This window comes from Cynocephalus volans, chromosome 7 (assembly GCF_027409185.1).
Source record: "Cynocephalus volans isolate mCynVol1 chromosome 7, mCynVol1.pri, whole genome shotgun sequence".
In the NCBI taxonomy this organism is placed as follows: Eukaryota; Metazoa; Chordata; class Mammalia; order Dermoptera; family Cynocephalidae; genus Cynocephalus; species Cynocephalus volans.
In genome coordinates this window covers 79037038-79109126 of record NC_084466.1, presented here as the reverse complement: position 1 = coordinate 79109126, position 72089 = coordinate 79037038, and the positions used below count along the sequence as shown (strand labels likewise).

General features: G+C 41.2%; 2 protein-coding genes across 6 annotated transcripts in view; one reads left to right on the top strand and one right to left on the bottom strand.

The window, feature by feature from the left end:
* LOC134381672 (WD repeat-containing protein 49-like) overlaps positions 1 to 25878 on the top strand; it is a 78878-nt gene extending 53000 nt beyond the window's left edge. Inside the window, 16 exon segments of the mRNA XM_063101551.1 lie at positions 1071 to 1156; positions 1159 to 1183; positions 1262 to 1335; positions 2288 to 2303; positions 3027 to 3072; positions 4289 to 4348; positions 7080 to 7245; positions 7583 to 7595; positions 9602 to 9674; positions 15057 to 15176; positions 15469 to 15611; positions 17183 to 17221; positions 17577 to 17592; positions 17813 to 17897; positions 19464 to 19643; positions 25724 to 25878. Coding sequence (XP_062957621.1) covers positions 1071 to 1156; positions 1159 to 1183; positions 1262 to 1335; positions 2288 to 2303; positions 3027 to 3072; positions 4289 to 4348; positions 7080 to 7245; positions 7583 to 7595; positions 9602 to 9674; positions 15057 to 15176; positions 15469 to 15611; positions 17183 to 17221; positions 17577 to 17592; positions 17813 to 17897; positions 19464 to 19643; positions 25724 to 25878 — 1297 coding nt within the window.
* Positions 25879 to 45577: 19699 nt separating this feature from the next.
* HSPH1 (heat shock protein family H (Hsp110) member 1) lies at positions 45578 to 69641 on the bottom strand. Of its 5 annotated transcripts, none has more exons than XM_063101759.1 (18): positions 69205 to 69640; positions 66586 to 66643; positions 64691 to 64831; positions 63875 to 63997; positions 61896 to 61995; positions 60642 to 60775; positions 59958 to 60202; positions 58849 to 59077; positions 57353 to 57459; positions 56965 to 57098; positions 54993 to 55201; positions 53040 to 53171; positions 50394 to 50531; positions 49412 to 49537; positions 48125 to 48232; positions 47904 to 48023; positions 47381 to 47566; positions 45578 to 46476 (listed from the first exon to the last, which is right to left on the bottom strand). In XM_063101759.1, exons 1-18 carry the CDS (start codon positions 69309 to 69311, stop codon positions 46270 to 46272), a joined length of 2604 nt encoding a protein of 867 aa, XP_062957829.1. In that variant the 5' UTR covers positions 69312 to 69640; the 3' UTR covers positions 45578 to 46269. The 5 variants fall into 5 exon arrangements, with proteins under 5 accessions (XP_062957829.1, XP_062957830.1, XP_062957831.1 ...); XM_063101760.1 differs by having other exon boundaries at positions 47381 to 47542; positions 69205 to 69639; XM_063101761.1 differs by lacking the exon at positions 53040 to 53171 and having other exon boundaries at positions 69205 to 69641.
* Positions 69642 to 72089: the final 2448 nt, after the last annotated feature.

Genomic DNA, 72089 nt, shown 5'->3' with positions numbered 1-72089 from the left:
CTGGTTTGAAGACCCAGAACTTTCTCTCAAGTCAAGAGCTGCATCTTTCACAAAGTGGCCTAATCAGATGGAATATTCAATAGTCCTGAATTTCCCCTGACCCCTTGTGACTTCTCCTCCCACATTGTCACTGCCCTGCGCAGATTTATTGTCAGGGAACTTTGGGTGCAGGCTCCAGGAGGCTTGCCCCAGAGGAAGCCCCTCCTGGGGTGGGCACTTTCTTCAACCAGTCGTGAAAGATGCCACTTGGCTCCCTTAAAGAGGATCCTCATTCGGAGGTTGCTCAAGGGATGGGACTAAAAGAAAGTCACTGCAAGACTGGAACTAGATGGACTGAGTGACATCATAAGTCTGAGGGTTTAGAAGATGCACCCTCTGTAAAAAATTCAGGTCACATTCTCATTCAGCTTTGCCCTGACATTAGATAAATTTTCCTTCTCAAAATTCAATTCACACTTATTTTCTCTGAGCCCAGATGATCATATTGTGCCTACGATTTCTAAATCTTCCAGTCTTGTCAGTGAGTGTTATGGGCTGCATTGTGTACCCTCCAAGTGGTATGTTGCAGACCTAACCCCCAGCACCTCAGAATGTGACTATATTTGGAGAAATGGCCTTTAAAGAGGTGATTATGTTAAAATGAGGCCTTTAGGGTGGGCCCTAATCCAGTTTGACTTGTGTCCTTACAAGAAGGGGAGGCGAGGACAAGATATGTGTGTGCACAAGAGAAAGACCATGTGAGGATACAGCAAGAAGACGGCCGTCTGTCTGCAAGCCAAAGAGAGAGGCCTCAGGAGAACAAAACCTACCCTCACCTTGATCTAGGACTTCCAACCTCCAGACTGTGAGACAATGAGTTTTTGTTGTTTAAGCCACCTAGTCTGTGGTGCTTTGTTATGACAGCCCTAGCAAACAAATACACTCAGGTAAGGCAACAGATACTGGAAGTATAAATACTTTCAGGGTAAGCTTTTATCTTTAATATCTGTAACACTAGACTTCTAAGTGCAAATTCTCTTTAACATGATAGCCATTATTTCTAGGTCACCTTTTTTCAACTTCCTGATACAGGTGGTGAAAGTATGGCACTTTGAAAGGGGAAGACAGCTGTCTGAATTTATTGGGACTCATGGCAATGCTGGGATCACTTGTCTGACCTTGACTCCAGCAGAAGAAAATACGTGCCTTCTCCAGTGTCTCTAACATTCGGGGGGTGATTCCTGCTATGCCATCCTCAGGGGACACTCCTTTCCTGGGCTAGTTATGGGGACAGAGATGGCTGCCTGAAAATACGGAGCTATAACAATGGGTGTTGCCTGTATACCCTGAAACACAGCAAGCCACTTTCTACTTGGTAGTCTCCACAAAATATTGATGCAAGATTAGGCATTTGTGGTAAATGTGAAAAAAAATCAAGTGACTGAGAATCTAGGATGTGTGTAACACCCGGTGTCCTTCTTCTCTGGCATTTCATTTTACCTAATGACTCCAAAATTGCATTTAGTAGGGATGCAATTTACAGATATGTGTCTGCTCCATCTATCCTCATGCATCTGTTCCTTCACTACATGGTATTTACCTGCTTTCTTAAAAGAGATAACTTTCTAAACACTTTAAACATCACATAAGTCAAAATCTAGATTAATAAACTAAAAACGAGTCTCCTTTGTTGTTACTGTGATTTTTTTAGAGGCTGCTCACCGCATTCACTCATTTGCTGTGTCTCTTCTTGGCAACATTTCTCTGATTCTGGCCTGCAAAATTCCTGCAGGGAAGACAAGACACAATCATTCTCCAGCTATCATCAGAGGACAAAAGAAGTCGAAGTAAAAGAGACAAAAATTACTCCAGGTCATGAAGCAAAATTCCTGAGTTTGTTTCCTAGTTCTGCCTTTCCTTTGTCCATCTGCTCAACCAGTGAGTGCCAGGCACTATTCGGGTCCTATCTGGGGAAGCTGAGCCTCTTCCCATGGCATAGCAAGGGTGGAACCAGCAATGTAGGGCAGTGAGGGGGCAGTAAATCAGCAATGCTTCAATGACTTGAAAGAACCTACTGTGGTCTGAAAACTAGAAAGTAAGTACTGACATTTCCCCAACCATCAGTCATGTAAGCTGGTTCAAGAACTGATAAAGAAAAATGTTCAATATAAGATGACAGTGTTGTAATCTTTCTAGATGAAAAACAAAGTGAAATCATGATTGTACCTACTTAGAAGTGAACCTTCTAATTGTGAACCTACTAATTGTACATACTTAGAAGTGAACCTACTTAGATTGTACCTTCTAGAAGTGAACCAAAATAAGTGAGTTACATTCGGGTTGGATATAAGAGGAGTTGTATTTAGTGGGGCATCTCTTTTGATACAAAGTTTGTCCTGGAGGACAATATCAAGTGAAGGGAATTTTCCAGAAGAAAATGTGTCAAAGTATTCCCAAGGACCCTGGTTGTTCCCTGGTCATAATTTACATAACTAGGCTCTTCCAGAATATTGAAAGCAATTATCTGCACATCTTGACAACTGCTTAGAAATAGAGCTAGGAAGCATTGTATCTCTCCACCAAATGCTTTATTTAAAAAAAAAAAAAATCAGAGACAGGAGTAATTAAATTCAGCAGCCATAAGTCAAAGAACAAAAATCCAGTAAATTCCCTCCTGCACACTAAAAGGGTGAAAGTCGTTCTTGGTCAGTTTCTGCTCACGCCCTTGCCTCCCGGGTTTGACGATGCTCTTAGCAACAGGTAATCCTCAGGAAGGCAGCTACTCATGGAGTAGCATCTGTAGACCTCGGAAACTATGGGATGTCCTGTTTCTGTTTCCCAATCTTTTAAGCACCAGTTAAAACACTGATCCTAATGAATCAAATCACATTTTATCTTCCTCTTCATAAAAAAGCAGAAGAGATTATGTTCTTGCTGTCTTCGTTTATCACAAGGATACGGTAAAGTTAAACCACAATATTAAATGCACGCAAAAATTCAACAGATGAAAAGCTTAACTATGAAAATGTAAAATTGTATTATTCTAGGTGTATCATCGTTGTTGGATGGGACAGAAGAATAAAGGTGTATTTTGTAAGTGAAATGTACAACACAATATTTCAAAACCCTCTTTCAGATTGATCTCTTCTCTCTCTCTGTTGATTCTTTTTCTTTTAAAAATAGATTCTGGAGAGATTCTTTGTGCCTTTGCTAGATCTGGTGCACATCGGGTTATGGCATAGACAGAAGAGTTTCCCCCCTCCCTCCCTGCTTCCCTTATTCCTCCCATCTTTCCTTCCCTATTTCCTTTAAAAACCTTTTCACCTCATTTGTTCCAGTTTCTTCCATCTAGTTGCCTCCCATGGGAATAAGTGCTAGCTAGGAAAGCCACCAGGGCCAGGGAGGGCCTCCCCAGGACTCCAAACCAGCCTGGGCACAAACACCTGCAGCGCTTCACCTGGCCTCTCACATCTGGCCCAGGTTTCCTAGCTTTCCTGCAGGCTGTTTGTGGTCCCTCCTTCCCAGCCCTCAGAATCTTCCAGCTGAATCTCTCGTGCCCTCACTCCCAGATGAAGGTTAACCTGTCTGTCAGTTGTACAGCCTTTAGTCCCTCCTTTTACCTCCTGTGCTGGTCTTTATGCCCTTGTCCATCTCTAAATGGAAAAAGGAAAGAAAATGTCATCCACAGACAGCTCTACAGAAATAAAATTCTTTTTTTATGGTTTATAGAGGGGGAAGGGGGGTAAGAGAAGGGGGAATTTGGAAGTGCTGACTAAAACCAAGTTTTAAATCTACCTGTGGCATTTTATTTCCCCTGCTTGCTATGCTGGGTGGTCATGGAATTCCAAATGTCTTTAAACATTGTGAGTTCTTTATTCATTTGAAAGTGCACTGTATTTCACAGCCTACACCTCACATCCTCAGAATAATTTGAGAGATCACTACCTGAGAATTCTGGGCATTGAATTTGTCCTTTGGTATTACAGGTTCCTGGGCTAATGGCTTTGGTTTTAGCGCATGCAACGGGTATGGGTCTTATTATGAAGGTGAAGCTATGCAGATATCTGAGGAGAGCTTGTCAGTTGACATATGATTTGCTGAAATGCAATCACCCAAACGTCAGGAGTGGATCGCTTTTTATTCCCACTGGCACTAGGGGAATTTGCTTTGACATTTCAAAAATCTGCATCACTGGTGGGGTGAGGGGTAGGGTTATAAAATGTGCCAACGCCTTCTCTCTGAAGTTGCAGATGTGTTGGCAGCTCATTTTGTTGCTTACACAATGTCTTCTCTTTGGCTTTGGATACAGGATGCACCATGTAACTTTCATCACTTCTGGAAGCCACAGCCAGGCTGGCAGGATGATCTGGTGAGCCCTGGTCCATTGTCTGGCTCTCAACCCACACAGTGGCACATGATGAGGGTCTCCTCCACTCCAGGGGATCCCCCAGAGTCTCCTGGGCCTTACTCAGGTGGCCACAGCCTCTCAGAAGCATCTGCTATGGCAGGATTCGTGATTGGGTCCAGGTAGACCCAGGAGCACTGAGCTCCAGGCAGCCACTTTCTCTCTGGAAAGAGTGACGGCCCCCTGTTCTGGCTGGAGCATGAGGAGCAGAGTTTATGCAGCTCTCCCTGAGTCTGGCCAGGAGTCCTGAAGTGCAGGGGGGCAGCTCAGGACATGGTGGGTGTGAGTTTCCTCAAAGAAACATCCACTTCATGCTTGTGCTTGGTGGCCTAACTGTGTGTATTCACTGTGCCAGCCTCGGAGAGCCAGAGAACCTAGGTGATGACATCCCTGCTGCCCTGTGGCTTGTTAGGGGCCCACAGCCAGGGGGCTGCTTGTGGTTCCTATTAGGACTCAAAATTCCCCCAACTTTCCATAGCCTCCTGGGACTAAATGACCTCCCTCAAAATTGTCTGGATGTCAAGCCGGTAAGACGAGTGTCAATGCAATGTCACTGGGCCCAGCTGCCTGCCACCACCCCACTCTGCCTTATGCCCCCTATAAATACTCAAGGTACAAGTCACTAGAACACACACTGCATGAAGACAGACCTTGTCTGTCTTTTCACTGTGGTATTCTCAGGATCTAGCCCAGTGCCCGGTTTATGGCAGTTGCCCAGTAAATATATTTTCACTCAACTAGCATCTCTTAAATGCCTATTGTGAACCAAGTGTGTGTTGTTCACTGAAGATGAGAGAACCAGGCACGTCCCTGCCCTCATGGGGCTTGCAGTCTAGCAGATGTTGAGTGAAAGAACAAAGTCATGCAGAAGGTGTCCCATGGAAGCCATGGCCGTTGCAAGGGCAGAAGTCATGCCTGAGTCAGAGAAGCACGTGGTCGTTCAACTCGGCTCAGCACATGTGAGCTCTTATGCAGTGCCAACCTCAGTAGACAGGCACAGAAGACATGGACATGGGTAAAATGTGATTCCTGGCTTTGAGAATCACAGACTGATGAGGAGATAAACAACGGAGAAAATAATAATCATTTATTTAATAATATGACAGATTATTAAAGTTTGAAAAAATAGAATTAGGAGATAATACAAATCGTTCCATGAACTTTTTGAAGTGCCATAATAATCTATAAAATGCTGGAGAAGTGCATAGGTGGGAAACACTGACGGCTCTAACATCAAATGGGCATTAAAAGATTACTAGGATTTTTCCAGGAAGACAAGATGGGGGGGTGCGGGTAGGGAGGCAAAGCCTGGGTGCACGGTGAGGACGCTGTTTGGAAGGACCACGGAAAGTCTGAGCAGCCAGAGCATCGGGAACAGGAGGAAAAAGGCCAGAGAATTAAATTAGAGCTTGGAAGTCATGCTAAGGTATTGTCTTAGGTGGCTCCGGCTGCCATAATAAAATACCACAGACTGGATGTCTTAAACACCAGAAATTTGTTTCTCACAGTTCTGGAGCTGGAAATCAGGGATTAGGGTGCAGCATGGTCGGGTTCTGGTGAGGATCCTTTTCCTGGCTTGTAGATGGCAGAAGAGGCTTTCTGTGTCCTCACATGGCTCTCTGGTGTCTCTCCTTATAAGAGCACTATTCCCATGGGGGGTTCCACCCTCATGACTTCATGGAAATCTAATTATCTCCCAAAGGCCCCATCTCCAAATACAATCACATTGGAGGTTAGAGCTTCAACATGGGAATTGGGGGACAACGAACATTCAGTCCCTAACGGGTGTGTAAATGTCATTCTGCAGGTGGGGGGCACAGAAGAAAGAGCCCACACGTAAGAGCTCACACACGGGGGGTGTCGGCGGCACAGGATTGTGGAGAGAGGCGGCCATGGGCCTCTTCTTTCTCAGTGTCTCACAATGCCACCTCTCAGCTGCGTTCAAGCAGAAGGGGCATCTTAGGTGATCATAGGTAGGTCCTCAAGGGACACTGTGGCAAGTATGGGAGGGCATGGGAGAAAGAATACCTTCACAGAACTGCTGCGAGAAGGCAATTCTCACACAGCAACTGCCTCCCAATGAGAAAGGTGACAGGATAGTGGCTAGGGACTTTTTGAACTCTGCAGTCCTGGTCTTCAAATATCTACTTTGATTTCTTACTTTTGTAACGGTGCTTATTCAGAATTCCTCCTTTCAAGGAGAGCAGATGATTCCAATTCTTAACAGCGCATGTTAGCACAGAGGGGAGCAGATGGGAGCCCTGTAGAGACGGAGTTAAGGGACACCATATTGTGAATTGAGACCTGGGGCTATTGGGAAGCCAAACCACTACAGCAATTGCTTAGGTTTTCTTGTCCCAGTTCCATCAACGTGTCTTCCTCAGTTAGGGCACCTTGTCAATAAATAATCTGCTTGCGAACACTATGGTGAGTAAGGAAGTTCCTAGAAGTACACTTCTCTGGGGAAGGTAAGGCCTTCAGAGGAGATGAGAGTGACCCCAGGACATGTAGCACCCCTCTGGCTGACCCACAGAGACTCCTACATGGAGGGATGGAGTTTCCAGGTGATCCCTTGATGCAGGCAAACACAGAAGGAAGAACCCCTCTGTGTCCTCTGTCTTAGGGACCAAACAAAGAAAGTTAGCTATGGGTGATTTGGGATTTGGTTTCTTAACTCTGTCCCTCTCTTTCTCAGAACCACAGGCAGAAGGAGGACATCCTCTGTGTGGTCCGATGCCCACCTTTCTTTCTTGCCACCTCCAGTTACGATGGGGAGATTGTCATTTGGAATGTCATCTCAGGCCAGAGGCACTGCAAGCTAAACACCCCCAGCCCTTCTGACATCCCAGATCATAGAGAAGGTAGGTGAAGGGCGTGCTCCGCGGCCACTCAGTGCAAGCCCCTGCCATCCTGGCAAATCGTCTGAAGGAGTCTCAGTTGTGGACCACTTCCCAGTTAGAAGGGAGTGGCCTGATTTCCAGTCTGGCTTGTCAGATAGAGATTCCTAAAGCTGGAAGGGAGCTTAGGAGTTCACTTGGCTCAGCCCACGTCCTCAGCAGCTGTCCATCAAATCCTGCCTTGCAAGCCAGCCCACCACCTCAAGAACCCTTTCCTCGTCCACCACTGGCCTGAGGGACACTCTGCCTGCGGAGCCCTGCACCACCTGGTGCAGCTCTCATTTCCCACTCTTGCTTTCAGTTACCACCCAGCAGTAAGCCTGTTTCCCCCAGCCCAGCGTAGACACATCTCCTCGATACCTCGCCCAGCTATGTATCCTCATCCTCAGCCCTCTGTGGCTCCCGACCCCCACACCCTTACCTGAGCCTGTTCTTACTGTTTATACATTGTGTTGCAAAACTTTCCCCCATCCTCCCACCCTATTGCCCCTAATTTTTCTGCCCTGGTTCCATTGCTTCTAGGCCCTCTTTCTCAGCTTATGTGATCATGGGTTCATTCTTTCATTGCTTTGCTCAAAAAATACTGATGGGCACCTGCTATGTGCGAGACACAGTGCTAGGTGTTGGGGTTTGGAGCTGATAACCACATTTCTCTCCCTCCAAGTTCTGAACCATTTGATATATACACATGGAAATAAACAGAGGACCCAAATATCTACCAGGTTATGGCTGTGCAGGTTAGGAAAACCAGCTGGAATCCACAGCCAAGTGGGTTTCCTTCCTGCCACACGTCCCCATCTCCAGAGTCTAGGCCTGTCTTTCCCAAGCAGCAATCTGCAGACACTCGTCTTCCTGGGGCCCAGTAGTGAGACACAGGGGGCTGGACATTTTTGCATAAAATAAGGGAGTTCTTACATCTCCTGAGGCTCCACCAGCAAATCCTTAGACAACCATAGCCCTAGATTACAGTCCCCTGCTTGAGGCCTTTGATAACTCTCTAGCCAAGAAAAAGCTCTAATGACTCATTCAATCAGAAAATATCTTTGAGCTGTTCCCATGGGCATAACAGGATGCATAGAGGCGTCTGAGAGATATGAGACCTGGTGTTATCCTCAAGGGGCTCATGGTCTAAATTCAGAGTCAAGATGTGCATGCCCAGCAAGTAAAAGAATGATAAAGCCTTGCAGTCAGCCCTCACTGCTACTTGAGGGACACCCTGGAGGACAGTGATCAGAAACTGAAACCAATGGACACCAAGAGGTTAAAAAAAATTCTTATTTGTTGCTGTGCTCCCAGCGCCACACTCTCCCGCGTGCGCCACGGGCTCGGCCCCCAAAAATTCTTATTTGTCGATTGATCATCGAGTCTATTCTATCCCGTTTACTACATAGGAAAGATAGCCTATGAAGTTATTTCTAAGAGTGACTAACAGTTTTAAAAATCTTTGGAGAGAAAGTGGTTAAATTTCCTTCTAAAGGTTTGTTTTCATTGCCATTAAGATGAAAATAAAGTCACTGGCCAGAATGTGATGTTGACCTTTTGGCCAACAACTCTAATTTAAAAACCTGTTTGCAATAGCATTTATTGCTCAAAGTTATGTGACTATTTGGTGGTTTTGAGAAACCATTCTTCTGCTCCAAAAAGGCAAAGCCAGCCATAGCCACCGTAACCCACGCTTCCGCATTGCACAAAAGGCAACAATGAGATGGGAAAACAGTATGTGGAAGTTCCCCACTCTTCCAGAAAGAAGACCTGGCTCTTCTTGAAGGTCAAACCAAAACCCAGCAGTCTTTTTCACATAGGACTGATTAAGAGGTTGCCATCTTACTTGGAAAACCATCCGGACAATTCTTCCGACGTCATTTTCAGGAAAGAGGGAGCTAAGAGAGAAAGGCAGTTATGAAAGCTGATGAGCTGAAAACCAATTCTTCCAATTTTCCAACACTTAGCTTCATTCTTCCTGTACTGGGGATTGTTACTTCTCCTCCACTCTCAATGAGAAAGAATTTGAGAGTGAAAGAGAGAAACCAAGAGATTTCAGCCAGACTAAAATCCAGGAAATCTGTGAATTTAACTGGGAGACCAAGGTGTTTTATTGAGGAAAACAATATAACAATATTTGTTGGGTGCCTCTTACATGTCAGTCATTTTTCTGAGTGCTTTTAATATTTTATCACATTTAGTGCTCCCATTGACCCTGAGAGATAGGTGCTATTGCACCCATTTTCATAATGAGGAAGCTGAGGCTAAGGAATTCAGGAACAATGGTTATAACAGCTGCCATTTGTTGAATGTCAGAAGGGGTTTCTCTTTGCCGCAGTCTTCCTGGGGAAGAGGCTGTGGAAGCTCAGAAAAATGGGCGTGAGTGTGGCTTCTCCACTTGCCTGCACCAGGTCTGGGGGAGTATTTCAGTTTTCCTCATCTGTGATGTGGAGACAACCTACTTCATAGGGTTTTAAGTAGAGTAAATGGAACACTATGTGAATAGTGCTACCTGACTGTGAAGGCTGAAAATGAGGACTTGATGAGCCTAGAGAGTCTGGCACAAAGACACTCTACCCCCACCTTCCAAATGTGCCAAAGGCATTTGGTTCATTCCTCCAGGGTAGTTCTTGTTTGGCGTGCATTTCTGCTTCCCCTTCTGTCCACTGCACTCAGCACAATGCCTAGTGCTTAGGAGACATTTAATGGATTTCAAAGAAAAAAAAAAGTGAACAAAGGAATGAACAGCCTTATTGCCTTGAGCAAATCTTTTAACTTGTTTAAGTCTCTGTTTTCTCATCTGACAATAGGAATAGTAATTCATCACCATGTGGGTGAAAGTCTGTAGTAAATGTAAAAGGTGCCGTAGGGTTAATCAGTATTTATTCCAATCCCAGGATTCCTGGGGAAATGGGGACTCTTGGGAAGTGCTACAGAGTCAGAAGCTAAGCCCCTGAATTCCCACCTGCTTGAGTTTCTCAAATTTCTCAGCCCCTCCCTCCAGCCCACATCCAGTTCCCATTTCTCTCCAGAAGTCCGAAGATCCTGGAGCCACGCTGGGTGCCCTGGGCCTCCAGGGCCACTAGACTTCCCATCTGACTTTACCCCGTCAGCCAGCCTGGCCTGGTTCTTAACCAGTGAGGCCACATGTGCTCCCTTTGGTGAGTGTGTGTGTGTGTGTGTGTGTGTGTGTGATAGAGCTGTGAGTGTGTGTGTGATAGAGAGCTCTGAGTGTGTGTGAGAGAGGGGGAGAGAGAGAGAGCTGTGAGTGTGTGTGTGTGAGAGAGAGCTGTATGTGTATGTGGGGTGAGGAGAGAGAAAGCTGTGAGTGTGTATGTGAGGGAGAGAGAGAGAGTTCTGTGTGTGATAGAGAGCTGTGAGTGTGTGTGTGTGATAGAGAGCTGTGAGTGTGTGTGAGATAGAGAGCTGTGAGTGTGTGTGTGTGATAGAGAGCTGTGAGTGTGTGTGTGATAGAGAGCTGTGTGTGTGTGTGATAGAGAGCTGTCAGTGTGTTTGATAGAGAGCTGTCAGTGTGTGTGATAGAGAGCTATGAATGTGTGTGTGATAGAGAGCTGTCAGTGTGTCTGCGATAGAGAGCAGTGTTTGTGTGTTTGTGATAGAGAACTGTGAGTGTGTGTGTGAGATGGAAAGCTATGTGTGTGTAAGAGAGAGAGCTGTGAGAGAGAGAGAGAGAGAGCTGTGAGTGTGTGAGACAGCTGTGTGAGACAGAACTGTGAACTGTGTGGGGGACACAACCAAAAAGCTCTGCTTGATCCCCAGGCCCAGACCTAAATGTTTCCTGCCTCACCTCCCTAAAGACTTGGGTGGCCATCTGCTGCTTCACTAATCGCCAGTGGGCCCAGAGGTGAGGCCAGAGTCTCTAGGTTTACTTCCCACCTTGTGCTCCCATGGGTATTTCCTGCTGGCCTTGTTCTCTCTTTAGAGCCCAGGCTATCTAACCCCCACCAACCCCCAGCCTGCCCCAGCCTCCACCATGCCCTCTAGGGTGGTGGTCACTTGGGGGGCAGGACCCAACACTCATTTCCTGAGAATTGAGTCCTCCCACCCTGCCCCAGGCCACCTGCAGGGGAAATGCCATTGGCCTTTCCCAGAAGAGCAAGGGGCCCAGAGGACGTCATCTAGTTAGATTAAATACCTAACATTTAAAGAGGAATTAATACCAATTCTCTCCAAACTATTCTAAAAAATTGAAACATAGGCCATTCTCCCAGACTCGTTCTGTAAGGCCAGTATCATCCTGATAACAAAGCCAGACAAAGATTCAATGAAAAAAGAAAACTACACACCAATATCCTTGATGAGCATAGACACAAAAATCTTCAACAAAATATTAGCAAACAGAATACAGCAACACATCAAAAAAATTATACATCATGATCAAGTGGTATTCAACCCAGGGATGCAAGGATGGTTCAATATATGCAAATCAATAAATGTGATACACCACATCAACCAATCAAGGACAAAAACCATATGATTATCTTAATAGATGCAAAAAAACTTTTAACAAAATTCAACATCCCTTCATGATAAAGACTCTCAGCAAATTAGGTATAGAAGGAAAGTATTTCAATATAGTAAAAGCCATATATGACAAACCCTGTGCCAATATCATACTGAATAGTGAAAAGTTGAAAGCTTTTTCGTTAAGAACAGGATGAGACAAGGATGCCCACTCTCACCACTCCCCGTTCAACATAGTACTTGAAGTACTAACCAGAGCAATCAGACAAGACAAAGAAATAAAGGACATCCAGATTGGAAAGATGAAGTCAAATTGTCCCTGTTTGCAGACAACATGATCCTATATAAAGAACAGCCCAAAATCTCTACCAAAAAAAACTCTTGGAGCTGATAAATGATTTTAGTAAAGTTACAGGATACAAAATCAACATGCAAAAATCAGTATCATTTTTATATTCCAACAACAAACTAGCAGAGAAAGAAATCAAGAAAGCAAGCCTGTTTACAATAGTCACAAAAAAATAAGATAAAATACCTAGGAACCAACTTAACCAAGGAGGTGAAAAATCTGTACAATGAGAACTACAAATCACTGCTGAAAGAAATTAAAGAGGACACAAAAAGATGGAAAGATGTTCCTTGCTCCTGGATTGGAAGAATAAACATTGTGAAAATGTCCATAGTACCCATAGCAATCTACAGATTCAGTGCAATCCCCATCAAAATACCAAATGACATTCTTCACAGAAATAGAAAAAACAATCCTAACATTTATATGGGACAACAAAAGACCCCAAATAGCCAAAGCAATCTTGAGCAAAAAAAATTAAAGCTGGAGGAATAACATTACCTGACTTCAAATTATACTACAAAGCTATAGTAAACAAAACAGCATGGCACTGGCATAAAACAGACACTTGGACCAATGGAACAGAATAGAGAACCCAGAAATCAACCCACAAACCTACAGTCAACTGACCTTTGACAAAGACATCAAGAATATACATTGGGGAAAGACTGCCTCTTCAATAAATGGTGCTGGGAAAACTGGACATCCATATGTAGAAGAAACTAGACCTGTACTTCTCACCATATACCAAAATCAACTCAAAATGGATTAAAGACTTGAATATAAGACCTGAAACTATAAAACTCTTAAAAGAAAACACAGGGGAAACACTTCAGAAAGTAGGACTGGGCAAAGACTTTACTAATATGACTTCCAAAGCATAGGCGACAAAAGGAAAAATAAACAAATGGGACTATATCACTATAAAGCTTCTGTACAACAAAAAAATCAATTAATTGAGCAAAAAACAACCTACAGAGTAGGAGAAAACATTTGCAAACTATGCATCTGACAAAGGTTTAATATCCAGAATACACAAGGAACTCAAACAACAGTAAAAACACAAATAACCCAATTAAAAAATGGGCAAAGGAACTAAATAGGCATTTCTCAAATGAAGATAAACAAATGGCCAACAGACACTTGAAAAAATGCTGAACAGCACTCAGCGACAGGGAAATGCAAATCAAAACCACATTAAGAAACCATCTCACCCCGGTTAGAGTAGCTATCATCAAAAAGATGGAGAACAAGTGCTGATGAGGATGTAGAGAAAAGGGAGCCTCCTGCACTGTGGGTGAGACTGTAAATTGGTGCAGCCCTTATGGAAAATGGTAAGGAGATTCCTTAAGCAACTTCAGATAGAGCTGCCATACAATCCAGCAATTCCCCTGCTGGTGTATACCCAAAGGAATGGAAATCATGTCAAAGAGATACCTGCATGCCTATGTTTATCACAGCTCCATTTACAATAGCCAAGAGTTGGAACCAACCTAAATGTCCATCATCAGACAACTGGATAAGGAAGATGTTGCCTATAAACACAATGGAATATTACTCTGTCATAAAAAAGAATGAAAGATTGCCATTTGCAGCAATATGGATGAACTTAGAGAAAATCACATTAAGTGAAATAAGCCAGGCACAGAAAGAGATAAGTGGGAGCCAAAATAATGAACATATAAATAAAAGAAAGAAAAATACAACAGTCACAATAACACATTGAACTTTCAAAAGGAGAACTGAGGTTGCTAGAAGTCGGAAGTGGGGGAGGGAGGAATTGGTAAAGGACCACGAATAGCAATGACAGTGTATATGTTGAATTTAATAATTATTCTGATTTGAGCATCACATATTGCACACGAGTATTGATATTCAACTCTGTACCCCACAGATATGTACGATCAACTATGTTACAATAAAAAAAGTACAAAAAATAAATACCAAGCACAACCTTTAGGGGAAGCTGCCATAGCAGCCACAGGCAGCCTGACAGAGCAGCTGGAAGAGCAAGGGGGAGGAATCACGTAACTGAGAGCTGGCAGGGCCTCAGAGACCAGCTGTGAGCCTGCCGGTGTTGTAGAGGAGACAAACCGGGCTTCTGGGTCCAGATCTGCGCTAAATAGCTAGATGACATTAAACAAATAACATGGCCTCCAGGCTTCAGTAAAATGTAACAAGTGATCCTGCTCCAAAGCTCTCGGATTTTAAGTAAAGATTTTAAGCAAGTCAAAAGCAGCCACCAGAGCTGTTCTGGTTGCAGGGGAGGCTCAGAGCTGTGCATATTTGATCCCGGGGCATCTGGTTGTTTGTGCTCTCCTTACTAGCAACGGGAGGCCACCTCCTCCCCGCTGTTCTGACCCACTGCTCAGCCCCGAAACTTCAGGCCTTACTGGCACCGGGTGCTCTTGGGTGCCTCTCTCCCTCCACCCTCCACTCTGAGGCATCTATGGCTCCTGATCTACCAGGGTGGGAGCACAGAGGGCCCCCCTCCCCTGAGAGAAGAAGAGGAGGATTCTTCTAAGAGGAAGTGACATGCATGGGGTCCCCGTTTCACAAGAGATTGCTACTATGTGAACACCCACATGGAAATCACAGGCAAGAATGGTAACTGATAGGCCCAATAGAATCCCCAGCAAATCTCTTTGGCTAGGCAAGTCCCACAGTGTGTTTAAAATAAATGCACACATACACACACACCAAACTGAAAGACATCAACGCACAGCGCAAATCTGTACTTCCCTCCATAGCCAAAGCAAGAGCCCTCCAAGGTCAGAAGGGCTGCCCTGGTTAGTGGAGAAGGGAAATGCTACTGAGTCATTTAAACCAAAACCCACAAAGAGGAAGGACCCCATTCCCACTATACTCTTACAATTCTAACTGACCAAAATAAGCCAAGTTTTTTTTAAAAAAGAAGAAGAGATGTGTGCCCCTCGTGCTGTGTGGCCTCCTGGCGCAGGCACAGAGACTCTGCCTGTGGGCTCGGCCACAGCTCCTGTCTTACCGCTTCCCTCCCCCGGGTTCCGTCACTTTCTGGAGGCTGTTCGGTGGGGCTGGCCTCATTGCAAACTTCGCTGCTGTAAGTAGGGCAGTCGGTTGGAAATAACTTCTCTGCTTGCTACAGATTTGGTTTCTGTCTTGCTTTCTTTTTTTTTCTTTTTTTTTTTTTTTTTGGCACCAGACGGACTATGTAACGATGCAACTGCCTGGCTCCAGGCCTTAGCTTGCTTTATTTTCACAGCGTTTCTATCTCGCTGGAGGATGGATGCAGGCAGAACGACTAGTTCTTGCAGTCAGTTGGTACAGGCTTTTACTTGCCATTGTCCAGCAGGAAAGCTTTATCTGTGATGGGGCCTGTGTGTATGTCTCAGTCCAGAGGAAAAACCCAGGTCAGCAGCATCATGGTGGCAGCAGGAGATGCCCTTGCCTACCTGGCCAACCAGCAAGACTTTGTGCACGTCCAGGACATCAAGGAGTATGGCCCTCAGGGACTAGAGCTGCAGCCTCCCAGGAGCAGGCAATGAACTTCTTCATGTTAAACACGATGATGAGCATAGCTTCAGCTTTAGCACAATCTGGTTAGCAAAATTAAATTGTACCAGAGAGGGGGGATTCTCTTAAAACCCTTTTAAAGCAGATTTAGAGGAAAATATTTTAATAAAAATATTCAAGGTTGGCAAGGATGCAGGAAAATGGGCAGTCATACACTCTTGAATGGAGGATAAATTGCTGTATGCTGTCTGATAATATTTTATCAAGTTGATAATATGTATCCGAAACTTTTAGCCTACAATTCTACTTCTAGGTATTTGACCAAAAGAAATAATAAGAACTGTGCACAAAGATTTAGTCATAAGGTTGGGCATCCACACATTGTTTATAAGAGAGAAAGGGAAAAATAGAGACAACCTAGGTGTCCAAGCTAAGGGGAATTGATTAAATATGTGATGGTATAACATATTGGATTATTATTTAGTCATTAAATAATGATGCTATATATGAAAATGTATTCCCAGGAAAAAATATCCATGATATATTGTTAAATGAAAAAAATCAGATCACAAAACAGTGTTACAATATGATTCTATCTTTGTTAAAACGAAGTATATGTAAGATTGAAAGTCTGGAAAGATAGACACCAAGGTTTTAACAAACATTATCTTTTTGTAGATAAAGTTATGGATATTTTTTTATTTTCTTCCTTTTGGAAATCTGTCTTTTCTAATTTTCCTGGATACATATTTCTTTGAAAAGAACAAAAAATATGTTTAAAATGTTATAGCCCTTTCATACAATTATAAAGGTGCTCATGTTTAGAATGAAAATCAAACAATAGGAAAGAATGGAAAATGAAAAGCAGTAGTTATCTCCCTACCACCATTTCTGCATCCTAGTAACACTGTTAATGAACTTAAATTTCCTTCCAGAAAATGTGTGTGCATATATATACATGTACATACAGAGGCACATACACATACACAATAATTCATAATTTTTGGAACTTGATTTTTTTCTTTGTATGTCGTAGACAACTTTCCAAATAAGTATGTTTAGGGATACCTCATTTTTAAATAATATTCCATTAAATATGTTCTTTGAAAGCTTATTTAGAGGTAAATATTCACATACTTCTCTTTATTCACCTCTTCGTGTTGCACTGCAATAGAAGTTGAAATGCTAAAGTAAGAGGAATCAGAATCTAGAAGTAAGAATCATCTGCCTTGTATTTGTTTTTATTCCAAATACTAGGAGTGTAGCTTTTAGAAAGCTATTTTAAAAATCATTTTTGATTACTTGCACACTCCTGCATGCTTACCAAGCCCTAAGTGCTATAGAAAACCATAACACGAGCACCTTACCCAGGTCCCATTTCATTTGTCTTTGGACCTGGCACGGGGTCTTGCACACAGTAAGTGCTCAATGAACACATCAAATTAATGCAGCAAGTCCGATGATCTGCCACACCAGCACCCCTCTCCCTGCCAGCCTTGTACCCAGTACTGACCCGGTCCTGCAGGGACAGTCATACAGCAGTAGGCATCGGAGTGTGTTAACTCTTAGATGGGCTCTTTCTTTTAATTTGGATGTGACATTCTTTAGGGCCCATGTCAGCATGATGACATGGTGAATACCATTCCTTTTAGAGTTCAAGAATTTGTAAAATAGTTAAGATAATTTTCACAGTTTTGATCAAATGAATCCTTTCAGAAGCCCTCTAAATTAGTCAAAAGCGGAAAGCAGTATTTCAATTCTGCTGTGGGTGAAAACAAGACATCTATCACCCATACAGAGCTAAAGAGATTGGAAGTCTTCATTTTTCTAGTTCATAGATGATTGTTTTTCTGAATTGACCTGGTGTTTTAGTATAAGTTTATAAGCTTAGTAAAGATTTTTTCACTGAGGTTGAAAAAGTCAGTGCCGTGGGTGAAATCTGAACTCTTGCTAGACGGTTCTTTTCAACCTCTTATCTTCCCCTCAGGCCAGTCATCCACAAGGTGGTCTCCAATATATCTCATTTGATGTCTTGAGGCTTGACTTGGGTAACTTTGGAGGCAGCGTGGTGTAGCAGGAAGTAGGGAAAGAATGGTACTGAGAAGAATTCAGGACATTAACCTGGTTTCTATATTCCAACTTTAAAGTATTGACATATTGATCCAATGTTCCTTTCATGAGGTAGCAGCCTTGCAGAGTCTCTCCTCTCTTTTGTCTCATTAGTTTGGAGCTGATAAAGAAAAGTTTCTGCAGTCATCCTCCCTCGACTGCACTGTGCACCTGCTGAGGAGGGGCAGAGCATACACAGGTAGGAGACATCCACCTGGCCTCCACCTCAGTCCCAGTTCGGGGCCACAGATGTAGTATCCATCATGAATTTTCTGAGATAAAGTGCATTTTTCTGTTCAGGCTGCCATAAGAAAATACCATAAACTGAATGGCTTAACAAACAGACATTTATTTTCTCTCAGTTCTGGAGGCTGGATGTCCAAAATGAGAGTCCCAGCATGGTTGGGTTCTGGTTAGGGCTCTCTTCCTGGCCTGCAGATGGCTGCCTTCTGGCTGTGTTCTCATACGGTGGAGAGAGAGTGAGCTCTCTGGTGTCTTTTCTCATAAGGACACTAATCCTACAGGACCAGGGCCCTACACTTACAACCTCATTTAACCATAATTATTTCTCCAACGGCCCTGTCTTCAAATGCAGTCACATGGGGGGTTAAGGCTTCAACATAGGAATTTGGGTGTGGGCACACATTCAGTCCATAATGTAAAGCCAGCTTACTTTCACAAAATTAGCAAAATCAAAGACATTTGAACGTAAATAACTCAGCTGGACTGAAGGCAGTGAGTTTTATAATAACTGTGTTATCATGAGGATCATGTCTTGGTAGGAGCAATTCAGGCCTGGGGACCTGGGGTGGGAAGGCCTGGCATGTGTGGGCTACAGTGACCTGCTCAGTGTTGCTTTGCCCCCCATGGATTTGTCACCCCACTTCCCCTGGGTGACAGAGCTGCAAAGGATTACTCAAAGCCCATCTCTTCTGAGCAGTGAGAAGCCCCAGAGTGGTTAACTTCCCCAGAACCCTCAAGAGAGAGGCATCCCTTCCTTGGGAAATTAACCCCGAATTGGGGTTCTCTTCCTGCATTTATTTTCCAGACCAGGAAGTTACAGGAAGAGAACATAGTTGGAGTTATAGTTTAACAATATAGGCCAGTAACTCTCAGTAAAAACAAGCCAGATGACATTCCCTTAGACAATTAAGTGATCCACCAACAAAAGCTTGATCTTAGCAAACATTCCTTCTCCCTCCAGCAATTTTCCAGTATCTGTCTGTCCTTGAGCCAGCAGCCTTGCTGTGCCACAAATCTTTATCTTACACCAGAGACTTTATAGCCTGAGGAAAATTTCCTGTCCTTTGCAAGGTCAATATTTGAAACTGCAAGGCTTTGGAAAACCAGGCCCTGTGAAGTACGTTTGCTTTAAGAATCCTCTACAGCTCAGCCTGACTTACTACTCAGAGGACTCTGTTTCAGTAGGTTATCTCATCCCCTGGCTTATGTTTTATGAAGCAGGTTCTAGAACTCTTTTGAATCTATCCTGCAAGTTCTTAGTATATTACTGAGTAGCCTATTACTGAGTAGCCTATGCACCCTGTGATACCTTCTGTAGGAGGCATTCTAGGCTTCAGCCTCCCAGGCCAATTTCCCTGGAATTGTTTCTTATGGAACTACAGAAGCAGGACTTAGTTTGCTGAAGGTGGCCTAGTATGGATAAAGGAGACCTAGCAATCTTAGCAATAAGCTTTGCTGATTAGAAGGCAGGTTACCTTCCATCATATGCTTATTATTTATTAATTTATCTCTATTCTTCCAGGGACCTTTGGGCAGAGTAGCTCCTGTGATATTTTTACTCCTGCCTCCTGGAGCCACCTGAAAGTCCCCTATGAAGTTTTGACAGATCCCTAGAGTATGCCTGCCCACCCAATGCTGGAAGGGGGCGTTCCTGCTGGGCACACGGGAAAGAAGGAGCAGGATAACATGATGGAGGCTGCTAGCACATCCAACTCACCAATGTTCATTTTGTAGCTTCCAGGCAGATCAGCGTGAAATACAAACCTCAGCCCAAAAGAGTCATGGCATGACTCAGAGAACTAAGTAAATTCAGGAATAAAAGTGTGTTACTTCCATCCCAAGGTCACGCTATTGACCAAGACTTGTTGGTCCATCCGTGGGGATGGTTAAGCTGATCTGCCAGCACTGTCCTCCTCCTTTTGGCCAACAAAAAGGCTGTTGTCCATGGCCTTTGGAACACATGGCGGCTCAGCACCATGCTCAACCCACTGTCACATCTGACAAAGACACTGAGCATTCAATCCACACTCACCACAATGAAATGCATTTCAAAGCAGGGCTTCCTAAAGGAAGAAATGATCAGTGCAAAGGAAGAAATGATCAGTGCAAAGGTCAGAGCAAGAGATTTTGAGAGGGCTCTGGTCAATGCAGTCTTGATTTAGAGCTTCACGAAATATATGGATTTCCAAGAAATGTTTGCCCTTTAATAAATTGAAAAGAAGGTCATTTCATGAGCTATTGCTTGCCTGCTCTGTTACAGCTCAAAGCAGGACACCTGCTTTGCTAGCAAAATCAAGCGTCAGGTTTTCCTTGGTGGCTTCCTGGAATACTGATCACACAGTATTACCTAGTCACTGACTCCTGCTTAGAGCCCCAAACATCCTCAAAATAGGAAATAAAGGGACCAGGCAAGTGTAGATCAGGAAAAGCATCTGGCTTGCCAGAAGCCTCACTCTCAAAAGCATTTGCAAGGTTATAAAGAGGCACCGTGGTAACTCTAGGGAGACTCAGAATGTGTCGATGCTACACTATTGGCCAATTCAGAAATACAATCATTTCAGAGTGCATTTGATATGGAGAGAACAAATGTGTTCATTAATTTTGATTACCCACAATTTGGAAAACAAAAGCAGAGTGGGAGATGGAAAGAGAGAAGTAAAAGGACAAGCGGGGAAATGTGCTGACGTGGACAACAGCCTGGGGTTGGACAGCTAAGTGCTATGTGGCAGGCCTAGGGAAAAATCAAACTGCATGCTCAAACGTAAGGACAAGGATGGCAAGGAGGGAGGAGGGGAGAAAAGGGAGCAGGGAAGTAGAGGGAGAGGAGGAGGAAAGAAGGAGGGATGTTACTCAGTTAACAGAATCAGAATAGTGTAACTTACATGACGTTTGCTCCCCAAGGGTGACCTTGATGTTGAATAAAGAAACCATAGGGTGCTTCTATATTATTCTGTACAATTTGACTGCAGGTACCGCAGGAAACAGTCTGTCTATTCTTTCCAAGAAAAATACACAGAAAGAAAAACAAAAGAACCTGAGCCCTTATAAAGTGTATCTGGGCCAGTCAATGGGAATCCAAATTGTAAAATTACAGAATAGAATAGCTGCATCCCCGTTTGAGTTAGGATTACTTGAGTTCCACTCTCAGTTTCGCCTCAATTAGCTGTGTGACCTGCTCCAGCAATCATTTCCACTGAGCTATAAAATAAGGGGTGGGATTATATGATCTCTAAATTTCATTCCATCCCTAAAAATTGTATGCTTCTCTGAATGTCTGTTTCGCACAAACTGAATGTGTTGATTGGATTCTGGATGTCAGTAGTGATTCTCCCAGGATGTCAGCAGATCAAATAGGACCACAAATGAAATAAGCTGCAGAGAATCATTCACCTGGAAAATACCACATATGAGTTTATAGTTTGAAAATCGAGGAAAAGCTCGAGGGAAAATGCTCTTCTTATCTAACGGATTAACTCAGCCTGAATCTTGTTCTAACAGAAAATCCCTGCACTGGCAAGTGGTCCTTATTCCCTGTTCCTTCTTCTAGCCCTAAGAGACCTCTAACCTTTTCTTTCCAGAAGATTCCATCCTTGAAGTAGAGATGAAATAAGACATAAACCGACAATAAGCATTTAGCGATGGCAGGTCAGTCTGAAAGAAACACTCAGGCCTAAGAGAGGCCCTCCTGAAAGATTGCAACCTTTCTTGGCTGAGGCACCCCAGGCCACCCTGTCATCTGCACGTGTCACTTGTCCCTGAGCACCCCGACCTGTGAGTACCACTGAGGTCACATCTCAGTTGAATGTCCTGCCTGCATGACTCAGGACACACTAGGGCACCCCGATTTCATCTGTTCACCTCACATGGTCAAGGGTCCCCTCTCAGTTCTCTGCCTTGAACCCCATGGCTGACATTACTGACCTCAGCACCACTGGAGTAGAACCGCCTCACTGCTCCTCCCACAGGAGCCTTGCGGCCACTGTGACTTCCTGAGGCTGTGGGGTGGGATCCCAAGGCTGTGGAAACAGGGGCCAGGTGCCCAGTGGGTCTCCCTGCACTGGGATGTGGCGGGTTCCACAGAGAAGCAGCTCAAAGGAATCCCTCTCTCTCCAGCTCTGGGATGTGTTCTGTTCCTCTGGCCCTACATTCTTGGAGCCCAGTTGCCAAAAGACCTAAAGAAACAGCCCCTTCAGTGTCACCTGCTGCTCCTCTCACCATAGCATTTGGATCTAGGCCATGGGGCTATGTGAGCGATGACACCACCCTGCCCTCCCCAGCTCCTTGGGCAGCAGCTCCATGGTCCTCAAGGGCCTGGGCTCCTTCTACCCACTTGTGCCCCGCTATCTTAGCTCTTGCTTCTGTCTTCACAGGCACCTTACAGTGCAGACAGCTACAGTACAGACAGTACCTCCACCTTCCACCCATACCCTCGGAAGCGCAAAGAAGCAGGGGCATGGGGAGTTGGGGTCCAGGCAGAAGGAGTGAATCTTCTAGTTGGCTCGGTATCCTTTCTGGACTTTTCCAGGAGGTCCTACACACTTCTGCTCAATTTCATTGGCCAGAACTTAGTCGCCTGGACACACCTAGCTGAAAGAAAGAAGGTGGGAGTTCTGTGGTTAAGGAGGAAGGTGAGAAGGGATTTTTGATAGACAGCTAGCAATCTCCGTCTCAGTAGGTCAAAAATGAAAATGTTGGATGTCGTCAAAACTGGAGTGTATTTCATGTAGAAACACCATCCACAGTATCATAAGTATCATGTGAGAAAATGGCCAAGAGCCGTGAATCTGAAGTTTGGTTCGGGAGAGTCGATGGCTTGTTAGAAAATGACTTCATCCTGGATTATAGTCACAGATCTGTCTTTGAAAACAATGTGACCTTGGGCAAGTCATTTAGACTTCCCACTTGTACACCTAGAGATCTCCCAGGTGGATCTGGAATCCAACAAGATGGTGAACATGACAGTGTGTTGGTGTCGGAGACTGGCAAGGGAGGGCTCCTTCTGTACAGAGACGTCTGCAGCACCATCGTGGTTAGCAGAATCAGCGCCAGTCTTTAACCACCTTAAACCAACCTTAGCCACCTTCCCCGGCCTCCGTCCTCAGGCGCTTGCACTCTGTAGGGTGTGAGGTGGGGAAAGGTTCCCAAGCAATGTCAATAACAAATGTAGCAGAAGACAGCCAAAATAAGACGCTAACGCGACTCTCGCTTCTGTCCACTCCAAATAGAGGCTGTGTAGAACAGTGAAAATAGTCAGCTCTGAACTCAGAACTGCTTTTGATTCTCTACGGCTGTTTGCTGAAAGGCTAAAAGAGTGGAACATAAAGTGAGAGAGGCAAGCAGTCAAAGACAAAGGCGAGTGGGCCTCTCAGAGGGGCCCGGCCCAGGGTTAAACAGCAGAAACCCCCTCATCCAACCAGATCGACATCAATGACTGTTGGGCTGATTAGAAACATATATTTTAAGACAGGAATCATTTAAAAATGAATGGTATATCCTGTAAACATTTCGTTTCAACTTGCAACATTAAGATGTGCATCCCTTCTCCAATCTTCTGATGATCGGCACAGTCTTCTGTCATGCACTATATGTGATTTTCAGTTTCTGCTTTTTTAAAGTAAAGCATGAACTTAAAGATATCTGCAAAGCACTAGGAGTGCAGAATCCTTATAGACTTTTATAATTTCCCCAAGCTTTAACGGTTCTTTCATCTATTCTCTATTCAATATCGTCCTTCAGCTAATCTTTTCAAAGTATTCATCTTAGCTTTCACAAAGTTGTTTTCATTATTTTCACATTAATTCCGTTAATTTTCATGTTGTTTAACTAAATTTATATTCACAATAAAGTGTACAGCTGTCCTAAAAAGATTTGAAACAAATACAGCTGATTCTTCTTAAACTCTCAACCCCTCAACTGTCGGAGCAGAAGCGCAGAGTTCTCTAGCCACCTACTAGACATGGACATTCAGAGGGCTGTGGGCATCTGGCAGGGTGTTGACAGCGTCAGTTAATCCATCAGTTATGGTAAGAGAGTGTCTCACTGCAGCAATCAGCAAACAGGCTTAGGGGAAGATGTGTAATTTGCCCAAAGTCAAACCAATGGTACATGGTAAGGCAGGAGTATGGTTCCACTGCTCTTTCTGTACCCCAAAGTGAAGAGACCATGCCTCAGAGAAGGGCTTTTGTATGAGCATAGAAAGGAAAGGGCATAGCTTACAAATGCTCCAAATGCTTAGAGGAGCTGGACCACTTGGAGATTATTGTGGGATCAAGCATCCCCCTGCAAAATGCAGACCTGAGTGATGGTCTAGTGTTAACTTGCTGAGACACTCATTGGCTTAAATAGAAAGGGGTAGAGGCAGCCAGGACTAGGTGCTTCCCAGGCTGTGCAGGATGAAGCGGGGCCTACAGAGGCAGACTGGAAATCATCTCCAGAGGAATGGTACCAGGAAGGCGAATGGGTGACCCAGAGATGTGCATGGAACAAAGGGATATAGAAGACTTCTGGGCTCTCAAAGGGATGGAGATACTAATTGAGCAGAGATTATAGGACAGGCCAGAGAAGCCAGAGAACAGGAAGACAGCAACGCCACAGAGACAACCGTCGCTCCAGAAAAGGATGGCTGAGTTCACCTTGTACCCCAATAGATCAAGAGCATTCAGAGTTGGTCTCGAGGTTTTTGTTGGCAATTGTCCATGAATGTGTCCAGAGAAAGCATGTTCGATAGTCCCTCTGTAACATTTGTTGAGCACTGCTCCATGCCAGGTACTGTGCTGATATAACACTAGGGACACAACCATGAGTAGAAAGGAGTCTGTGTCCTCTGGGGGCTTACATTCCATGAGTGACAGAGGGTCTCCAGGCTCGGTCACTTCAGTGTGTGGCTCTCCCCTGATGGGAGGGCGCACAGCATCATGGGAGCACTGGTTTGGGAGGTCACGGGGGCTTCCTGGAGGGAGGGAGTGCACACTGAGACCTGAAAGATAAGTAGGACATGCCATTTGAAAGGGAACTTTAAGAGAAGGAAGAGCTGCTACAACGCAGATGAACCAAGAGGATGTTGTGCTAAGTGAAATAAGCCAGTCACAAAAAGACGAGCTCTGCGTGACTCCACTCACGTGAGGAACCTAGAGTGGTCCAATCATAGATCCAGACAGCAGAGGGATGGCTGCCAAGGGCTGGGGAGAGGGGGCGGAGAATCATGGTCTAATGGGTGTCAAGTTTCAGTTTTGCAAGATGAAAAGAGTTCTGTGCGCAGTGGTGATGGTTGCACAATGGTGTGAATAGACCTAACACCACTGAACCACCACTTAAATATGGGTAGGGAAACGGTTAGGGTGGCAAATTTACATTATGTGTATTTTACCATAATTAAAAGTATAAGAGAGAGAGAGAGAGACATGGAAGGAAGAACATGAGGCGGGCCTCAGGCAGGATAGGACGTTCTGGGGACACCGAGGAGATCAGGTGGGGCGCGGAGCCGGGGGTGGCAGCAGCGAGGCCGGGCGGCAAAGGCAGAGCGGGCGGCTCTCCAAGGTGTTCAGAAACGAACAGGGGGTGAGAGAGGACGGAGTGGAAGGCATGGGCATATCCCTGCTTCTGCCAGTGGAAGACGTGCTATGAAGAGAGGAGTGGTTGTGCTCAATTTGGGGGCTTCAGTTGCAGCAGGGGGCAGCAGATCTGCACACTTCTTGGTGCTTTTCCACCAGCTGCAGCTGGAGCAGGACAAGGCTTCCTGGAGAGCGCCTGAGCCCCCCGGCCCAGCATTCAGCAGACCCTGAGGGGTCACTTGCGTGTCAGCTCTCGGGGAGAAACCAGATTTATCTATTGTTGGCTCAGACTTGTTTAATTTAAATTTCCTTACCCAGGAAAAAGAAGGAAGGGAAGCTGCCCGAAGGAGCATTGATCACATAGCAGTTTCCTTGTCTGAGTTCTAAAGACACCCAGCTGCTGTCTACTTTTCTTGGCAAATTCTTCTTCCTGCATAATTGAAAGGTCTGACTAACTAAGCTTTGCCCAACAGGAGCAAAGAAGAACAGAACAAGAAATGATTCCAGCCTTCTTCCCAAAGCAATTACAGCTTGAATTTAAGCGAACAAATCAGATTCGAGGGTTTTCTTCCTCAAAGGCTGTTATTTCCTTGAGTGAAGAAAGCACAGAGATAATGAGCAGCAGCCAGTGGCCCCCGAAGCCGTCCCGCCACAACCCCAGATACCCCGGCGGCCTCTGCCCAGGTGGGCTGAGGACATAAGGCAGAAACATGAGGCGGTTGGTAAAAAACAGCTGACAGTTTTGGAAGTTTAGTTAGTGCCAGGCAGGCCTTGTTTAAGAGCTCAGATGTGTTCTCCCATTTATTCCTCATAAGACCCCTTTGAATACATACTGTTATCATCCCATTTCACCAACCAGGAAACTGAGGCTCCAAGAAGTTAAGTGACTTGCTGAGGGTTAGCGATTATGTGACAGCAGAGAATCCAGAGTCCTTGCTGTTAATTGTCAACAGCACTGACTCTCACTGAGGAGGGACACCGGCTCTGGGAGTAACATTAGAAGGCCTGTTGGCTGCTCCTTTCCAGCATGGTCCGAGAGCTGTCATTTTAAAGCTGTGAGTGAGTGACCTTAGAGATTGCAATGGCAGTAGGTAAAGAATGCCAACACAGCTGCTGGGTGCTGAGCCCTTGCTGTGCCTGTCTCTTCGCTGACATCATTCAGTCCTCACAGCAACCTGGAGAGGGGCCTCCCGTTTTACAGATGAGAAAACTCATTCACAAAGAGATAAAGTGTTTTGCCCAAAGTCACACAGACAAAAAATTCGAAATTCGAACCTTCCTTTTGTCCCAATCACTGGGCTACAAATCTCTACCTCTAATTCAAAGGCATCATTTTGCACCTGGAGACCCTGAGGTGCAAAGCCAGGAAGTCTCTCGGCCCCTCCCCCAGTCTGCACTTTCCAGTACCCACTCCCCGCTCTCTGGTCAGTCCGTGACCTCTGAGACCCAGGCGAGAGGCGCCCTACCCCTGCCCTGCCCCTCCCCGCAGGGCAAGGAGTCTGCAGGATGAAGAAGTGTCCACTCAAATGCTCCCCCTTCTAGACAACACTCCGGGTCCTGGAACCTGGAAATCCCATACCCAGATGGCTCAAATACACATCCAGAGCCCACCCAGACTCTTCCCAGATCCACCCACCCAGGGAAGGACCACATAGTCCCAGGGCCAGAGAGGTGGCTAGGGTCGGTGCTTGCTGCGGTGCAGATGGACATTAGATGTGCTGGCTGGGGTGGGGGGTGTTCGTCCACATGCACATTAAGGGCCCCATGGTGCAGAAAGAAGCTGGGGTGCAGGGAGAAGGAGGGCAAGCTGGGGGCTGCGGACCAGGGGCTGGTGTCCCTTTATTGTCACATTCACCATGGAACTATGAGGACTCCACAAATTCGACATCCAAACTGGCCTTCCAGGGCCTTATGGTATGGCTGGAGTAAGAGGATGGGACATTCAGCATCTATTAAATATTGATTGAACAGTTTCACTTGATACTTAACTTTTGAGTACCAGTCTCCACTTGTCCTAGGCCTCACTCTGGGCTTTGAAAATCTTCCGGGTGAGCCTGCCTCTGACCTCCTTTCACTGCTCAGATTCCTCTGACCCCATGCTTTGAGGCCCTGATGACCTCAGTCCCTGCTGACAGATCTCCCCTTGCAAGAATGCTGGACTGCAGCTGAGTGAGGGTGAGCTGCCCCACACCACTCCCACACCGTGGCTGGCTTTCGGCACATGTCTGTATTTCCAGCAGTCCGGGGTGAGACGCTGCCCAGCTTCCTGGTTGAGGTACCTCATTGTCCCCCAGGATTTTTCAGACCCAATCAGCTAGGACCTCCGGCTGTTGCTCATAAAGAACTCGCACATCAGTGAGGACCAAGCTTGAGCAAAATGAGAAATGTGTTGGCTCATAGGACCATGGGAAAGACTATCATCTCCAGGAACTTAAAAACCCCATCAGGATGGTCTTTCCATTTCTTGCCCCTTGCTGCTTTCTCTGTCTCTGTCTCTGCAGACTGGTTCTCTCCACACTGCAGGAAACATGGTCACAACCATCTCCAGGATTTATTGGCAGCTTTTGTGCCACTGAGAGACTGATGTCAAGTTCCCTTGAGTTCCAAGTCCCAAGACCCTAGCAAAGGGACTTGCTGACATGTCTTGGGTCAGGATTTACCTTGGCCCAGCCAACTGAGGGCTGGGAGTGGCTCATTTGAAAATGGCTTCTCACAGAGCCACAGGGGGATGGGGGATGCTGAGTACACAGACAATCCTTTACGTGTCTCTTGAGGCTGGACAATTGGTTTCCATTGCCACAGACTATCAGACTGTACCTGTCTGCCTACCTGCCTTTACTCCTTCCTTCCTTCCTTCCTTCCTTCCTTCCTTCCTTCCTTCCTTCCTTCCTTCCTTCCTTCCTTCCTTCCTTCCCTCCCTCCCTCCCTCCCTCCCTCCCTCCATCCCTTCCTTCTTTCCTTCCTTCCTTCCTTCTTTCCTTCCTTCCTGACCTGGATTTTAATCCTGCATTCTCTTCCCTTCCCACTGAATCCAGGCTCCAGAGGCACAGAGAAGACCTGGTCCCAGCTCTATCCCTCACTTGCTGATGGGCCTGAACATATCACTTTGTCCCCGGAGGCTTAGTTTCCACAGCTGTAGAAGGGGAGGGAAGTCTGCTCCACACAGGTCCTTGAGCCTCTAAACATTCAAACTTGTCCAGACCTCTTTTCATACCGTGCTTTTTAAAAACCTTTAAATAGTGGATTTCTCACTATTCAATGAAGTATTCATGTTTAATCCTTGATTTTGGACCAGAGCATTTGAGTTCAATCCCCGGGATCATAGCCTGCCTACTTGGTGCTATTTTAAATGGAGAGATCTGTGTTGATGCTGTTTTGCTGAGGACAGTGTTCCCTTTATTAACTAATCCCTTGAGGAAATAATGCTATTATATGAAGTCAGCAGTGTTCAAAACAAAACCCATTTCTGTAAGTCATGCCAAGCAGACTTCCAGATACCTCCAGGTGCAACTTCTAGCTGGTCTGGCCTTGATGGAAGAAAATGATCCAAGTAGTGTAATGTCTGATGTTCTCCTGACCTGCCTCTTCTTTCTGCCCCTCCCAACTCTTCCTGCCTGTGCAGCCGGCATCCTGCTTTCTCACCTGCCCTTGTGTCCATCTAAATAGGTACAGGAACAGTTCAACCATTACCTTCAGTTCCCCGCATCAAAGTGGGGGCTTGGCAGGTGGGGTGGGGTTCCCTGAAGAAAAGAGTTTGGGAAATGTTGGATTCAAGACAGTTCAATGGGTTTGCTTATCTCAGTACTTCTCTGAGCTCTTAATATTCTCAAGTGCCTGGTAAATCCCCAGGAAATTTCCCAAATGTATTTGATCACCAAGCCCCTTTTTTCAAGGTGCATTTGTGGGATGAGCATTCTCAGGCATATTCTTTGGGACATGCTGCTGGAACTGCAGCCCATCTGTATTCAGGTACTGCTCCATTCAACCTCTCACATGTTAAGTCTTTTTTATCTACTTATCAGCCTCTTCTGCTTTAAAGTTGTCAAAGAGCTTCCACATCTCTCCTTTCAATTCGCCCTCCCAACCATCCTGTGAGACAAATCCTGTTCCTCAAAACTGACAGATGAGGAAACTGAAGCTCGGGGAGTCTCCTTGTCCCAGGCCTCACCTCTGGAAAGCCCAGAAGCTGGCTGGGCAAATCTGGTAACTCCTGCTAACATTCAAGGAAACTGAGGCACAGAGAGGTAACTTGTTCAAGTTTGTGAGCAAGACGGTGGCAGAATCTAGGACCAATGTTTCTGGACTCCTGGATCTGCCCTCTTTCACTTTGTACCTAAAGGACAGCATGAGGCATCATGGGCCAGCAGGCGAGGAGGACGTGCATGGGACATTGGTGGGAAGGATGGGATTGCTGATGCCTGGCATTTGAGCAGGGGTCCCCGGAGAGTCTGCATCTGCCTTGCCAGTAACTGCTTTTGGTGAGATCCAGAGGGAGACATGCAACAAGGAACAACAGACAATGGAGCCAAGGGGTCATTTTACTGTTAGCTGAGACTCCTGATAGTCCCTGAGATAGAATGCCACAGTAAACTAAACCAGGGTTATTACGGGCTCAGAGCCTGGGCAGGGTCCTTCCTCCACCTACCCAAATCTTACCACCAGGAGGTTGAATATCTGACGGGTTTGAGTGACCCCGCCCACCACGAGCGAAGCCCACTCAGGAGCCCTTTCCCTAATCAGTGGTATTTCTAATCAGTGGAGCTATCTTCTCTCTTTCCGTCTAGGACAGCTCAGAGTAGCACAGCTTGGCCAACCCTCAGAGAACAGTCTGTTTGCCTTTTTTAGGATGCTTTGGTAAAGGTAGGGGCCCCTCAAGGAAGCGGCATGCTCTTTTCTCTTCTCCAGTGCTCAGGGGAAGCTGGCTAGAGCTCCCAGAAACTTGGTTGTTTCCTCTGGGATCAGGACAGTGGACAGGATTATTCTTCTGGAACGCGGAGACTACTCTGTCCTACTTAACCCTGACTACTCCTGGGCCCCTCCTGGAACCTTCCTCTGTCTCCCATCCCTTGTCCCACCCCTTCCCTTTCAGAGCTTAGGTTGAACCTAGACCAGCCCAGCCCTCACTCTCAGTTTTGAGATCCCAAAGAGTCTATTGTGTGGCTTAGATCAAGTCGGGTCTGACATGTCTTACCTTCCCTGTCTCCTATCCTGAAAGGCGTCTTCCAGCCTCTCTCGCTGTTGCCTCTCGCCGTGGTGATGCTCATGGAGAAATGTGCCATTTGTGTGCATCTTTATTATCACCAGAGGTGTTACTAAAGGCTTAAAGAATGTCATTAGTGCTTTAGTTTTCCTAGACAACAACAAAACAAGAACATTTTGTCTGGGAGATTCCTCCTAGTGAAACGCAGACAGGAAAACCTAGGCAATATTTCTTCTCATCCACTGCTGAGCACTATCGTGGACTGAATAGTGGTCACTCCAAGATGCAAGTTCTCATCCCTGAAACTTGTGAACACGACCTTATTTGGAAAAGAGTTTTGCAGATGTGATTAAATGCAGGATCTTGAGATGGGAAGATTTCCCTGGATTTTTGGGGTGGGCCGTAAATGCCATCACAATTTGTTCTTATAAGAGAAAGGCAAAAGGAGATAAGGACATGTGGGAAAAGGTGATGTGAAGAAGGAACAGAGAGGGATGTGGCCATGAGCCGAGGAATGCAGGGAGCCACCAGGAGCTGGGAGAGGTGAGGAAGGACTCTCCCCTGGAGCCCACACCGTGGTTTAAGACATCCGGCCTTCAGAACTGTGAGAGAGTAAGGTGGGTGCCATTTTTAGACACCCGTTCTATGGTTATTGATTATGGCAGCCCCAGAAAACTAATACAGATGCTGAGCTTTCTAGCATGGGGCACAGTTTTCCTTCTCAGGCATGTGGAGTCTGGCCATTGCTTATCCATTAATTATTTCATTTGCTCATTTAGTTAACATTTCATCTATGTGTCAGGCTCTGTGCTAAGCTTTGGGGACACAAATAGGACTAAGAACTTGTACGTGTCCTCAAGGAGTACATAGACTAGCCAAAGAGAGAGATACAAAGAGATCACTATTTAAAAAAATGCTTTAAATACTGCAGGACAGCCACAGAGGGAGCTCCCAGAGGGGAGCTGACCAGGAAGCCTGATTTAATCACATCTGCAAAACACTGTTTATAAATTTATATCTTTTAAAAAATTTTTTATCATAACATAGTTGATTGTACATATCTGTGGGATACATAGTTGAATATCAATACCCGTGAGCAATATGTGCTGATCAAATGAGGATAATTAGTATATTCAACATGACACAATGTGATCATTTTCCTTTGCCAATTCTTCCCTTACTCATCCCCTCCCTCTCTCCCTTTGCCACCTCTGGTAACCTCAGTTCTGTTCTCTCCTGCAAAACCCTTTTTGTCATCTGGATGTTTGGTGGGGATTCCTGGGGAGGGAGAGGCCTGAGCAGGGGGAAGATGGATGGGGAAAGGCTGGCAGGAGGTGGGGTTGGGTGGCATGTGGTGCAATGTGCATGTGTGTGTATATGAGAGTGTGCACATGTATGTACACTTGAGGGTCAAGGTTGGGTGGGGGTGGGCAGGGTTGCTATGGCCAGGGAAATAAGATTTGGGGCACACAGTGTCCCTTGGGGGGGTCACTCTTTCCCCACTAAAGCCACAGCCCTGCTCCAACATCTTGGCAGCCTCTGAGGAAGGGTTAGTCACCATTTTCAGGGACCTTCTTCAACCAGTCCAGGCCTTCCCTGACCAACCGCAGAATAGCCTCAGACTGAGAGCCTGCTCTTCCTTGGTTGACAAAACTGGCTATGATGCTCCAACATCTCCTTTAAAAGAGGGGATTATTAGCTTATGTAGGAAATGATGTACTATGTTAGGTTTGTGATCTCTGGGAGCTTCAGTCTAGAGTTGGCCTCAATGGCCCAAGAGGCCCCGACCTGCAGACGTGTGCCCATTGGCCAGTGGCAGCCATCAGAACTATGTGTGCCCCCCTCCGCCAGCCACCATGAAACAACCAAAATAGGATCTGTCATGGATGGTTGGGATAATGTAGACTTCTATTTCCAACCCTATTATCCCAAAGAGGTCGTCGTGTCATATACTTTTATGGTTTCCATGAGGAACAGGTTTGAAGTTCATCACTGGCCCTGGGTAGCATGTGAGGAGGAGGAAGTCAATTACTGGCTGCTGTTGAGCTCTTCAAGAGGGTCCCAAGTAGGAAACAGGCAGGGGGCCATGGACAGGAACTAGGCAAGGCCAAATGGACAGAAGGGAGGATACAGGATGCTCAGTGGGGTCTCTCCATTTTTGAGTTGGTGGCTGAAACAGGTGCCTCTGATTTCCAGGGCCTGTTGACTCAGCAGGACAAAAGACAAGTACACTAAGAGCACGATAAGTTGAACAAGGAGAAATCCATCTTCCTTTGACCTAGACAGCGTTCACCTGAGAACTCTGCCCCAGGCTCTCCTGGCTACTGTCCTACTTTGAGGAATGGCACCACTTTTCACCCTAACCCTGAAGTCAGGGAGACCTGGGATTCACCTGGACTCCCCCCGGCCCCCACCCCCCGGTGTCTGCCATTCACCTGCAGCCCCCAGTACCAGGGCAGGAGAAGCTGATGCGCTGGAAAAATGAGGACACCAAGGCCAATGAGGGGTCAGGGAACTTTCTGGACAAACTGCGAGGGCCACAGAGCCATGCTCAGAGAACCGGCTAGCAGACTGCTTGGGTTATTTGGGATGATTCCCACTGGCAAGAAAGGAATAAGAAGTCCCCACTGTCCTTCATGGGATCTGGAGGGTCTCAGCATCTCAGTCTCTTTGTGCAAGTTCAGGGTCTGCCTGTGACACATGAAATCCTAATGCTTGTGGACCGAGCATTGAAGAATCACTTCCTGGCCAATCTGTCCATGGCAACTTGGGGGAATACATGCGCTCTGGGATGCAGGGAGAACAGGGAAAACAGACGACATATGTGGCGGGCACCAATGGTTGGGTCTGTCCAGCGTCCTTCTGTTCTCCTGGGAGCAGCATCCCTGCATTTTGAGAAATGCTCCTCCCTCCACCCACTCGAGGCTAAAATGGCAGTGGCCGTGTTCTTGCAGAGCTCGCTCCTGGGTGCAGTTTGCTCCCTGGGCGGGCACCCATTGCAAGTTTTTTCCAGGACTCCTTGACCTGAGGAGGCCTGTCAGCTCTGTCTGCTGGGGGACTGCTGATGGGTCTGTGCTTCCCTCCCTGCCCTTATCAGCAAGGACGGTGGAGAGGGCTCCTGGTGTCCCAGAAGCTCGGTTGCCCTGAGTTAGCCACAGACTATGTATTCAATGCACTCATTCTTCCTCTAAGGTGACCAGTTTGTGCCAAAGTACTTTCAGCTGGGTTTCTTGCATTTTCCCACTGAGTGGCCTGACTGGTTCAGTGAAGGCCATGCTCCTCCCCTGCCCCCACCCCCACCTCCAAAGGACCCAGGGCTGAAACCTGTGGAGAGGAATTCCAGGTAGGTAGGTGCTCGAGGGAGGTGTGACCAGAACACACCAGCTGTGGGTGGAAAAAGCGTCGACCCACCTGTGTGCAGGACACACAACCTATATGCCATAAAAACATGGAAAATGTGCAAGTGTAGAGATCTGCTGTTTCAGATTTTATTCTTGTGGCTGTTAAGCAGTAGGAGCTGTTTACCCCTAGAAGTTTATCATCTAATCAGGGAGGAACATTTATGACTAATTACTAGATCACCCCAGCAGCTTTTATAAATGGTAGATTAACAAATACATTCTACATAATTTATATCAACCTTCTGTTTGATGGGTCAAATTTAATGCTGCTTTCTTATATGAGTGGATACAAGTACTGTCTAACGAGAATCACTTGACTGTTATAGAACTATCTTCTTATTCCTCTAATAATTCCTCCAATAAAACCACCAATTACTCCTTTAGGTAAAATGCTTATGTATAGTGGCTGTAAAATGTCCAAAATTCTCAAACAAAACTTACATCATTTAAAAAATGTTGGGCTGATCATGGCATCCAAATGAAGTTTATAATCTTCCATTGTATCCTGGATCCAAAAAATAGTTGTAAAGGACATTATGGGGGACAATTGGACCTAATAATACTATCATGTCGATGAGAGATTTCTTGGGTGTGATAATGGCCTGTGGTTTGGGAGGAGAAGGTCCTTGTTCTGAGAAGGTACATGGTGAAGCTGCGGGACTGAGCATCATGGTGACTGGTCACATGTTCACTGGGCTATTCTTTCAGCTTTTCCTAATAAAAAGATGGGAGCATTAAAAAAAAAAAGTGCTGGCTGCCTGGTCTGGTATTTGTTGTTGTTTGAAGGGAAAAGGATATTATTAAAAGACTCTTTGGGAGGGGTTTTCTTTTCTTTTTTATATTAGCTGTAGTTTTGTTTTGTTTTTTAATTGAAGCATAATTGATTATACACACTTTTGGGGTACAACATTGACTATCATTATTTGTGTACAATATGTGATGATCAAATCATTATTATCAGCCTATTCATTATTACAAATGGTAATTATTCTTTGTAACTCTTACACAATTTCTCCTTAACTCCCTTCTTCCTCCTCCTGTCTCATCTCTAGCAAACATAGATTTGTTCTGTCCTTCTGAAAGTTCAACATGTTATTGTAGTCATTTTTTCTCTTTTTCTTTTCTTTTCTTTTCTTTCCTTCTTTCTAAGCACCTGCTTATGATTAAGAGCATGTGGAATTTCTTTCTGTCTGGCTTATTTCACTTAACATAATTTTCTCTAAGCTCACCCATGTTGCTGAAAATGGCAGAATTTCATTCTTTACTATGGCTGAGTAGTATTCCATTGTTTATATATAACACTTTTTCCTTATCCAGTCATCTATCAATGGGCATTTAGGTTGGTTCCATATCTTGGCTATTGTAACTAGAGCTATGATGAACATGGGAATGCAGGTATCCCTTTGATATGATGACTTCCATTCTTTTGGGTATGTACCCAGAAGTGGGATTAATGGATCATGTGGTAGTTCTATCTGTAGTTTTCTGAGAAACCTCCATACTGTTTTCCATAATGGCTGCACTAATTTACAGTCCCACAGTGTAGAAGTGTTCTCCTTTCTCCACATCCTTGCCAGAATTTATCATTCGCAGTCTTTTGGCTATTAGCCATCCTAACTGGGGTGAGATGGTATCTCAATGTGGTTTTGATTTACATTTCTCTAATGATTAGTGAATGATGTTGAACATTTTTCCATGTACCTGTTGGCCATTTGTATGTTTTCATTTGAAAAATGTCTATTCAGCTCCTTTACCCAATTTTTAATTGGATTATTTGTTTTCTACTGTGAAGTTCTTTGAATTCTTTGTATATTCTGGATATTAATCCCTTGTCAGATATGTAGTTTGAAAATATTTTCTCCTCTTCTGTAGGTTTTCTTTCCACTCTGCTAATTGTTTCCTTTGCTGTGCAGAAGATTTTTAGTTTGATATAATCACATTTGTTTATTTTTTCTTTTGTTGCTTGTGGTTTTGGGATCTTGTTCATAAAGTCTTTCCCCAGTCCTACTTCCTTGAGTGTTTCCCCTATGTTTTAGTACTTTTATGGTTTCAGTTCTTATACTTAAATCTTTAATCCATTTTGAGTTGATTTGGGTACAGGTCCAGTTTCATTCTTCTGCATATGGATGTCCAGTTTTCCCAGCACCATTTATTGAAGAGGGAGTCTTTTCTCCAATGTATATTCAGGTTACCTTTGTAAGAGATCAGTTGGCTGTAGGCATGTGGGTTAATTTATGAGATCTCTACTGTGTTCCATTGGTCTGAGTGTGTTTTTATGCCAATACCATGCTGTTTTGGCTACTATACCTTTGTAGTATAATTTGAAGTCAGGTAATGTTATGCCTCTGGCTTTATTTATTTGTTTATTTGCTCAGGATTGCTTTGGCTATTCACGGTCTTTTGTTCTATATTAATGTTAGGATTATTTTTTCTATTTCAGTGAAGAATATTGATATTTTGATGGGGATTGCATTGAATCTGTAGATAGCTTTGGGTAGTGTGGACATTTTCACAATATTAATTCTTCCAATTCAAGAGCACGGAAAGTCTTTCCACCTTTTTGTGTTCTCTTTAATTTCTTTCAGTAGTGTTTTTTAGTTCTTGTTGTAGAGATCTTTCACCTCCTTGGTTAAATTTATTCCCAGGTATTTTATTTTTTTGGTAACTATTATAAATGGGCTTGCTTTCTTGATTTCTTTTGCTGCTAGTTCGTTATCAGAGTATAAAAATGATACTGATTTTTGCATGTTGATTTTGTATCCTGCAACATTACTGAAATTGTTTATCAGCTCTAAGAGTTTTTTGGAAGAGTCTTTAGGTTTTTCTATATATAGGATCATGTCATCTGCACAGGGACAGTTTGACTTTGACTTTTCCAATCTGGATGACTTTTCTTTCTTTCTCTTGCCTGATTTCTCTGGCTAGTATCCCAACACTGTTAAATAAGAGTGGTAGGACTGGGCATCCTTGTCATCTCCCTGTTCATAAGGGATGATACTGGTGGTGGGTTTGTTGTATGTGGCTTTTACTGTGTTGAGATACTGTCCTTCTATGCCTAATTTTCTGAGAGTCTTTATCATGAAATGATGTTGAATTTTGTCAAATGCTTTTTCTGAATCTATTGAGATAACCACATGGTTTTTGTCCTTGATCTTGTTGATGCGATGTATCACATTTATTGACTTGGATAAGTTGAACCATCCTTACATGCCTGGAATGAATCCCACTTGATCATGGTGTGTAATTTTTTTGATGTGTTGCTGCTTTCTGATTGCTAATATTTTGTTGAGGATTTTTGCATCTGTGTTCATCAGAGATATTGGCCTGTAGTTTTCCTTTTATATTGTGTCTTTGGTTTTGGTATCTGGGTAATGTTGGCCTCTTAGAATGAGTTTGGGACAGTGGCCTCTGTTTCAATTTTTTGGAATAGTTTGAAGAGAATTGGCATTAGTTCTTCTTTAAAGATGTGATAGAATTCAGCAGTAAAGCCATCCAGTCCTGGGCTTTTCTTTGTTGGGAGACTGCTGATTACTGCATCAATCTCGTTGCTTGTTATTAGCCTGTTCAGGTTTTCTATTTCTTCTTGGTTCAGTCTTGGTAGTATGTATGTGTCCAGAAATTTATCCATTTCCTCCAGGTTTTCATATTTATTGGCATATAATTGTTTATAATAGTCTGTAATGATTCTTTGTATTTCTGTGATATGTTTTGTCTCCTTTCTCATTTCTGATTTTTGTTATTTGGGTCTTCTCCATTCTTTTTATTTTATTTATTTATTTATTTTTTTTTTGTTAACCTAACTAATGGTTTGTCTATTTTATTTATCTTCTCAAAAAACCAAGTTTTTATTTCATCGATGTTTAGTATCATTTTGGGGTCTCTATTTCATTTAGTTCTGTTCTGATCTTAATTATTTCTTTCTGTCTACTACTTCTCAGGATTGGATTGTTCCTGTTTTTCTAGTTCTTTTAGGTGTAACATTAGGTTTTTTATTTGAAGTCTTTCTATTCTTTTGATGTATGTGTTTATTGCAGTAAACTTCCTTCTTAGTACTGCTTTTGCAGTTTCCCACAAGTTTTGGTATGATGTGTCTTTATTTTCATTAGTTTCAAGAATTTTTTTTGATTTCTTTTTAATTTCTTCTATGGCCCATAGGTAATTCAGGAGGCTATTGTCTAATTTCCATGTACTTATATAGTTTCCAGAGTTTTTTGTTACTGATTTCCAGTTTTAGTCCCTTGTAGTCTGAAAAGATACTTTTCTTTGATTTTTAAAATTTTCTGAGACTTGTTGTGTGACCTAATATGTGGTCTATCCTGGAGAATGTCCATGTGCTGATGAGAAGAATTTATATTCTGTAGTTGTTCGATGAAATGTCCTGTAGATATCTGCCAGGTCCAATTGGTCAAAGGTGTAGTTTAAATCCTGTGTTTCTCTGTTGATTTGTTGCCTAGATGGTCTGTCCAATGTGGAGAGAAGGGTGTTCAGGTCCCCAACTATTATTATGTTGGAGTCTATCTCTTTAGATCTAATAATGTTTGTTTTATATATATGTGTGCTCTGGTGTTGGGTGCATACATATTTATGATTGCTATGTCTTCTTGCTGGATAGATCCTTTTATCATTATATAGTGGGATTTTTTTTTTTTTGTCTCTTTTTATGGTTTTTTGGTTTAAAGTCTATTTTATCTGATATAAGAATAGCTACTCCTGCTCAGTTTTGGTTTCCATTTATGTGGTATATCTTTTTCCATCCTTTCACTTTTGGTCTGTGTGTGTTTTTGCAGTGAGGTGAGTCTCTTGAAGACAGCATATAGTTGGATCTAGCTTTTTAATCAGGTCAGTGTCTTTTGAATGGGGACTTTAATCCATTTACATTTACGGCAGTTATTAAATGGTTTTATCTCATTCCTAGCATTTTATTGCTTTTTGTCTAGATGTCTTAAATATCTTTTGTTCCTTTCTTCCCCTTTTATTATTCATCTTCACTGTTCATGTTTTTGAGGTGCTAAGATTTAGTTTCTTTTTCTCATTTGCATTTGTGTTTTACCAGTGGGTTTTGTTCTGTCTTGTGTATTCAAGATACTGATTACTGTTTTTCAGATTCTAGATGCAGGACTCCCTTGAGAATTTCTTGCAGGGTTGGTTATGTGGTGAACTCCAACAGTTCTCGTTTGTCTGGGAAATACACTATTTCTCCTTCATTTCTGAAGGATAACCTTGCTGGCTATAGTATCCTTGGCTGGCAATTTTTTTTTTTTTTTTTTTTTTTTTTTAGTATTTTTAATTTATTATCCCATTCTCTTCTGGCCTGTAGAGTTTCAGTTAAGAAGTCTGCTGTTAGTCTGATATGGGCTCCCTAACAGGTAACTTGACACTTTTCTCCTGCTGCTTTTAGAATTCTCTTTGTCTTTGACCTTTGCCAGTTTGACTATAAGTCTGGAGAAGATCTTTTTGGATTGAATCTTTTGGAGATCTTTGAGCTCCCTGAATCTGAAAGTCCATGTCTCTACCTATACTTGGGAAGTTTTCCATTATTATTTCATTGAATAGGTTTTCAGTGCCTTTTCCTTTCTCCTCTCCTTCTGAAATACCCATGTTTGTGTGCTTCAGGTTGTCTGCTAGCTCTCTTAGATTTTCTTCATTTTTAAGAATTCTTTTCTCCTTTATTTTTGTCTGCTTGGTTATTTTGAAAAGACTGTCTTCAAGATCTGAAATTCTTCTGCTTGCTCTAACCTGATGCTTAAGCTCTGTTTTATTTTTTATTTCACTGAATGAATCCTTCAATTCCAGAAGTTCTGCTACGTTCTTTTTTAAGGCATTAATTTCTTTGTAAAATTCCTCCTTCATATCCTGAATATTTTTTCTCATTTCATTGTATCCTCTACTTGAATCTTCTCTTATCTCTTTGAGTTTTCTTAAGATCATTGCTCAGAATACTTTTTCAATAATTTCAAGGCCTGCTGTATGAGGCCTGGCACTTGAGAATTGCTGTATTCCTTTGCTGGTGTCATGTTTTCTTCTTTATTCATATTTCTAACATCTCTGCATTGATGTCCGGTCATCTGGTAGAGCAGCTGTTTCTTCTATTACTCTGGAGAGGGCTTTGAGGAGAAAGACTTCCTCCTCCATTTGCGGGCTCTGCTGGTGACTCTCCTTATGTCAGTGAAGTTGAGTGTATGATGGACTGCCTGCAGGTGGTCCTGGCTGCTACTGTGGTGGTGAGCTGTCCTTGCAGTGGCAGTAGTTGTGGCAGTGGCAGTAGTTGTGGCAGTGGCAGTAGTTGTGGCAGTGGCTGTGGTGGACCACCTATGCAGAAGCAGTATTGGCTGTGCTTTCTTGCTTTCTGTGTGGGTGGTGGGAGGGTTGTCTGGGGCTTTTGCCTGGGTCCTCAGTCACAGGAGGCTCTCTTGCCTTCTGTGCAGATGGTGGGCAGGCTGCCCAGGGCTTTCACCTGGGTCCTCGGACATGGAAGAGGACCCAGGTGAAAGACCCAGAGGGATTTTCTTGTATTAGTAAACCAAATAACTCGCAAATCCTCATAGTAGATACATCTTCAGGACTGGGAAAATATTGTCCTTTGCTTATGGACTGTAAGATCGTTATTCTCCAGAGACGTTGTTGGAACCCCCCAACTTTCAGACTGTTTCAACATTTTTTTTTTTTTTTTTTTTTTGTCTTTTTCGTGACCGGCACTCAGCCAGTGAGTGCACCGGCCATTCCTATATAGGATCCGAACCCGCGGTGGGAGCGTCGCCGCGCTCCCAGCGCCGCACTCTCCTGAGTGCGCCACAGGCTCGGCCCTCAACATTCTAACAAGTACTGTCCAATGAGAATTATTTGACTATTATAGAACCATCTTCTATAGTGGGCAGCAAAGAGGTAACCAACCCTGGGCACCCAGCAATAATAGACTGTGTTTCCATTAAACCCACAGCAGCTGGTTGGTTGACCACGCAGGAATTAAGGCATGCTCTGACTGCCTGGCCATGTCAATTTAAAACCACACTTACACAGAAAGAGGAGAAATAAAAAATATCACTCTGATTGTTGTGTGCAGTCGTGATTGAAAAAAGTAAACACTGACACTGGAGAAGAAAGCTACCAAAAAGGAGAGGGACAAGGGACCAGCTCTCCAGTCATGATAGTGAAACTTCATGGGTGCCCAATCTGTGCCAATATCACTAAACAATGTGCATAAATTCCTTTAATCTTTAACAGCCACCTTGTGGAGGCAGTATCTGATTTTGCAGAGGAAACCAGGTGGGAGGAGTTAACACCAAAGCTATGCAGATTGTGAAAAGCAGAGCCAGAATATAAACCCAAGTATGTTTGAGCTTAAAAGTCATGCAAGCACTTAATTTACTATCCAATACTCCCTCGCTACTAGCTGGGCAAGTACTGGGTATGTTTCCCGATTCTCTGTATTTTTACTGTTTTATTAGTAATAAAAGGCAAAAGCAACCAAAAGGAGCACATTGGTAGGAAACCTCTGGGATGCTGTATGTGTCCGTGTGGAGGATGTTGGATGGGGAGAGGTGGTGGGAAGACTCCCCTAAAAAAGCACCAGTCCAGCAGGGCACTACAGTGAGAGACTCTGCCACCATCCAATTGCCTGCATGGGGATAATTCTCAATAGGACTCGATCATTCAGTGATGAATGCAGAAGCCAGTAAAACAAAGTACACAGACCTACGGAAAGGTACAGCAGCCATTCTGCAGCATCATTCCCAAAATTCCTTTAGTGAGAAGTAAAAGGAGAGGTATAAGCAAGTTGAGTAACTATAAGTGAGACTTGAACATCTATAGCCAATGAGGAAAGGGTAAGCATAGAAAAAAGTGAAAACGGATGAGGATATCATCCAGCTATCTACAGAATAGATCACCAGTGCTCAGAAAAATAAACCTCAGATTCTCAGAGCTATCAAAGTTATTACACAGGACACCCCACATATAGTCAGCCCTGTGGTTCTTGAGTTTGTACATTAGACTTAACTGAGGAGCTTTTAAAATCCTGATACCTAGGTCCCATCCCAGACCAATTAAATCAGAATACCTGACAGTGGGTCTTTTAAAAATTAGCCCCTAAAAGTTCTAATATATAGCCATTGTTGAGAAATCAGTTTCCAGTCCAATGCTCAATGTAAAGACAAGCTCTTTTTGTTTTTTAAATGAACAATTACAATTGTCTAAGCCAGTATCTCTCAAACATTTTTGGACACAACTTTCAGTAAACCTAGACATACATTTATGTCTAACAAATAAAAGCATTCATTCTTTTTTTTTTTTTTCTTTCCTTTTTTTAAGAGAAAAGTAGTGGTTTCTAACCAGGTTTAAAAAACACTGGACTAATAATGTGCTTGGTTAAAAAAAAAAATAGTGTTTCATATAAGCATGGGTTTAGAAAATCATATACAGCCTGGTGAAAAAACAGCAAATGTTAGCACAGTTGAATTTTATGGATAATTTCAGAGAACAGATTTTGAGTCCTTCCGTGAAGTTTTCAGTGCATTTTGTCACTGCTGGTCAACTTTGAACCTGGGTAAGCGCATGCCAATTTTTTATCACTCTACCACCAGACAGAGAACATGGGCTTTGGAGTCAGTCAGATCTAAGTTTTGATTGACCTTTTAACTTGGTCAGACTGTGTCTTTCACCCCATTTTGTCACCTGTAATATTGGGAAAATAATACTGAGAGGATTAGTGTGAGGCCTGAGTAAGGGCACCTAGCACAGTGCCAGATCACCGGGAGGCATTCAGTAAGGACTAATTCACTCCCTTCTGTTTGTATATTGTTTTGAAGTTCAGTGGTTCTCAAGGGACAGAGGACACTTTTGGTTGTCACATACAAGGTGAGGGGTACAACCAGGGTGAGGGGTACAACTGGCATCTGATGGGTAGAGGCCAGAGATGTTGTTAAACATCCTAAAAGCATAGGACAGCCATCCCAACAATGAATTATCCAGTCCTAAATGTCAACAGTGCCACAATGGAGAAACCCTGCCCTAGAGGAGTCCACAATGTCAGACTGGTCCAGCTGAGGTTATGTAGGTTTGGATGAGGAAATGGGGATTCAGAGAAATGATGGGCCTACAAACCACAGTGCTTGAGGGGTAGCATGGTTTGGACCGTGGGATGTGAATCTAAATCTCTTCCTACTCAAAAGGTGCTCTTTCCTTTAAACCATACTGCCACCTGCCCTTAAGCAGAAAAGAACTGTTAAGAGCCCATAGTATACTACAATTCTGAGGAAATGAAACCCCTAGTGACTGGAAAAGCTAATTATCCTAGACCTTTCAATACATCACACATGGCTATGTTATTTACAAACAACATGCTAACACAGACCCAAGAATAACTAGTTTTGACTGGTGGTCTTTTAGGAAGTCCTCAAGGCTGGCAGAGATAGACCACTAGGAGAAAACCATAGCACACAGGCCAGAACAGATAGGGGAACTTTTCTTATCATCTTGCTCACTAGGAGAGCATAATTACTCAGTACTTTGAGAAAGAACCTCTCTCTTCAAATAGTCTTGAAGACTCGGTCTCCCCAGAAAAGCATGATTGTTTTACACCATGATTACATGTGACAGAGATATTCCTCCATAGCAATCACAGACCACAGGCGAGATAAAAGTCTGAAAGTAATTGATAAGTGGTAATGATGCACAAAAAAATATTGTGAATGTTGCAAGTCATTCATCACAACTGAAGTTTTTTGGCCTTTCAGAAAGTAACTTCTGACAGGCTGTTTTGTAGAGAGGCACGTTACACTAGACGAACTAATTATACACGACACAGTTATTTGTGATGAAAATCAAGGACAATAAAAATCAAGTAAACATTGGGGATTTTGTCCAAGAAAGCAATTTAATCATTGCTTGGACATAACCAATGTTCACGATGAGTTAGACTCAAAGTTCAATTCTGTTCATTGTTACTAGCATGACTCAACATAGCCAGTTGAACTATTTTTTAAAATACTGATTCATCTTTACAGAAAAGTTATGCTAAAGAAAATTTCTAGCTTTTAATAAAAAGACTGATTTAGGCAAGACTGATGCTTCCTCCATTATGATCAGGTTTTATTTTGAGAGGAAAATATTTTCCTGTTCATATTTTTAAACAAATCTTTCATTTATTCTTACGAGCTTCTCAGTTGTACATAGAACACTAACCTATCTCCACCTCTCAATGGGTAAATAAATACCTATGGAGTACACATTAGGGTGCATTAAAAAATAAAAGAAAAGAACATAAGGAAAACCATATAAGAGATTACATAAAAACTTAAGGCTTTTAATTTTGGGTGGCTGGCTGGGACAGGGACCTGAACCTTCGTGTTAAAAATAAGGCTGTGGTCTAACCAACTGAGCTAATCAGCTAGCCTCTTCTCCTTTTGGTGGCTGACTGGTATGGGGAAAATTTAATGCTTTTTAAATGGTAAAAACATAGTTAAAAGAAATTAAACTGTGGAAATATTGGATAACTGACAAATGATTAAGATCCTTAAAAATATAAACATTCAAACATTACAAATAAGCAAAATACATAATTCATGAAAAAAGGCAAATCTTAAGATGTTTTGAAACACAGACATACAAAATGACAAATTAGCTAGTCTAGGGTTGTTCAGAGTGTGGGCTTTAAAATCTGAGTAACCTGAGTAGTGGAGTTTGTTTTCCTAATTGATACTTCCTGTATGACCTTGAAAATTAAAAGCCACCAGTGAGGTTTATTAAGAGTAGTCACTCTGTGTGAAAGGAGAGTAGCCAAACAGTAGCTAGTATAATAGACGGCTACAGGTAAAAGACTAATCCCCTCACATGAGGTAAAACTGGCCCTGGTGAAGGCAGCATCACTTGTTGTGCCCTCGCTGGCAGCCTGGTCATTTGTTCTAGCACACGTCTTCTCTCCACCAAACCCAACACTTCTCCAATGTTGTCCTTTGAAAGTAATAACTGGATAGACAAGATTCACTGCAGCATTATTTAGAATATCAAAAACTTGAGAAACACCTAAACCTACCAATAGTGGGATTAAATAAAACATATTTATGTATGTCTTTATAATGGAACTCACCATGTCTGTGAAGCTGTAATGACACCACACTATATTTACTGATGGGTTTCCCTGGTACACAGTTTTAGAAAACAGCCCACAACACTGTAGCACATACACTTACACCCACACAGATGCACCCATCATTACAGGTAAGAGTCATGGAGAATATGTAACAAAATGTTAACGTTTTTTTCTTGGTGGTATAATTTTAAATTATATTCACTTTCTATTTAAAAGTGTTTTAATATAATAAACATATACTATTTTTCCCTCAGTAGAAAGCTACATGAAGAGAGAGCATATATAAACTGAAGCAAAAAAGGAAAACTGGATTTTCACACTAAGTAACTTCATTTCTGCTACAATAATTCATAATCCTCTCCCCCAATCCCCTTTTTAGATTAGTGACAAAACCAACAGTTTAGAAATGACACCATAAGATGAACTTTATTTTAAAGCTCATAAGAGTTTTCACCCTCAGTTACAACAGGACCGACACCACTTCCATTTCACACCTTCACATGACAATGTACTGTACAGTGAGACAACTTAAAGTTTTTGTTCTGCATGCTGCTAACACATTTCACTAGCTTTTGTTTTACTCATTGAATTCTTAATATGAAAGCAAGAAGTCATATTATATTGGACAGAATTGATTTTAGAAAGCCCTTATGAAATCAGACTTAGTCTTGTTTACAAACATCCACACCCACACACATGCTGAAGTAGAGAGCAAAATGCAAGAAAACTACCTTGGCGGGAACAAATGCTTAAAGATTTAATCACAGCCCTCTTGAACAAGCAGTACAGTTTGGTTTCTTCCTCCAAAAGACAAAATTCAGTTTCATCCTCAGTGATGCAAATGGTAATACTGCACAGAAGCTTAGTATGAATTCACAATTCCACAGGAATCTGAAAGTTACCAAGGCAATTTTCCCTTTTAGGATCATAAAGACTACAGACTTAAGCATTTTTCTTTTTCCATATAATACACAAATTTTCTAGACATCCTTAAAAAAGAAAATATAAATTAGTCTCAGTATGTTATATAGAGTCACATACTATGGCAAAAATATTTTATTAATTGAAGGAACAAGCCAATTTAATGTTATCTAATCCAAGTCCATATTAACAGAACTCTTCTCATTCGGGTAACATTCACCATTCTGATGTGGAAGTTCAGCACCAAAATTATTTTTGCCTTCTAAATCTTCTTCCTTTTTATCAACATTTGGCCCATTTGGAGTTCTTTCCAGTTTGGGTGATTCGATTTTTGGTTTGGGTTGTGTTACAACGGGTTCACAAGCATTGTACAATTCCTAAGGAAAAAACAAACTAGTCATCAGATTAATCCAGATCCATCTACTTCATTTTCAACTACTTCCCTAAATACCTGACCAAATATTTTTCCCACAACTCCAATTATACATCACAGAATTCATTTCTCCAAAACCATAGCTTGCAGCCTGATCAAAAGAGAAGGAAAGACTCTTCTATGCTGTGTCGGGGACTTGCTATGTACTTTTTATATTACCTCATTTAATCCTTATGACAATATTAAAAGGTAGGAATTATAATTTCTAGTTCATGGAAGAGGAAAATGGTCCAAAGAGGTTAAGTAACTTCAAGATCAGGAAAACTAGTGAGCAAAGAGCTGGAATTCAAGTCTACAGCTTTAAACCTGAAAGCAGCTTAAAAGGCCCACTTTTCCTTAACCTTCATTGTGTTTGAAAATCATTTCAGACAGAAAGCACTTCCTTGGTTTTCTTCTCAACTTCCTTCAAGCCTCACACACACTCCCTGCTAAAATTCCAACTTGGGTCTACTCCACAACCCAGAATTTCCTAACCCTTTTCTACCCAACTTTATTTTTCTCCACAGCACTTAACACCATCAGATATATGAACAGGGACTTATTTATCATTGGTCTCCCTCTCACCAAAATGTGAGTTCCACAGGGGCAGGGACTTTACACTGTACTCTGATCAACCCCGAGAACAACAGGGGCTCAATGAATGTTTTTGTCAAACCAAATGAATTAACGAAGAAATGGAAATTTAACAAACTTATGAGGCCTTTATTTTGTGATATCAAAAATGAACTAAGAGAACTAGTCTTAGGATGAGGTAAAAGGTTTATAGGAAAAATGGCTATGTTTAAGGTTCAAATGACTACAACTTGAATCCATAAGAGAACCCAGTAGTAAACATGAGAGAGTAATACCTTAATTTTTGCTTTAATTTCCTGAGCACGTACAACTGGATCCTGATCAAGACTCTTTTTAGCCTGAGCATTCATGACATTATTCATCCACTCCATCACTTCATTAACAGACTTTTCAACCTTTTTCATTTCAGACTCGTCAATATGGTTATACTTCTCATCCTGAACAGAGAAACCACGGCCATTCTATAGAATTGAATATTTAACAGTAACACCTAATTTGACCCAACTTTCTATGAAGTTCAAATCTACAAGTGGTCTCAAATACCAAAATTTGCAGAAGGGAGGTTTGGGGAGGGATAGGTTGGGTAAAGGGCATAAAGAAAAATCATGATTTGTAATAATATGCTTATACTAAACAATAATAAAAAAACAAACATTTATGCTCAACAATAACAAAAAACACCAAAATTTCCCACTTAACACTATTAACTTACAGAGAAGATTTCTCAGCTTAAATGTTAGCTTATTAAATTCTAGGCTAACTTTCTCACCACAAGTATGTACAAAAAGACTGATTTACCTTATTTCTGAAGTCGGCTGCTATCTTGGCATAGTGCTGCAGCCTCTGCCCTAGTTCTTCGAACATTTTTGGCCGCTCCTCAGCTTCTTGAAACCGAACCTTAACTGGAGTGCCGATTTTCTAAAACAAAATGCAGTAAATTAATAGCTGCTATGATTATATTTTAAATGTCTGTCGTTTAAAACATACGTACCACTTTTTAGAAGGAGAGAAGGGCTTACCATTAACTCTTCCAACTTGTCAACATATGCTTGTTTAGCTTGGTCCTCTCCTTCTTCATAGAGCCAGTCTTCAGTCTCTGTGAGGAGTCTCAAAAAATTTTCATGATCCTTTATATGAAACAAGATTAGTGGCAATTTTACTTCAGAAGTTTTCACAACAAAACAGGTGTTCTCAGAGGTGCTAAACACTAGGTTCCTAATCTTATCTAAGAAGTCATTCTGATTAGCTGGACTCTCTTCACTGAAAGATGTTAAGGAACAATAAACACTCTACTACTTATGAACTCCATACAATTCTTTATGAGGGACTGACAGGTATTCCTTGGCTTCTGTCACACAGTGACATTTAAGAATTTTTTGACAAACTGCCCTTATTGACTTATAATTCTACATACACTGAGATGTGTTTATGGAAGAGAAATTATCTTCCTGCTCTCCAAAACAGCTAGGTCTTGACTGGTAACTTTCTACCCCCTCCCACAAATATTGAAAGGGAAGCTATACAGGTTGGCAATGCAATCACTGAACAAATGAAAAAAATCATTCCTAAGCAATTTATGTAAGGTATGTACTTCTACTCCAGCCTGGCTGGGTCATCCCTACTTCAGAATCTCAAAAATAAGACACCAGGAAATGCCAGGGCAGAGCTAAGAAGTGAACTCTATTACAAGGGAGCCCAAGGACTTTAGGACTAAAACAGACTCCTAACTTAAGTTTAAATGACCTTTAACTTCAGAATTAATCCCTAAACCATACTAAATTTCCATCTCACCAATTTTTTTCCAAGTCCCATCTTGCACAGTTGTGCTTCTGGAATTTACTCAGAGCTATATTCACTGGGAGTCAAGAAAAGGATTAAGAGGAATAATGATAAATTCTGGAATGATTGGATGAACAAGTCTTATGGGATAAAACAATGATTAAAAGCCACCAAGGGAGCAACATCATTAAAAAAGTCTGACATCTTTGAAAGCAAGGATTTTCTCTTATCTTTCCAGCCCCCATAACTGTGATGCCATAGACTCTGAGTAAATGTTTGATAGGTCCTCTCTTCTGGATGGTAAAAACAAAGCTTTACTGGGGTAAACTACAATAAAATAAAACTGCTCATCATTTGCAAGCCTCTCTCTCCAAGACTTTGTTTATATAATTTCTATCTTCAAATTGTTTTCAAGAAGTTAAAGTTACATAATCTAGTAGAGGCTTAAATGTCAAATTTGGTACTAAACACTTCATATGAAAATGTCTATAAAGCAATAAAAACAAAGCTCTAAAACATAAACATACCTGCTCACACATAAATTTTTCATATGGTCCACACAGCTTGTCCCTAAACTCATACACATATTCCTCCACTGCATTTTTAGCATCATTTCTTTCTTTTTCCAATTTATCCTGCATTATCATCTTACCCTGTCAGGAAACAAAAAAGGTTATTCCAGTCTTCTAATAACTCAAAACTAAACTTTAACTATTTAGACTCTGGTGTAAAAAAAAAAGTAAAAATCAATGGTCATACAAAACAAATTAGTGTTGTCAGTTCCAATTCATACCTCATAAAACTCTTCCTACAAACCCTATAAAGTTTCATTTTCTAAATACACATGCTGATGTTGTTTATTTTTTAACATTATATAATAAATTACATAGCTTTCACATTTCAAATTTAATACTAAGTAAAAAACAAATCAACCCACTGATTAAATATAATTTTGTTTTCCTATACGTAGTTACAGGGTTGTCTGATACTGCAATTAATATTGTGCCCATGTATAATGATCACACTACTTCGCCACCATGTTTTTAAATCAAAGAAATAAACAGACTATAATTCATTGTTAAATAAATTCCTAAACACAATGTTCCCTCTCAGTAAAGCAAAGCTGAACCTTAATTATTTCCCATAACATTCTAGAATTTCAGACTACAAAAAGCACAATGTGTCTTCATAAGTATGTTTAGTGTAGCCTGAGATTCCAACTGTATTGTGCTCTATGCTAGGATATACTGGCATCCAATTTCTTCACAAAAACTTAGGAATCAATTTTATACCAAGCAGAACAATCTATGTATGGCATAGATCTCTCTAGTAAGGACACAAAAAGCAATTAAAAAATTAAAACCCATTAACTTTGGCTTCATCCTATCCCTAAAACTTACAAAACTTGGGATACGGGAAAGAGTTATAGTCATTTATCTATTACAAATGTGGGTAACATGGCCAAACAACTAAATATATTCCAAAATAAAAATATTTTATTTTACCTACCTCTGTCTCAATATACATGTTAAGAAGGTCTTTCCCTAACTGCCAGACCAAGTTGGCTTCAATAGGGAGCTCAACATTCACCACCTTTATTTTGGGTTTTTTAGCTTCTGGAGGCTGGTCAACTTTCTTTTCATTTGCCTTGGGGAAAGGGGGTTAAGAAAAAAAAAAAAAAAAAGAATATTCTTAAACAATCCTTAAAAAACAAAAAAATTTCCTTATCGTACTTGCTACTGACTCAGGCAAAAATAAAATCCCTAAAATCATAAAGTTGGAAGAGCTTAAAAGATCATCTAATTCCCAATGTCCATTTTAAATCGAGACTGTATGCCTTACCTTCCTTCAGGAATTCACCAGGTTATTTTTCTCTTCTCATATTAAACTAAACTTCTCCTGCTAAGCTTTTTTGCATAGGTCTTTACTCTCTAGTCCCTTTCAGCATGTTTATGAATCCCAGGAGTCACAAAGTCGTAATTATTATATTATCCACATCTTTAAATTGGAGTCTAGAATCTAACAGTCACCCAAGATACTCTAACCAATGTGAGACATGTTAAGATTGACTCCATTCCTGTAACATATACTACAGTCTCTATATCCCAGTATTACGCCTGCTTTAATAATAATTAGCACTACAGTGACTGCCTTTAAAATCTCCTACTGAACTTGGAGATTATACACACAAACGTGCGCGTGTATTCCTGCTATCTGCCTTTGACTAATAGTTCTCATAAGCAACTCTGTGAGGTAGAAAGAGAGAAACGAGTCGCAAAGTAGCAACGGAATAATGTGGCAAGTGCCAATAGTTTACTATTAGTTTTCAAAATATGTAAATACAGGGCTAAAAGAGTATATCCTGGCCTGTAATTTTCCAAGCCTTTTTTATGTATTTCCACTTCTGCAGGTTCCCACTAGCACAAATGGCAAAGAACACAATTGAGAAGACTCAGTTGTATGACAGATAAGATGATAACCAAAGTGGATAACATGCATCCTGACCGGCTAGGATGGTAAAACAGGAAGAGACAAGCCTGTGAAGCACACAATCACTGCCAAAGGACAACTCTAGGGAGTTATAAAGGACGTTAAAATTCTAGGCACTTTATCAAAGAAACTGGGACTAGAAAGAAGTTCAATGACTTTCCTAAAATTATAAAAGTGGACTAAAACGCATGTTTCCAAGACTTAAATTTCAGTGTTCCTTAGAAATCACGTATCTATCAAGTGCTCTATACTGTGTCACTATGGATGATCTAGGCAGTCAGCCTGCAGTCTGTGTCTTCTTCCTTCTAGCGTACGTGAGAAGCCTCCACTATATCATGCATGCTCTGACGGCATGATCCACAAGAGACAAAAATGCATTAAATGATACCTACAGCTAGCGAGACACAAAGTGCAACAGATACTGAGGAATGAATGCATTACGGTACATGCATGGCAGTTATGTCAAGATCAGGACTACCCGGGAATACAAAATTAAATCAACCACTGACAAAACCAATACCACAAAATGGCATTCGAACATGGAACAGATGAGAAACCCTCCAAAAAAGGGTGTATGGTAAGCTCCATATGGCTTGAGAATAGTCATCCCACCTACAACTAAGAACACGATATTCTACCCAATGTCATGTTCTAGACAGGTATGAGACTACCAGCACAAACGAGTCAATGCTCACTCTAAGTCAAGGGGAGTGGTGTTGAAATTAAGCACCTATTTCCCCAAATAACCACCATCATCATACAATTTCTAACAGGAGAAAAAAGAAGGCAGTTTTCAGAAAAATTTGAGCCAGGATCTATAGCTTACTTTAGGAACCCCACAGGATAAATCAGGGAATGGGGAAATTAAGAACTGGAAACTTTTACTCAGTATAAAATCTATTTTGACCCCAGTAAACAATTCTGTAATTTGCCTGGGGGTACAGAACTCTTCCCCTCAGGATGTGAGAGAAATATTAAACTACCAACAAGTTAATCATTTACATGCAACTTGCACAGAGACTGAAGTTCTGCAAAGCACAGGGTGATTCTGAACTAGCAATGGCAACTTTTCAATATCCATCTGACCACAAATTTTACAGGTTTGATTAGAAGCTGTCATTTTCCAAGGGACACAGAACCACTATTTAATTTAGCTTCCAATACCTACTGTGGAAGCAAGGCAAAAGAATAATTACTTTGAAATGCAATCTGATTATTACTAGACCATCATAATTTATTTACTTAAATTTGACAGATGAATTGAGAGGAGAAGAAAGTTTATTAGACTCCTATAGCCCATGTATTTATCATCCAATTAATTCAAGTGAAAACTAATCACACAGCACTGGGATGTATCTATTTCCGCCTCTGGCATTAGCAGATCCTCTGCCCTTTTAGAAGACAACAACTGCCATTATGCATCAGGCTCTTGTTACTTGCAGTGGCAGTTAATCAAAAGAGGCTTTCAGGTCTGAAGCAGGATTATTCAATCCCTTGGTTGAGGCTGAGTACCTCTAAATGGTTTTAGTTGAAAAACACATAGAAACTTAGAAAAAAAATCCTACAGAAAATGGTGCTTGTTCTTGAAACTGCAGATTTAATGACATCATTAATGATTACACGTTGCAACATTGTCTAATGGAATAAACTAGAAGAGTCACTCACTTTGTCAGCATCTGGGATTTTGTTTTCTTCTGAGGTAAGTTCAGATGAAGGGGGAGACTGTGAGGTTTGTTGACCATCAGTTTGTACCTGGGGCTGTGTTCCAGCTTCACTGTTGTCTTGCTGGATATTTTTCTGAAATGAAAGCCCAGGCACAAAGGATGTAGAGAGCAGGTGTACTTGTATAAATTTAAAAAGTTATAGGGCACCAAAGACAGTACACTCAACTTATGAAATCTCAATAGGTGGGGAGAAAAGGTACTGGATAAAAGCAAAATGACACAAAATACTTGAAAACTTCTTAGAAATTTTAAACCTGAAAGAAATTCTTTGAATGACAAGTTAATATAGTTAAATCACATAAGTAAGCATTTGATTGATGTGGCGACAATCAAGAACGATCCTTTAAGAAAATTTCACCTAACCTTGTACAGATAAAAATTCTCAAAAGCACAGGAAACAGGTTACTAATCAAGGTCTCTTTCCCAGAACAAGCTTCCTAAACCTAATTTCACCAGCAGCCATCATGCATCTCGACATTATCTCCATTTCAATCTACCACAGTTACATAAAATGGCCAACTACCATTCATTCAAGGGGTCATCATTTCAGCTTATAGATACTTACTACTCTGTTCCCACTTTCTTTGTATGATCCTGTTACTTATAACTTAAAAGACCTCAGGACACAGAATATATGCTATGATCCTGATTAAAAACGTGGTAAGGAAAAAGAAGGAAAATGAACCCTAAAAGTTCTTATTTTTTTTTCTTTTTTTAATCCTCCATCCTCGATAAATCAGTGCTTGCTATGATCTTTTCCCATCTTTGGGAGAAGCATGAAACATTCTAAATTAACTACTTTCTTCCCACCCTGAAGTCTCTCATTTTTTTCTTTCAAAGCTTCAAGATTCTATGGCAGACACCGCAGTATTTACAAGGCAGGCATTCCTGATATCCAAAAGGTACTAAGAGATTGAGAAAGTTTACATGGGACTGGTCACTTAACTCATTACATTTAAGAGTTTTTCTAGAGAGTAAAACTAAGGTTCAGAATGTTAATTTCCTTAACAGTTCTAGAAATGGTAACAGTGACCACTGGATACCACACTTTCTCACACCTTAACTAAAACACTACAATGCCTGCCTCTTCGTTTAAGCTATTTCTGATTATTCCCCAGAAATAAACTGTAGTGATTGTAATACTCTTAGCTTCCTAAAACCCTGTTGACCACATAGAATTAGCACACATGCTAACAGAAGTCTAAATTAAGATGATGAAAATAACAACTCTTACTAAACTCTATGCAGACACTTAGCTTCCTTCCTCCCACAACATAGAAAACCATATAAATAAAAACTGGTTCTGAAATACCAAAGCCAATTTTGCCATACAATTAAAAAAAAAAAAAAAAACTATCGTTAATTTGGTAGATATTTCACCCAACAGATTCTGTATAATCTTAAAATTTTTTTTCACCCCATCAGTCAACTCTTGACTTCTTAATATGTGGTCTATATATTTTTTTAAAAACAAAAACTTTTGGGCCGGCCCGTGGCTCACTCGGGAGAGTGTGGTGCTGATAAGACCAAGGCCCCGGGTTCGGATCCCATATAGGGATGGCCGGTCTGCTCACTGGCTGAGTGTGGTGCTGACAACACCAAGTCAAGGGTTAAGATCCCCTTACCGGTCATCTTTAAAAAAAAAACAAAAAAACTTTTACCTATTCTAATTAAATTGTCATACTCTAGTTCATATGGAATTTAGGCACGATTCAGTAAATTCCACGCTGTACATTACGATTAACTGGCAGATGCTATTACCATTACCCAAAATTTTGATCAAAATTATTTATGAAGAAAAATATTTATTTTAACCCTTCCCTACCCTTCTCTTGTAGCTCAGAATTAAGTCAACTTTATATATACAAACATAAAGGTTTATCCACAAACTCACATCAGTGTCTGGGTTTTCTGGTGGTTTCTGATTTGAACACTCCATGTCTGCTTCAACAGAAGACATGTCATTCTCCTCAGTTGGGACTTTCTCCACCATAGATGCTGTGGAGATGGTAAAAATGCCATGGGTGTTGACTCTTACTTTGACTTTTACTCTAGATTTTTCTCCATCTTTCTGTGCAGAAACATTCTGAACTATGAAGCGACCTAGAACAAAACATAAAAAGTTTAGAATTAAATCTAAATCTCTGTAAAAGAAAACATATATAACGCCCCAATATATACTTATAAGTATACTTGAAATATTTGGGATTAGTCTAGTATGCCATACAAACTTTCAAAGGCAAAGGCACTCTTGTAACTTTTATTTAACACTAGGCAGACACTGTGTGTAAGACACTGATGAAATGCAGTCCCTGCCTCCTCCTATCCTGTTTCTCCAGATAGGTAAGCACAAACTAGACATAAAAATCTAGTATAAGGCAGATGATAAAATTCTGAATTTTAATCCTACAGTCTTTTAGGGAATATTGTTTTTCTGAGATTGAATAATCAAAACAGTCTGCTGTTTTAAATAGGGGAGGTGAGCCAAACCTTTATGAAAGCCTGACATTATTATGTGTAATAGAGTGGTTCCAGAACATTACTGAGTAAAGGTTAAGAGTGCAAATTTTAACCCAGGCTATCTGGGCTTGAATCCTGCCTGTGCAACCTGCTATAAGTTACCTAATTTATCTTTACTTCTAAAGATTAAGTTAGTAAGCTTTACAGTGAGTGCTTACTTGCAAGTGCTAAGTATTGGTTATCTCCCCCCAACAATGTTGTTATTTCAGAGTCAACTAAACCAAAAGTATTTTGAACCTATTATGTGCAAAGCACTATATGGGGTTTAACAGCCTTGTGTATAAAGAGCTGTCTAAACAAACACACAGAAAATTACAGATTTTATTACCAGGTCCCTGAAAGATGATGAAATACACCTTGACTGTTAAATCATTAGCTCAGGAAATAAGTGACAAAAGATCCATTTAAAGAAACAGCATTTACTCTGGGTATCCAAGAAGACTCACAGGAGAGTGAGATGTAAGATGGCTCTTGAAGCATGTGCAAATTTTTCATGTTTTTTGACAAACATGAAAAATTAGGTGCTATGCTAGAGCTTGGGTTTTATTTTCTGCACAGTGGGGAATTAATGCACAAAATCCAACCTATCAAAACCTTACAGTTTATATGCAATGATTTCTCAACACTATTTTCCTAACAATAAGTTCATGAAAACTGTTTTCAAAACAAAACAAAAAAACTCTGGGTCAGGATATTTCAGTGTTACAGTAATAAGAAAGAAAACACAACTGGCTAGGACTGACTCCTTCCAGTGATTTCTGTATAGAAAGATGTGGGGCAAGGGTGAGTCCTGAAAAGACCTAACAATACTGGCAAATTTAACCTGCAGTCTAGGAAAGAGTTACTATGGGTAAAAAGTAGATGTAAACAGATAGTGTCAATTGTCCCAAAGAAAAATGCACCAAAAAGATGTACCTTTAGAAAAGATTATAAAACAAAGGTATATTTGAGAAGTAGTTTCACAATGGTCTCTAACACAGGTTTTAAATCAGAAGTAACACATCCTGCAAATAAATTTCACCTAGACGAAATGTTAATATAAAAAAGTAGGTGATAATCCTTTAAGTACAGACTACATCAGAATAGGATATTAATGTGTTCTTAAATAGATACAGTATACGTGGAAGTAAGAGCAGAACTAATAAGTCATTTCATCTCTATTGGCCAGTTTACTCATCAATAACATGAAGAGATTTTTCCACCACCATTATTTTAAATGAAAACTGTCACACGGAATTATGTTCCACTCAACACTGCTAAGGACAAGAAAAATTTAAGTTTATATACTGAATGATAAGCTAAGTCTTTTAACCAAAACAGCAAAATATACACAATTAATTGCTTACCTATTTTTGCTTCTGGATATGGAACTCCTTGAGGATCAGAATAGAAAGCTTCAAGCTCAAAAGGCCCACTTCTCAAGAAGGTGAGAACTTTAGAGAAAGGAGCAGCATGGTTTCGACTGAACACTTCATGAACACTAGAGACAATAAAGGAAAATGCGTTCAGCAGATTAAGTATTTAAGCTTACCGTGCTAGACAAACAGGAGAAAGACATTCTAAAATCTTTACCAATTCTATCTAACCATATAAAATACCAAAATGAGAGAAATATATTAGATTTGATCACTGAAAGATCCCAAGTAGGTTAATCTCTCCACCATAAAAGTCATTTATTAGTTTTTCTTCTTCATATTAAAATACAGTATCTGGAAGTTATTTTCTGCTACATACCCTTCAGTATCTTCTGAATCATGATTCCAGACCAGAGATATTGGAAAAGGAACTGCATCTGTGACAGAAAATTCTCTAACTTTGAATGCCGGGGAAAGGATTGCACACTTAAAAAAAAAAAAAAAAAAAATCATCATAAGCACATTAATAATTTCCACTCATCTTTTAATGTTAAACTCAATTCTAATGGGATGGGCAGGTTTAAACTCAATTTCAGAACTGCTTACACTACATGTCATCTTAAGCATAAAGAATTCATTTACCACCTAAATACTATGCCAATTGCTAGATATGAAGACAAATTATATAGTGTCTCTTCGATAGCAACTGTTAATCAACGGTAAATTTCACAGGGGCTTATGAAAAAAAGCACTAAGCTTTACAGAAATGCCCTACTGAGAGCAGATTCGATTACAAGTTATATCACCTTTAAATATATATATATATATACAGCCACAAACAGCTCTGGCCACACTGCTTTTCAAATGTCTAAGATACTGAAAAGGGTAAACTCAGAATGTACATATTTTCAAGTAATTTTGTGAACGAAGAAAGCAATGGTAAATTTAAATTTGGGAAGACAACACCCAGCAGACAGGTGGAAAGTTCATATTTAGACAGGGCACATAAAAATGACTAAATTCAACAGACCAAACTAATTAGTATAGGATAGAGGCCGAAATTAGCTCTACTTATGAAAAAGCTATAAACTTCCAACACTTTGGGGAATTAGAAAGACAGTTAAGTAGGAAAAACAAAAACAAAACCCCATAAAACATGATGAATTATAACGACACAATGGATTATCATTAATACAGTAACTGATATGTATATACTCTAACTCAACAGTCAGTCTAAATAACTGTCTACAAAATCTCATTTATATTAAATGAAGCGTTTAGATCAAAATTTAAACATGTTAACTTGAAACTTTAGTTAAAATGATTTAGACCTTATTTTACTATAATATCCTAAATATACACTAATATTTTATTTTTTACCAATAACTTCTAGATCTTCATACTTCTGGGCTGCCCTCTCATTTGATAAGCATTAAAATCAATTTGGGAATGAGGGAGGGTTATCTATTTTATAAAATCATTTTTTATCTAATACTCTTACCCCTGTAAACTTTCCCTTAAATCAGTTCCTTATGATACCAGATTACCAATCTAATTTCCTATGTGCTCTGTAACTGTCACCACCACACAGCTAATTAGTGCTTTGCAGCTGTGTTTTCTAAGATTCCCTTAGAATCATATCTGTTTCTAACTCCCAGTTTGAAAAACCAGCTCAGTAGTTCTTTTAATCTACTGGATCTCCCAGACCTGAACATCCTTGTCACCCCACAACCTTATGGTTTTATTTAAAAATAACTTCCTTTTGATATCTAATAAGGCACAGGGCTCTGTTTATTATATTAATCCACCAGGACGACATACAGTAAAAACCGTTTAAGGAATGCACACCAAGATAAAGCAGGGCTGAGAAAGTACCTGCAGGGCACATCCTCTGGTTACTGCTTCATCTGCATTGAGCGTTGTGCTAACATCTTTTCCAAAGAACTTGGCAATTTTTTCTTTCACAGCTGGAATTCGTGTAGTGCCTCCAACTATCTCAACAGCACTCACATCTTCTATTTTGAGCTGAGTTTGTTCCATCAATGAATAAAGGGGTACTTCTATCTTTTGCAGGAGTTCAGCACAGAGTTCCTCAAATTGTGACCTTGGCAAATAAAAGGAACACTTTATACATCATCAGAAAAGTTACCATACAACCAACATGTTGTCCTACTTTTTTTTAAAAAACAATGAGTCTTATCAACCAAATGAATTTCATTCCCCCCCCCCACCCCCGACACCCTGGATCCCACAAGGGCCAAGTTTAACTGTACTGGAGTTTGCAACTTTTGTATTTTGGTAAATACACAAAACAGGTGCAGAAAGGGGATGAGAGATAATAACTACAGGAGGTAATACACTCGTAAATTAGCTTGGTTTAGCCATTCCACATGTATATATACTTCAAAACACAATGAATGCATACAATTGAATCTGTCACTTTTTTAAAAAATTAGCAAACTAAAAAAATTACCAAGATTTGATCCCTGTACCAGCCAACTGCCAAATAAATAAATAAATGTTTTAAAAAGAGAAAGGGGATGGAGGAGAAAATCAGTTCTACTGGTATTATTGAAAGAAATCACTTATATATTCTTAAGATTGCCAGTTTAACTCCTAAATGTTTTATGTGACCCAATTCTCATTGCTTTCAATTGTTTATTTTATTTATTTATTTTTTGGCAGCTGCCTTCAGTTTTTATTTTCACTTATCTCTGTGAAATTATTATTCAATTACTGGCCCAGAAATACTAAAGACTGAAAGATACCACAAAGACTTCATCACGACGTCACTTAGTGAAGATATTTTTAAAAACCCTCTTTGCAGAAATGCCCCTAGTTGTAAGAGTACAATGTAGCCATATGCCATGCAGCATACAATCCTGAAGTCCATCAGGATTCACAATAGCCAGTTAGAACTGACACCTGGATTATAGTTTCAGCAAGAAGTTCCATCTATTTAATCTGCAGAATTCAAGACACACCTGTTCATCTTTCCCGAAACATCTTTGTCATTCATAAAGCATTCGATATTCAGTGGTAGGTCTGTGCTGTTAGAGCTCATTAGCTTTTTCAATTTTTCACACTCCTGATACAGACGAAGGAGTGCTCGAATTTTGGATTTTGCATCCAGCTTGTACTTAGTTTTAAATTCTGCACAAAAATGTTCCACTAATTTTTCATCAAAGTTTTTTCCTCCTAAGAATGGATCAAAAGCTGTTCCCAGTACCTAATTTAGTTAAAACAACAAATAATCTGGTTATTTTCAATCATATTTGTAACTAGAATCTTAAACACTGCTACTCAAACAACTTAATTAAGACGAACAGGCTCGAGATTTCTGTTTAAATTACAAAAACATGAAATCCAAGACAGTAAGGAGAAATGTAACTCCAAAACCCAAATGGAATGCTATTTTTGACTTTTAATGATTACATAGAAGATAATCTTAAAAAGCTATTTCTTCTAAGCAAGAAAACCTAAGTGTACGCTAAGACAATTACATCATCTTTATTGATATCAACCTTAGCAACAATTCCGCATTAACATCCTTACCTAAAATAAAACTCTTCATTACCAAGAAGAACAAGAACAGTAAAGAGGCTCAGTAGCTTCAAATCATAACTTTTAGTATGTGTTGGTCACTTAGTTTCAGTGTATGACCTTACCTTCAATTTCCCTTTGTTAAAAGCACAGGCAGAGACTTGAAAAGCTGAGTGTCCCATATCAACAAAAACTACTATCCTTGGTTTCTCGTCCAGACTTGGGAGATCCTGCTTATAAATTCCATAATTCAGAGCAACTACAAAAAATAAATGTTTCAATTCTTTGATTCACATTTTCTTAGAAATTCCATTATGTGTGTGTGTGTGTATATATATATATATATATATATATATAACAATACATGCAGGAAACTTGAGTACACTTGAAACAATTAAAGATGAACATTCCTTTTATTCTTGACTTCATATTGATTTTCCTGGAATCAATAACCATTCTCTTTCTGATTTTAGAACAAGGCTCTATCATTTTTCAATACATGAAGAGATGTGATGAATAAAACACACATCGTGAGAATACAATGAAATGTAACCACATGTCACAAACAATATCAGACTCATTACACAATACTTACATTTTAACCACAACCTGCTAGGAGACTGCTTATCCAAAAAAATTAAGAATTTAATATATAACTACAGCAACTACAGTTCCTACCATTTTTTTTTTTTTTTAAATCCAAGATAAATAACTGATGATTACCCTGAAGGGTAAATTTTTTCTGAACTTTGAAACCACTGTATATCTAAACACGTACACCTAAGAACATACCTTCATCAATATGCTGAAAAGGTTTTTTTCTCGGGTGAACTTTTTATTCACCTCTAACCATAATAAACTGATAAAAACTCTAGGAGGAGAGAACAGTGCTGCTTTGTTCACCACTACATCCACAGCACCTAGCACAATGTGTAGCAAGTACAAGCTTAAATCAATATTTGATGAATGATCAACTCCTAACTATACTTCAGAAAATAAGAAACAATTAAACTAAATCAATACTTGTAGCCAAGATAGTTGTGAAACCCAGAACTGTAAGAGATTTTGAGAAAACTTGTTTCTTAACTTTAAAAACAATATAAGGAAATAAAAAGTTAAATACAACCCACATAATTCAAAGGACTAAAAATCTATATGTAAAAGAATTTTCTAATGAAAATGATCCATAAATTTGACAAAATACCACCTTCTCATTAAACATAAACATCTGAAGAGGTAAAGTTTTTGCTTTCAAACCTACACATTTAATGGTCTGTTTTTCTACATCTACATGAAAAAGGGTTTAGTAATGGCACCCAGAATCTTAACTCTAGTTTTTATACTACATTAACTTCTACACAAATTTTTTTTTTTCTTACCAGCTGTCATGTCATTCATAAGTCTTAAACAGTTTAGGCCAACAATCTGTGCAGCATCTAATACAGATCGCCTCTCAGCATCTGTGAAGAATGAGGGGACCTACAAACAAGAAAGAGAAGAACTTTAATTTATCTAGAATACAAAAATAATTAAGAATTCCTCACAAACTATTTATAATAAATTCACAGCCGTACAGGTAAGTAGGCACCTAGCCAAGTCACAAAACAGAAATAAAACTTGACACTTTCTAGCAAGTTCCTTAACTTTCAGAAACAGTAACTACTTTTGAAAAGACTGCCCCAAATTTACATATTGAAGTAATTTTTATTATAATCAAACTTCAAACTGAAATAAAAATTAACCGGGAACATTCATGACATATTGAAAAAGTTACTTAAATCTACAGAAAATCTTTAAATTTAAATGGGTGAAATACTGCTTCCAAACTAGTCTTAAACTTCTATGGACATCTGAGAATTATAACGTTAAATCAGTATATAATATTAAATATAATTAAACTACAGGTGAAGACTGCCGGAACTTAAAGATAATACACAGCTAATTCTAGCACATGCCACTGCCCTTCAGTTTGGCTTTTCACAAAGTTCAAGCATGAACAGGTGATGTGGTACTTTGTATTCAGTGGACCCGTTAAGATTCCAGAAACACTTTCTGGCAAAACCTTTTGATTTTCCTAAGCGGTAAAAGAGCAAAACAACTCAAGGGCTGAAGTTTCTTATGCTGTTGACTTCTAGCTGTAATTCTTCTGATCGCCTTCTAATACAGCATTTTAACTAGGACACTCTTCCGGTAAAAGGTATCTAACACATTCATAAAATCACTTCCCTGGGAAATACCGAAGAGAAAACTTAGGAAATAAATTTGAAAGTCACTGTACTAAGTATTTGTAGGTGCTTCAGAAAGACACATGGGCAAGAATAAAGGTATGTCTCTGCTCACCTTTCAAATTGGAACACCTCTTTCATAACTTTTCCAAAATTAGGTTAAAGGAAAACAAACAAACTACCCCTGTAGCAAAAAAAACAAAAGGGGGGGAACGACTGACTTATGACTTAATTCTTTAATTTTAGCAGAGATTAATATTCTTTTAGCAACAGCCAGATATTCCTTTGATGGAACACCTTCTGTCTTACAAGGGCAACAGACAAAATTTTAGATCTTCTGCCTCTATTCTTTCATATACTAGAACTCTATGCCATAAAGACTTCTGACTGGTCTGGGCAGGCCACACTGCTCATACTGTAACTATATGTTAAGTCCATTATAGACAATCCTGGTGCAGAGCAGAACTCCAGCAAATCAAGAAGTGACCCTAGATATTTGGGAGAGCAGAATTTACAACTACCTTTTTGGCATCCAAATAAAAGATGACTTTTGTCCATTTCAAGTACTCCTTGATTATCTAACTAGCAATTATCCACTGAAGACAGAGGGCTTTGCTAGTACCAAAAATCTAGGTTTTTGTCACTACTGGTAGATTACATTTTAAAACTTCTAATGTGCTGGGGTTCTCAACTGAGGGTAGAATTCTTCCACATGTGAAAAGCTCCCACGTTAAGTATACGACTTCAAGCTATTAGAACACCCACAGATGTAACCAGTCTGTATTTTCAAAAAGCCCTCAGGAGATTTCAATTTACACCTCCAGTCAAGAACCTTAGCAGCTTCTAGCTAAAAATACTACTCAAACCCACTATGAAATCCTCCAGAACACTGCGTTAGAACAGTAAGAATTCTGAACTCTAGAAACAGAAAAGCTTTCACACATTTGATACTTAAGACTAACATAAAGAAGGCAAATTAGAAGGGCCCATTATAGCTCAGTTGGTTAGAGTGAGATGGTATAATGCCAAGGTCAAGGGTTTGAATCCCCATATAGGCCAGCTGTCCCGCCCCCCCGCCCCCCAAAAAAGGGCAACTTAAAATAAAACACACTGCCTTGCTGACTTCTACTTACTGATATAACACAATCTGTGACTGGTTTCTTAAGGTTGTTTTCAGCAGTTTCCTTTAGCTTAGTCAACAACATGGCTGTTATCTGCTCCACACTAAATAGATGTTCTTCATCCATGTACATTACCTATGTTGAGGGGAAAAAATCTTTTTAAACACTGTAGTACTTTAAGCTAGATGTTAACACTGACTTCCAAATATCAGCACATATTCTCTTCTATTGTTATAGTTTCAGAAAGAAGAGAGAGGAAGGGGAAAGGGAAAAAAGAAAGAACTTATTCCCTAGAGATGAGAAGGAAAAATAAAAGCTAAGGCAATTCCCCCCATCCAAAGTCCTAGTCAAAACATTATAGAATGTAGTAAATTTCCACTCTCACTGAAGAGATGAATCACTGGGATAAATATTATTATGTGTTGATCACAAGACAGGAATGCCTCTGCTAGTTTAAAAAAAGACTTCTGGTTGTATTACACTATTGCTCTCCAACTGCAACTTGGGCTGTCTTGGAACAGATTTTGTTTGATACGTGAACACAATTAAGATTTTCTTTAAATACCATCAAATAAGCCTAAGTTTTACAACTGCCAAGAAGTCAGAAGAAACACAAATAAAGTCATAGCAGTATATATTACCATTTGAATAATCTTCAAAGACAATTTAGCACATATCTACACTTTAAAAAGAGTTGGATGAAAAAAAGAACAAAAAACCTACCTTGTCCAACTAAGAAATTTGAGTCAAATATTTGTTAGTATTTTTCTCTATAAATGAATTAAACAGTCTCCTATTAAGGAATCTAATGTTCCTCAATTATATTACCTTTATTCCAACTCCACCGTTTTTCATTGGAACCAAATCATAACTTAAGTTTTCCTTCTCCTTTTGAATGAAGGGGTCATTGAATGCTCGGCCATGAAATCTCTTGAAGTTAGACACTGTGTTGTTTGCATGAGTGATTTGCTGCAAATAAGTTTGAGAAATTAAATTTTTCTCTAAATTCACCACCTACCAGTACTTAGCAATTTTCTGGTCACTGGTACAACTCAAGGCAACCCTACACATGCACATAACTTTCCACGGGGCCAGGAATTTCCCATCAATTAACAGATTTTATTCATACTTTCTTCTTCTCCTATAGAAAATGCCCGAATGTAAGCAGTGAGAGGGAATAAGAGGCAATAGTATCACCAGACTTTCAAGCAGATTAAGATAGTGAAGCTATCCCTAAAGCTCTGAATAAACACCCAAGAACTGTATCCCTTTATTTCATTCCTTTCCCCCCCACTAATATTAAAAAGTTTAATATACACCCAATGAATGAATGAATAGGAAACTTAGAAGCACTACCATCAAATTACATTTTTTGAAAAAAAGAGACAATTTTTATAGTCTAACAGATTGCTAAGTGGCCAGGATAAATATTTTATGCCAGAAAATACATGGATTGCTACTTTTCCTAGCAACAGCATGGAATGCTAATTATCTATTTAATGCTTAAAGGTTGAAGATGCAAGCATAATTCAAAGTCTCTAAATAATGTTTTCAACTGCACGTGCATATTTTTGATGATCTGGGAGTATAATTTTTAAAAACAAAATAGTGAACTCATTCTATCTTACACAATCAGGACACGTCTGCACATACTTAAAACTCTTGCTCAGCTACTTTTAGCAACCTATTTATTGAAAGTGGACAGTCTCATCTCTCAGATAAACACATTATGTTAAGCAAAAATGCTTGGTTTGAAATTTAAAACTGGAAAGAAATATGCCAAATTGTTTTAAAAGATGGTATTTTTTAATCCACTGTTTTGCTCAAGTATCTTAGGTAAATTCTGGATTAAAAGGCCCACTTTGGAGCATATTTCACTAAAAGTTGTCAGTTGGAACCCTGTATAAAACAAGAAATAATTAACTGAAAACTAAGACTTGTGAAGTTATTAGCTTGAAAACACCAGAACAGTTTACTATTTACTTTTTTCTCCGATCTAGTTCTTTTAAAGGGAAGACTACAGCTTGGCAGCACTACTCTTCAAACAGTATGGAACTTAAGCAAATTTATATCCTAAAATTCTTTATGATTCTAAAACTGAGAGAAGCATGTCTAGTAGTCTACAGGCCAGATCTGGGCCTCAACTGATTTTCCTCACATAACCACAAAGATACAAGAGAACTGTAGGTGTGGGCTATCAATATCCTAAAATGGCACATTCAGACCAGCCACATTTCAAGTGCTCAACAGCCACATGTAGCAAATGGCACCCATATTAGCCAGCACAGGTCTGGGAAAAAAGTTCTCGTCCTACCTTAATTACTAAGTAACCTGGAAACACTTTTATACACGAACTTCTTAGAAGTTCCTTTTATAAAAGAAATCTTTAACACTTAAATGAGTATCAAGAGAAATGTCACACGAAAATTCTTTAAGTGGCGCATTTATAATTTTTAAAAATTAGATAAATTAAAATATAGCAATGTTACTAAAAATCAAGTTTGGCAGATCAGAAAGTTAGAGTGGATCTTATTCAATAAAAAAAGAAAGAAGGAACAGAAGGGGAAAAAACAATCTAAGGGTTCACAAAGAATATCTGAATTACATTTTTAAAACTCATAAATAGAAAAGCTTAGACACTTCACACTCTTGTTTCTCTTGAAATTTTCCTTTTAAAACTGCTCTCACTTAAAAAGTGATCAGAATTCTCTCAAAGAACGTACCTGATTTTTGGCTGCAACTCCAATTGTTCTGTTTTTTGATCCAAACGATATGACTGATCTAGAAGAAGTACACACCGAATGTTTTAAAAATGTTAAAAAGTGTAAATGTGGATATTTTAAACGGACAAGAGGAAAATTCTAATATAAATTTCCTACCCATGGTGTTGGGGGACACACAAGTACAGCACAGACTTGGAGTCTACGGCTTTTACAAGATACCCAAAGGGGGTTCCACTTAATGCTGTTCTGAGAATCCAATCCAGGTGGCAGTCCTACTGTCCCAAAAAAGTCGATTCATGGCTCAGGGGACATTTCCCAATACCTCAAGTACGACTGTTCAGGTCCCCAATTTTTAGGAAGTGAACATTAATCTAACGCCTTGAATAGTTAAAAGGTATTATTAACGTGACCCTGTACACAACTAACAAAAAATATGGTGTAACTCTCTCCATCATAAACTCTGTACAAATCTAAATATCATTGTCCTACCTATTTTGGTCCTGATATATCATCTGCCTCTTTAGGAATCAAAAGTTCTTATGTAAACCCAAGCCAAGTGAACCTGAGTTATGCCTCTGGAGTTTGAAGAGCACAAAAAAGGTTCTTATCTGGAAGATTCTACTTGAAAAGGCCAAGAAAAATGATGCAGAACAAGTAACAGAGCAGAAGGGAATATAATGTTGAGGGATTTTAAATCATCTTCGAAGAGATGAAAAGTGATTTATAACTGTGAGACAGCCTTCTCAGCAATGGAAATGGAATGCACAGTATCACAGAGAAACCAAAAAAATAAATAAATAAAGTCTTTTGAGGAGTACGTAAGTGGATTAGGTTTTGAATTAGAGTAGTGATCTTATTTCGGACTAGTTACTCCCATCTGGGCAGGTAGGAGTAACGGTAAATGAGATAAGGAAAATGGGAATATACAGAGAGCATTAAATACTAGGCTAAATAGAGTTTAGATTTGCTATAACACAAATATCCTGGACCTACATTATCTGTGCAGGTGCTAATTAGATAGCACCCCAAAAGCCAAGGAAATGTCTGAGCACAGGCTAGGCCTTTACCATACGGTCCAAAACAGTATCATTCTGAGCTCAGAGTTAACTGTATATTACCAGAATGGATCTACTCATTTTCCAAGGGCAGAGTCAAATTAACTGTACTAAACAGGAATTAGTAGCCAACGCAATTGAATCAACCATCTAGTGTAACAAACACAATAAGGGGCACTCCAATATTGCCCTCAGTTTATGTTTTTCTGAGCCATACCTGTTGTGTTTAGTTTCATACAGTGGTTACTACGTCCACATAACACTATTTTTTTCCTCCTCTCCTTTGAATAGCTTTTATTGGATGAAAGAGAACAAAGATGCAAACTGCATGTAGGCACTAAAGCCTGAAATACTGTCTTCTTTCCTACCAAACAACAATTACAGAGCCCTTAGAACAGACTACAGATTTGCAAAGAGGTACATGCATGGGTTACTCAGTGAATAACAGTTTTCCCAACGTTACTAGCATCGTCAAATTTCTGCTTATTTTCGGATTTGCCACCCACTTTTATCAATGTTCGTCTGCACGCAAATAATTGTATAAGCCCAGTCATTTTACCCTCCGGTTCGATGTTTTCATTCTACACTTTTCATTTCAGTGCATTTGAAACAAAAAGTAATGCCTACAGTAATTTCCTTTAGAAGCAAGCAGTTGTTTTCATCAATACACATACACGTGTTTGTATAGTCTTTTCAGAAAATAACCCCCCTCAAAAGTTGCTTTCTAAATGTTGGCTTTGCCCACCCCATGCTTCTGTAGAATATAACATTTAATTCAGTGACAAGAGCCATCCTCTTGTAGAGTTCTAACACAAAAGTATGCAATTTGTATTGTCTCCTTTATTTACACTATGCGAAATAGAAAAATAAAAACGTCTAGGATTCCTCATACAATGACCAAAAAAGGACGTTTACATCTTTCGAAAATGACCCCGGGCACTAGGAATACATTAGCAACCAAGAGTGGGAAAGAAGAGGTGGAGTGATTCTGTGGTCGCTAACAACAGTTCGCTTGCTTACTGGACAAGCAACCACATAAAGGCTCTGGAAGCTTCTAGTTCATTTCGAAGATGTGCAATGCGGAAGGAAAAGCTCGGCAGCCCCGGCTCTGCGGTGCGCAAAGATGTGCGCGGAGAGAGGCGAACAAGCTGGGGGCGGCTCAGCCAGCTCAGAGAAGCCGGCTGGGGAAACGGGGGCGGCCGCGGAAGGCGCAGGCTGCCGCCCGCCAAGGAAAGGAAGCGAAGTCGCGGGCTCTGCCGCAGCCCGGCCCCCGGTAGGAAGCCCGCCCTAAGTGACGACCCGGGAAGACTCGACCCCCCGACTCCTCCTGTCCCCGCGAATCCTCGAGCCACCCCTCCCCCATTCGTGGCAGCAAGCCCCCACCCCTCGTCTTGGGCAAGGTCCTGCCCAGCCGGGCCGGGGGTCCCCAGCCCCCACGGAGGGGCGCGCCGCTCCCCACACCGCCTCCACTAGTCGCGGTGGCCGGTAGCCAGCCCGCGAGCCTAAGGTCCCCACGCTCTCCAGGACCCAGAGCCTCCCCGGCCCCCGGCAAGCTCCTACTTACGGGGTGCACCGGTCGCTGAACTCGTTGGCGATGGTCTCGATGCCCCCGGCCCGGGCCACCGCTATGTAGCAGCTCTGCGAGCCCACGTCCAGCCCCACCACCGACATGGCCGGCTCGCGGTCTCCTCGGTTCTGCGTCTGGGTCCTCCGACCAACGCTTCTTGCCCCGGCCGCGCACGGCTCCGGCCAGCGGAGTCCGACCGCCCCTCTGTCACTCGGACGTGCACACGGACAGTCGGCCTGTCAGCAGCCTCCGGCTTCCCGGAGACAGCGGCGACTAGCGGGAGGAACCCCGGGAGAAAGCGGCGCTCAGCCTCCGCAGGTCGCTCCGCAGCTCGGGCTGACTACCTCGCTCGCCAACGCTCGCGCACCGGCGCCGCGCCGAACTACCGACCCAAAAGGGGAGGGCCCGCTTTCTCCGCCTTATGTATCGCACTGATCAGAACTTTCCAGAATCTGCGGCATTTACTCACCGGCGCCTCCACCGGCCCCTCCACGTGCCACTTCCGCTTCCTTCTCGAGCTTTCTCGAAAGATTCTGCCCAATGGGTGGCTGGTCCCCCTGAGGACGACCGCCGTTGCCATGGTGACAGGAAGGCCGCTCTGGCGCCATTGGCCGAAGCCGGCCAAGCAGATCTGCCTCCGCCCCCGCCCGCCGTAGCCAGAGGCTCTTTGCTGTCCTAATAAAACAGGCAATGAGGAATGGCTCAAAAACCCGTAATATTAATAATTTGCTAGTGGGCTGTGGTGTCAGACCCTTAGACTCTAAAGGGAGGCGGAGCAGGCGGAGATAGACCCCACTTTTGTAGACACCTGGTCCCCGGAAAGCTGGAGAGGCAGGACCAGCTGTCAGGAGAGCATGCCGGGAGTTGTAGTCCGCCGAGAGACGTGCGCGCCGTGCATGCTGGGACGTGTAGTCCAGGCCGCAGTGCATGCCGGCGCTCGCCTTTGTCTTGGGGGACTCGCGGGAGAGGCTGTGTTTTTTCTGTCCCCTTTGCGCGTGTTCTTTGGCAATGAGCGTTATTTGATTTGATTGTTTTGCATTTGCCTCTGTTATTGTCTAGATTACTCCTACCACCGGTGCGTTGAGGGAATGTCAGTTTAAGCCATTTACGATCACAGGGTTTGTGTTGGGTGTTCTGGTATTCGTCAGCCAGCGGGATGTTCTTTTGTGGAATAATATGTCGGGAGTACTTATTTTGAAGACAGCGTTTTTTAGTTGTGACGTAATTTCGAAAGCTGTCTGTGATATCACTTTCTGCTTATTTTCGATACGTCTGATTGAAGCGGACCCTGTCGGACCTTGCCTCTCCTAGCCATGAATTAGTATCTAAGTGTTGCTTCTTGTTAGATCTGAAACAGCTTTCGTTTCCCTGAAAAGCGATTTCCCCATTAACTTAGGTTCAGTAAAGACACGGTCAGAAAAAGAAAAGGTGGAACTGTGCTGCTGATATTATCGGTTCTTCTATGCCCTTTTTGGGTCCTTTTAAAGTTTGCTTGAGCTCTCCGTGTTTACCTTATCTCGGGCATATAGAAATAAGGACAGTTCAAACGTGCGTTATTGGATAAGTGTGAAATTGGATAGGAGTTTTGACCAAGTTAGGAAAATCTAACTCATGATGGAGTGTGGCAATTCCTCGTCGTCCAGCAACACCAGTAGGTTCAATGAGAGGCGAGGCCGGACGCCCAGGTTTACATTTATATGTAAATTATATGTGCTTTTTGACGGTTAGCTGCCACTAAGTTACTTAACCTTAACATGCTTCAATCAACTCATCTTTAGAAGGGGACGATAATAGTAGCTATCTCAGGGTTGTGGTATTCTTAAATAATTATAGCTAACTGTATTTTAAAATTTTTGTTATGCACCCCAAAAACTTTGTGCCCCCCCAACTTTTTTCAAAACCTTATATTAAAATCCATGGAATCATAACAGTTTTGAACAAAAAGGAACTTTGAAATTATTTGTTCTACTTCCCACATTTCATGTGAGGAAACTGCTGTGCGGAGAGGAGAAATGAACAGTTCTTGGTCTTTGGAGCCAGACAGATTGGGTCAGGTTCAGATCCTGGCACTCACTGCTGAGATGCTTTATATAAAGTACAGCTTGTGAGAGCTCCATCCCTCCTGGAGTCAGACTTCATGGACTCGAATTTTGGCTATTCTTATTGAATTATGAGCTGTGTGACCTTAAAATAGCTACTAAACCTTCCTGTGTTCCACCATAGGGTTTATGTAATGATTGAAAATGCATGTAAAGCACTAAACATATATCATTATTATGTAATGTTATCTAATTACTGTCTGTGTAACATTTTGCAAATTCTTACTTTCCCTCGGTTTTCTCAACTGTATAATGGAAATAATACCTATTTTTGCTGGGATTTTGGAAGGATTAGACATAAATAAAATATTTAGTATGGTAGTAAGCATTCAATAAATTGTAGTAATAGAAGTAATACTATTCAAGAAAACTAAGTGCCACAACCTCTATGTCAACCCATACTGTCGTGGATACTGAGTAGCCCCATTTACTTAAATGGTTTACCTTAACTATTTAGCAGAACATCTGAGTGATGATAGGCCTTAAAAACTACCATACTTATTATCTAATTAAAATTCTTGTCATTTTTTATTACTTTATTACATTTTATTACTGTATGAGGGTACTTTAAATAGTTCATTCTATTTTCCCACAAACTTTTTGAGATACCCTCGTCTATATTTTATTTATTTTTATTACACACACAATTTCTCACACTATTTCTGTCATAGTGTCAGAAATTTTAGAATAAAACTTGGACAAGATAAAACAATCCCTACAAATCCTTGTTATGTAATTATGGATCCAAAAGTAAACATAGAATTAAATTGAGTTTATTTTGTC

Bases quoted from the DNA above. Each gene is read 5' to 3' on its own strand.
- HSPH1 (XM_063101759.1), bottom strand. From the start codon at position 69,311: ATGTCGGTGGTGGGGCTGGACGTGGGCTCGCAGAGCTGCTACATAGCG. The intron at 63,998-64,690 runs GTAATATAATTG...CCCTCAACATAG, and splicing joins ACGGTGGAGTTGGAATAAAG to GTAATGTACATGGATGAAGA. The intron at 48,233-49,411 runs GTATGTTTATGT...TTTCATATAAAG, and splicing joins AAAAATTTATGTGTGAGCAG to GATCATGAAAATTTTTTGAG.